Consider the following 70757-nt stretch of genomic DNA (forward strand, 5'->3'; position numbering starts at 1 on the left):
TGTCCCTTGAGTGGGGCGCACTCAGAGCTGGGGGACCCCCAGAATGAGAGCCATGTCCCGGGGGAGGGCAAGTTCCAAAAGCTGGTGAAGTCCAACAAAGGGGAGCAGGGAGTGAGGAGAGCTGGGACTGGAAGCTGTCTCTCATCGCTGAGAACGGGAACCCTGGGGCCGAGCACTCCCAAGTCCGGAACCCCGCGGCCGGGAACCCCCTAGCCAGGCTCCCACCGGCCTGGAAACACTGCGGGGCAGCTAAGGCCCCTGGAGGACCCGCGCACCGGAAGCACGGCATCCCTCCTTTGTCCGAAGCCCCGGCGCGGCGACAGGGGGCCGGAAGTCCCGCCCCTGAAGCCCAGAGCCATGCGCAGGCGCAGGAGGGGCCGGAGGCGGAACTTCCGGCAGCGCCCGGCGGCCGAGCGTGCGCACTCGATTGGTCGCGCCTGGCGGGGCATCATGGCGGCAGGTGCGGCGGCGGCGGTGGCGGCGGCGGCCGTGCTGGAAGCGGACTCGGCGCGCCGGTTCCAGGAGCTGCTGAGCCTCAAGGCCAAGTGAGCGACGCCGGGCCCGGGGACCCGAACCCGCCTCCGCTCGAGCCCGAACCCCGCGGCCCGGCCCTGCACGGCCTGCAGCTTGCAGCTTGCACACCCGCGCCCCTGGCCGCGTTGTCCCCCCTGCGCGGGGTTCGCCCGAGCCTGTCGGTAGCCCCGGGCACCCCGACTTTGGGGTCGGCATGGTGGTGCTCCGGGAGCCCCCCCCGAGCCGGACCTGGCGACGCGCAGCTCCATGCATCACCCCGAGCCCGTATCCCCGCAGCCCGGCCTGCTGTCAAAAACACCCGCACCGACCCCCCGCACCCCCAAGTTCGGGGATCGGGGTCCGGGGTGTCGAGTCCGATTCTGCAGAGCCCTGAGATGGGGTTGGAGGCGTCGCGCCCCGGGAAAGGCAGGGCCAGTTCTGATCTCAGGGGCGCACCCAGCAAAGCTAGGGGGAGACGCACGCGTGGGGCCTTATGCGGGAATCTTGGAGCCTGTCTGGGGTCGCCTCAATTTCATTTTCCTGGAGCCAACTTGGAAGGGACCCTGGGGAGGGAGGCAGGCCTGGCTTCTGTGAAACACCCCCTTCTACCTCCCTCCCTGTTTTCTTCTTTGTTTGATTTTGGGCCGCATCTAGGATGTGCTTAGGGCCGACTCCTCACTGCACACTCAGGGTGACAGCAAGTCCTTAGCACTCTATAGGGGTACCCAAGAGCGAACCTGTGTTTTGGCCCAAGGCAAGGCAAGTGTCCTGCCTCTGTACTCATTCTCCAGCCCCCACTGGCTGCTTTTTATTATTTATTCATTGTTTTGTAAAAGAATAATAAGGGATTATTGGTGATCATTAGAGAGAACTTGTGAGGTAAAGCGGGAAGAAAGAGACTTTGCAGATTGCCACTTCTCAGCTTTCAAGTTCGCTCTGAGTGAGACTTACTCTTGTTACTTAATCAGGGCAGGCACTGCGGAACCTCAGCGGCTCTCCTGGTGCCTCTTGGCGCTGACTTTCCGCTAAAGCACGCTCAGGGCTTTGTCCTGGTGAGCGTGTTGGAGCCCATCCCAAAACGATGGGTGTTTTGGGAAACGGGGGGGAGGGGTGGTGTAGGGGACAGTCTATGCAGGATTGGGGAGAGGGGAGAGGACTCCTGAGGGCCACAGGTTAAGTTTCAGGTGAAAAACCAGGGCGAGGTGAGCCACCTGGTCTGAGTCTCAGGTAGGGTTTAAGCCAGGCCTTTATCTGGGCAGTCTCTTGCCTTGTAACTCTGGAGGGGGACCATTGTGTTTATGTACCACAGTTTCTTTAGCCATTCATCTGTTGAAGGGCATCTTGGTTGTTTCCAGAGCCTGGCTATTGTGAATAGTGCTGCAATAAATATAGGTGTGAGGAAGGGATTTTTGTATTGTATTCTTGTGTTCCTAGGGTATATCCCTAGGAGTGGATTTCCAATTTTTGGAGGAATCTCCATATCGCTTTCCATAGAGGTTGGACTAGACAGCATTCCCACCAGCAGTGGATAAGAGTTTCTTTCTCTCCACATCCCCGCTAGCACTGATTGTTCTCATTCTTTGTGATGTGTGCCAATCTCTGCGGTGTGAGATGGTATCTCCCTGATGATCAGTGATGAGCATTTTTTCATGTGCCTTTTGGCCATTTGTATTTCTTTTTTATCAAAGTGTTCATTTCTTCTCCCCATTTTTTGATGGGATTAGATGTTTTTTTCTTGTAAAGTTCTGTCAGTGCCCTGTATATTTTAGATATTAGCCCCTTATCTGATGAGTATTGGATGAATAGTTTCTCCCACACGGTGGGTGGCTCTTGTATCCTGGGCACAGGATTCATGTTTTGGTTTACACTCAGGAATCGCCCCTGGCAGACTCAGGGGCAGACCATATGGGATGCTGGAAATCCAACCCAGGTCTGTCCTGGGTTGGACAGACAAGGCATATGCCCTACCGCTGTGCTATCTTTCTGCCCCGAAAAGGTACTTTTTTGTTTTGGCTTGGTTTTTGGGCCACACCCGGTGACACTCAGGGGTTATTTCTGGCTATGCGCTCAGAAATCGCTCCTACCTTGGGGGACCAAACCATTGTCCGTCCTAGGCTAATGCGCTCCGCCCCGAAAAGGTACATTTTTAAGGGTGAAAGTATCTAAATGTAATGAGGCTGTAGCATCAGCTTCAGGTATTTTGTTTTTGGACCACATCTGGCAGTGCTCAGGGAGGACTTTATGGGATACCAGAAATTGAACCTGAGTTAGCTGCTAGCAGAAATTGAACTTGAGTCAGCTTCATGCAAGGCAAGCGCCCTCCCTCCCTGTACCTTTGTTCCAACCCCTATTTTTGTGTTTTCAAGCACAGTTATGTTTTAGTTTAGTCTTTCCCATATCCCAGACTGTTGGGTATTTATTGTGCTATTTTAGAAATGTGGGAGTTAAGGGAAATCAGTCTTGGTCAGGGCAGGAGAGCGCACTGTGAGCCCGTAAGGTGCTTATTACTTCTTACCTGAGTGAGACCTGGGCTCCAGCCACAGGCACTGCCAGGACCACTGACTGTGGCCCAGAAACCAAAACCATCTTAGCGGTAATGGAATTTAATGAGTGTTTTCCTTTTATCCTGTGTAGGTTCATACTTTTATAAAAGTGATGACCTATTTTAATTCAGAAACTATGCTAGAAGCATTTTATTAGTAAATATTTTGAAATTCCAGGCGTTGGAGTAATAGAACAGTGCGGGTGGAGCATTTACCTTGCATGCAGCCAATCCAGATTTGATTCCTAGCATCCCACATGGTCACCCTAGCCTGCCATGTGTAACCCCTGAGCACAACCGGGTGTGGCCTCAAAACAAAATATTATGTGAAAATTGGATTTTAAATTTTCTTTATGTTTTCTTACATGGCCATTAACAAAGAGTGTTGCATAGTATAGCTCCCCAGTGACATGCTGTGTCAAATCGTGACAGTTTTTAATCACCTTTTTGAGGAAAAGACATTTCTGAAACTTCTCAGTATAGTACTCACTGGAGGGCTCTGACAGTGAGTGTGTGAATGCTCTTTAGAGAAGCCAGCTGGGCTGAGAACACACTATCAATGCACCAGGCTGGGTTGATTGTAACACCATGAGGTTTCTGAGCTTGATCTTTGGATGGTATATTAGGATTTGTTTTTCGGGGGCCACAGTTGGTGCTACTCAGGGCTTACTCCTGTCTCTGTGCTTAGGAATCACTCCTGGCAGACTTGGGGGACCATATGGAGTACAGGGGATTGAACCCAGGTCAAACATGTGCTAGGCATGTACGTGATATTGTACTATAACTCTGGCCCCATGGAATAATATTATAATTTTAAACATCATTTGTGGATTATAAAGTGACGTTATGAGCTATGCTGGTAATACTACTCTGCTCCTTTTTATAAACACTGATCTTGCACAAATCCTGCTTGTGAGGTGAACTTTGATAGTAGTGTATTTAATTTTAATCCAAACAGTTTAAATACAGCAAGATTCTGGTAGCACAAAAATGACTGGAATTTTGAAGGTTCTTTTCATTGGGGTGGGGGCACACCTGACTGCTCAGCAGACCACTTGGGGTGCCGGGATGGGGCCAGGTGAGGGGCAGGCATCCAATCCGATGTCAAGGAATTGGTTGGTTAATGGTAACAGGATTTCATCTGCCCAACCGCTCCCTTCTGCAGATCCTGTACTCACTGAAGTCTGATGTGTTGGTTCCAGGTCCCTCCTTGTTGTCCACTTCTGGGCACCATGGGCGCCGCAGTGTGCCCAGATGAACGACGTGATGGTGGAGTTGGCCAAGGAGCATGCCCAAGTTTCCTTCGTGAAGGTACTGCTCTCCCTTCCCTTGGGGCATGGGCCCCTTTCATGCCCTCTGCGGTGCCCAGAGACAGCTCACACACTTCTCAGTGCTTGGGAGAGCCGCCCATAACCACAGCACTCGTAGAGTCAGGGATAGCAGAGACACCCTCCCCTGTTGCTGATAGGGCGTGATGCAAGAAGGGGCATGGAGAAGGCCCAGCAGGCACTAGGTAGGCCCTGGAGGAGTGGCTGGGAGGGATGGAGTCATGGAGCATGCACTGGGATAAGCACCAGGAAAGGACTGCAGTAGCTACTCTCTTCAGTTAGAGCACTGACAGGACGGAGTTTAGAGGTTCAGGCCATGGCTGACTGACTCTCAAATGGGTTATGGGAAGGCAGATGCACTTGGTGTTCCAGATTCCAAATCTTGAGGGTCTTAGGAAAACCAGCCAATAACAAAAATTGGTGTTTTATATTTGTTTGTTTTTAGCTGCACCTGGCAGTGCTCAAGAATCATTCCTAGGGGCCGGAGAGATAGCATGGAGGTAGGGCATTTGCCTTGCATGCAGAAGGATGGTGTTTCGAATCCCTGCATCCCATATGGTCCCCCGAGCCTGTGATTTCTAGCTTAGGGTCAGGAGTAACCCCTGAGTGCTGCCGGGTGTGACTGGAAAAAAAAATCATTCCTGGTGGTTGGGGGATCCTTTGGGATGCTAGGGATCAAACCTGGGTCAGCTGCATGCAAGGCAAAAAGCCCTCCCACTGTATTGCTTCAGGCCCCAAATCCTAATCTTTTTTTTTAACTACACCGGGTGATGGTTCAGGGGTTACTCCTGACCCTATGCTCAGGAATCACCCATTCGTATTGGGAACTGAACCTGGATTGGCCCCATGCACATGAAGTACCTTCTACGTCATATTAGTGCTCCAGTCTCCACAACCTTATTTTTGTTTGTTTTTGTTTAAAAGGTTTTTATTTCAGACCTGGAGAGATAGCACAGCGGCGTTTGCCTTGCAAGCAGCCGATCCAGGACCTAAGGTGGTTGGTTTGAATCCTGGTGTCCCATATGGTCCCCCGTGCCTGCCAGGAGCTATTTCTGAACAGACAGCCAGGAGTAACCCCTGAGCACCGCCGGATGTGACCCAAAAACCAAAAAAAAAAAAAAAAAAAAAAAAAAGTTTTTTATTTGTACTGTTAAAACCTTAATTTTGGGGGCCGGAGAGATAGCATGGAAGTGGGCATTAGCATTGCATGCAGAAGATGGTGGTTCAAATCCCGGCATCTCATACATTTCTTTGAGCCTGCCAGGAGTGATTTCTGAGCATAGAGTCAGGAGTGCTGGGTGTGACCACCCCCTGCCCCCCAAAAACCCTTAATTTTGGGAATTCAGTTTGCGGTTTCAGAGGCTGTGTTGTCAGGGACCCCATCCAGAGGGCTAAAATGCCGTGTTGCTTGGTCAGCTGGAATGACACATCGAGAAGGCTGATTCGGCAGCTTCTCTGCACACTCTGAGGCCCATCTTCTGCTGTGGGTGGGGGTGCATGTGGGAGGGGGTCCCCTCCTAGGAACTGCTCGACTGTAGGAGAGTGAGTTGGTAGCTTTAAAATATCAGGTTTTGTTGAAAAGTTCAGGGACGGAACCCTGCAGTGCCCACTCTGTATAATCGAAGGGACCTTACAGCTGCATGTGGTCGGTGATCAGAAATAACTTGGACAAGTCCAATAAGTGATTAAAAGCCTCCATCATCAGATCAATCAAGGTGCTGGTAATTGTTCCTGTTACTGTCTTTGTGGCTCCTGTTTCCTCCTGTTGTGGGAACCACGGTGGCTGCCAGTACCATGACTTATTCAGGGCGTGAGGATCGCTTCTCACAGGGCCCCAGCCTACCGCCCTTCCTGTGCTGTCAGTTCCAGGGTTCTCCTTCTGAGACCCTACCTTTATGGACGTTCCTGGTGTCAGATTTTTCCTCCACGCACCACTGTCCGGGACGAGACTCGGGTGCATTGAGTTTGTGGGTGAATCACGAGGTGAACTCGCTCAGCAGTTGGGGCAGGTGAGAAGTGAAGCACTTCAGGATTTTTCTTGGTATTTCCCTTTGGCTCAGTTAAATCAGTTTGTTCTATTAAAGAGAGTTTATGAGGGGCTGGGCTGTTACACAGCAGGAGGTTTTTTGCCTTGTGCATAGCTGACTTGGGTTCTATCCTTGCATCTAGGGTGTTCTCCCAACCAGCCTGCTAAGAGTTAGCCTTGAGCACTGCCTGGAGTGGGGGACCCTCTTCCCCAAACAAGAAGAGTCTTTGAAATTTCTTTATTCTTTTCATTTGGTGTTTCCGTCTCATCTTTGCAGGGCGCCCTAAGCAGTGATCCCGCCAGGAATGGGATGGTACTAGGCCTGGGTGTCCCTGGGGCCCGCTAGGACTGCCCTGGGTCCTGGGCTCTCTCCCTGAACTAACCCACTCCCCTTTTTAGGTGGGAACATTTCCGTGAGGTCTGGTGACCGTGCAGTGCAGGGGGTGGGATGTGGGGCTTTCACATGCCAAGCCTCGCTTCCTTAGCCTCCCCTAGTTCCTGCGTGCTGCATAGGTTAGTGTGTCTGATGTAGACATCCGGTTTGATAGTTGATGACAGTTGCCTGGTTAGTGATACTGTTTGCTTTTGGCTTTTTTCAGTGCTTTGGGGCCCGGCAGTGCTCTTGGTCGTTCCTGCCCTTGGCTTTTGGGCTACACCTGGCCACACCCTCATTACCCATTTACGCTGGCCTTACCTTGCAGAATGCCAGTGTCACATTGAATTGCACTCAGGCCTCACAAAAATGCCCCTGTGTCCTGAATCATACTCAGCCAGTTTTTGGCCCCTCAGGAGAGCTTCCTGCTCTCTGCCCTGTTCATTTGCCCGAGTAGGAGCCAGGCACGGGGCACAGTATAGTGAGTGCCAGGAGAACTGGAGGCTAGTGGGTGAGCCCAAAATTTGGGAGTCCCTGTAGGAGAATGGTGATGGGGCAGCCTGAGGCACTGGGCGCCCTGGAGCTGCCTCAGGTCAGGGCCTGAGTAGGCCACCGAGGGCCAGCAAACCGGGTCTGTGAAACCCACGTTGCTGACTGTCAAGGCAGGATGCTGTTTGTCTATGGAAAAGCCCTGAGTGTGGGGCCAGGAAGGTGTCGCTAGAGGTAAGGTGTCTGCCTTGCAAGCGCTAGCGTAGGACGGACCACGGTTCGATCCCCCAGTGTCCCATATGGTCCCCCCAAGCCAGGGGCGATGTCTGAGTGCATAGCCAGGAATAACCCCTGAGCGTCAAATGGATGTGGCCCAAAAACCAAAAAGAAAAAAAAAGGAAAGCCCTGAGTGTGATACTGCCTACCCTGTGCTGTGCCAGCCCTGTACCACCTGCTGGGCATCTCCAGGAGTGACCTCTCCTCCTGTTGCTGGGAGGTCCACCCACCCCGCAAAACAGGGGAAAAGAAATGCTCCTGGGTCTGAGCTGCCAGTACTGTGGGTCAGGGAGGCCTGCTAAGAGCAGGGCCATTGGAGTGCATCTGTGATTGCTGATGAATCCAGGCATGGGACCTACTGGGACCAGGGCCACCAGTGGGTGGGATCGGCGGCTGCAACTCTACTCTGGTCACTGCTTGGTCACTGTGCGAGGTCCTGGTCTGCACTGTTGTCTGTGGACAGGTGACTCCTGCCCTGAGCTTGGTGTCCGGTCCCTGAGAGCTGTGTCTGTTCCGATCTCTGCCCTGCTATGTGGCCAGTGAGTGGTCAGCATGTTTCCAGAGGTCAGTGTGTGAGTCAGTGTGGTCGGCGCCCAGAGGCTCCTCTACCCGCCTGCTCATACTCTGAATGTTCTTTCCTTTGTTCTTTTGTTTGATTGGTTGGTTTTGATTTAAGATTGATAGACAATTTTCACATTAATACGTATTTTAAAAATGGAAATAATTAAAAATCTTCCTTCTGAAGCGGTTTCTAAAGAAAATGAGACCATAAGCGAGCACCCAGCTGCGCATCCAGGGGAACAAAGGTGAATGATTCCCTCCCTCACAGGCCGGGGCGCAGTCCAGGTGGGAGATGTGGGAGACGAAAAAAGGATTTCAAGCCCAGTGGAAGTCTTCCACTCTCGAAAAGATTCTGTATCTATATTTTAAGTCTTCCACTCTCGAAAAGATTCTGTATCTATATTTTAAAAAGCTTGCAACAATATAACATAATACATTTTATTTCCTAGAGGTGTAATGTGAAAAATTTAAAAAGTTGATATTAAATTGCCAGTCCTCCAGGGGAGGGAAGAGAAGACAGGGAGCTCCCTTGGGCTTGCTTTTCTCTTCAGCATTTCTTCATCTCTTACCAAAATCCTGCATTCACAATCGTAGGTCTCCTGACTAGGCTTCTGCCCGAGGTTAAGTAGGCATAAAATCTGCCTGATGCCTGGCTCCGTGTCGCCGGCTGCCAGGGCACAGGCTGTGCTTCTCAGGCCCTTCCCAGTACAGGCCACCCGGCTACCCTCCGCTTAGCGCCCAGCAGCCTCTTAGGAGTGAGGAGTAGAATTCATCAGCCATCAGTCGATTATTGCCGAAATGCTGCTTTTTGCTTCATCATTTGCGGAGGGCGTAGCTGTCAGCCGTGATGTACTGCCTCTCGGAATCAGTCAATCGAGCCAGCAGCGTGCCTTGCTGTGGGCAGAAAATAAGCACCGTAATCATGACATAACTGGGGTCAGTGATTTATGGATTTCAATATAGTAGGAGCTGCATATGATTGAAAATTTACTAGGTCACTAGTGCACCAAAAATTTTATTCACCGCCTCCAGGCAGCTTCTGAAATGTGCAACCAAATAAAAACCTCGGGCCCTGTTTTGCTCTGCAGACTGGCGGATGACAAGCCAACCCAGTGAGTCTCATTTAAATGTAAATGTGTCAGATACATCTTAGAAAAACACCCACCCCTGGACCTGAAGAGATGCTCCTCCTCAGGCTCATCTTCCTACTCAAGTGGTGAAAACACAAAACCAAACAAAACAACTTTCTAATCAAACTTTCATGGTTTTATTTTAAAGTTGGAAGCTGAAGCGGTTCCTGAAGTGTCTGAGAAATACGGCATCAGTTCTGTTCCCACCTTCCTGTTTTTTAAGGTAAGGCCTGAGCTGGGTGCTAGTTGGGGGGTGTGGTGGTCAGTGGCCTGAGGCTGTCTGAGTGTGTCTCATTCTGATCTGGACCCTTCCTGGTCCCCCCATCCTGTGCTGACATCAGACTGGTGGTAGACGGTCTGAGCCCTAGCACTGCTCCTGAGGCCATTCCAAGTGCTGGGCTCTAGAGCCCAGCCTTCCCTGGGCTGTGGAGGGCTGTGTCTGGACTTGACTCCACCACTGGCCCATTCTGCCCCATCATGACTCCTGTAAGTGTGGTTGGGTACCTGTCTGCCTCAGCTGCCCAGGGTGTGGCCCAGACTTACTCCTACGGGCTCTGCCGCTTCTGATTGGGGTTGGACCTGACTGCTGTGAGCCTGGAAGCAGGACCACTCTTGGCCACTATCCTGCCCGTCCTTTCTTTTGGGAATCCACAGTGCTGGGCCATTGCAGGGCACGGAAGGAGGGAAGCTGTTTCCAGCATCCTGACCTGTGGAGAATAGCTGGGCGGGCTGTACTTGACTGTATTTGGCCCTGGCTTCCCGGTGCCATCTAAGTGCCTCTCTGTTCCCTCTGCAGAATTCGCAGAAAATCGACCAGTTAGATGGTGCCCATGCCCCGGAGCTGGCCAAGAAGGTAGAACGTCACGCTGCCAGTGGTTCCTTCCCGCTGGGCGTCGATGAGTCGCCCAAGGAGGCCCTGAACGCGCGTCTCAAGAAGCTCACGCACGCAGCCCCATGCATGCTCTTTATGAAGGGGACCCCCCAGGAACCACGCTGTGGTAAGGAACTGGACCAGGCCTGTGGGGTCCTCACGCTGTGGGGCCCCAATGCCCAGGACCCCTGCACACCCTAACTCTGCTGCTCCATGAGCCCTGTAGGGTGTTTTTCCCCCTCAACATGTCTCTGCGGCCCATTTGGTTTGGTTGATGAGCTCCTGAACTCAACAGTGGGGAAGGGGATCAACCCAGGCAGGCAAGTGTGTGTCCCAGGTGCATTGTGAGATAGTGCTAGGGAGATGACCCTGTTCTGGGCTGCCTACTGGGGACGTGGGGTCTGGGATGATGGGCAATGAGGCACTTTCGATTAGAGTCACCCTGAGGAACAGTTTTCTGCCTCCTGTGGTTCCTTATATTAACTGTCCTGAATGGCAGTTACCAGATTGTATTAAGAGTTCTTTTTTTTTTTCTTTCTTTCAATGTTGTTAGTTTTGGAATACTCAAGGTTACTCCCGCCTCTGCACACATGAATGGGTCCTGGGGAGCTCTAGGGACCACATGGGATTCTGGGGAGCAAACTTGGGTTGGTTGTGTGCAAGCGTCCTACCTGCTATACACTCTCTCTGGCCTCAAGATATTTATGCTATAAGAAAAGTTACAGTTCTTGGCCCACAGTTTCAGCAGTTAGATTATAGAAGAACTATTTAAGGCAGGAGTCTCAAACTCAATTTACCTGGGGGCCGCAGGAGGCAAAGTCAGGGTGATCCTTGAGTGCGAAGTCAATAGTAAGCCTTGAACATTGGGGGGTGTGACCCAAACAACTAAAACAAAACAAGACAAAAGATTCCTCTAGGGCAGGGCCACAAAATGTTGAACGGAAGGCCGCAAATGGCCTGTGGGCTGCGAGTTTGAGACCCCTGATTTAAGGGAAGGCAACAGCTGACATAAGGAAAAGTGTCTTTAGTTTATAGCGACAGAAAAGATATTAGACCAGTCAGATTGCAGCAAGTTTGTAGGTGTTGGGAAAATGTTGGAGAAACTGATTTTAAAAATGCCTAAGAAAGGGCCCGGAGAGATAGCACAGTGGTGTTTGCCTTGCAAGCAGCCGATCCAGGACCAAAGGTGATTGGTTCGAATCCCGGTGTCTCATATGGTCCCCCGTGCCTGCCAGGAGCTATTTCTGAGCAGACAGCCAGGAGTAACCCCTGAGCATTGCCAGGTGTGGCCCAAAAACCACAAAAAACAAACAAACAAAAAAACTAAGAAAAATTACCCTGAAATTAAAAGTGTGTGGACAACAGAAAGATAACGAAATCTCCTCAGAAGTAGTACATTTCTAAGTACTGTATGAGTCCGAAAATTTCCTTAGAGAAGTGAGGGGAGAGAAAAGAGAAGGACTCTTGTGTAGAGAGAACACAGGCTTTTTGGTCTTTCCTTTATTTAAGTCAGCAAACATTTAGAGTGAGCAGGGATCAAGCAGGGACTCAGCAGAGCAGGCTCAGGGTTTGGGACTAGTGGTCTGTGAGGGGCTGTCACTGGCAGTGGTGATGAGATAGGGCCTTCGATCAGTTCCTCTCGGCCCCTGGCACTCGTGAGAGTGACTGACCATATATTGGAGCTGCAGTAGGAAACACGGCTTCCTTCTAATTCTGTGCACTTTTTTTTTTGGGGGGGGGTAGGGGGTTTGGTTTTTGGGCCGTACCTGGTGACACTTGGGTTACTCCTGGCTATGCATTTAGGAATCACTCCTGGCTTGGGGACCGTAGGGGACGCCAGGGATCGAACCAAGGTCTGTCCTATATCAGCCCCATGTAAGGCAAACGCCCTACTGCTGTGCTATTGCTCCGGCCCTAATCCTGTGCGCATTTTTGGAAAGTGCATATCAATATTTTGTTATTAGAATATGAAACAGTCTTATGCCTTGATCCTTAGCATGACATTTCCTGTTACCATTTTAACCCTTAAAAAAAGAAAGAAACTGCACCAATCAATCTTTCTAGTCTGCCTGTAATTGCCCAAAGCCAAAATCAAACTTTTTTTCTTGGCCGGTTGCTACAGAAAGGAGTGAGTGTATTGACAGCAGAGTTCCCACCAGCGATCATTCCTTAGTTGTTTACTAATGAATCCCAGATGAATGGAAACAATTTCAGAACCAGTGTTTTACTTCAGGCCGTACATGAGCTTAACACTGGAGTCAAAGGAAAAGCAACTTCTGGGCTGTAGGAATCAACACCGGTGTTTACCGCCACAAACTCAGACCCGGAGGAGGCTTGGAGCTTGGCTACGGCTCCATTTTTTAGTAGTGAAAGCACGTTCGCAGGACACACCAGGGAGTTCCTGGACTTGCTGTTAATCTCAGACTGAGTTGCATGAGCCGATTGGATTTAAACATCGTTGCTGATGTGGTTAGACTTGACTCCAATTCTGAGTCTGAAGAATAGATTGTTTCCCTGGTAACTCACAACTGTGTTTGGAAAAAGACAGACAGGGAGAGAGAGAGTGGAGCATTCCTTGACATTGGAAAAACAATTGGGGGAGAATTAGCTTATGAGAAGGAAAGAATTTCCCCTCTTCAGGCACGTGAAGAGATTGATAGAAGGTGGTATCTGGATGTCATCTTTGGCGCTAACGTCATTAGACACAATGTCAAGAAAGTACGGGACAAAGATGTGTCACGGACACGTAATATAATCACGAACATGCTTGTCACTGTGGTACAGAACCATAAAAATCACATTCTGTGCTTTGGGGAATGTTGATGGTTTTTCTTTAGAAAAGCTGCTGTCATAGTTTGAAGGGCGGTTGAAAAGGAAGGACACCGCAGTTTGATGGCAGCTGAGAAGGAAGGACGCCACCGTCTGATGGTGGCTGAGAAGAGCAGACAAGGTGGTGGGGACATGTGGGCAGACACCCTCTGACTTGAGTTGACTTGGAGGCTGCTGAGCACTGAGAGTTGCAATGCTGGCTGGTATGAGGGCTGGGGACACAGGCATGCACATGCCCTCTCCCTGCCCAGCTGGTTCTCATGGCAGGTCTGTTCTGTGTCTGGGTGCTACCATCTCACTGGTACTGCCTCCTGGATCCAGAAAGTTCCAGGCACTGAGGTGACATTTTGATTAGTTCTTGACTTTGGCTCACAAACGCACTACAAGGTGAAACCATGACCATCCCTCAAGTAGATCAAGTGCCTATATGGGATTCTGGGGCTCTGGTTTCTCCTCATAGTCTGTGCAGGCAGCTGATGGCACTCCTGGGAAGCTGAGGGTTTCAGGCTGCCCTGTGAGTGCTAGTGGGTGTGTAGGTGCTGAGCCCTTCTGCCTTCTCTTCGCAGGTTTCAGCAAACAGATAGTGGAGATTCTGCAAAAACACAATATCCAATTCAGCAGCTTTGACATCTTCTCAGACGAGGCAGTCCGCCAAGGGCTCAAGTCTTTCTCTAACTGGCCCACCTACCCCCAGCTCTATGTCTCTGGTGAGCTTATTGGAGGCCTTGACATTGTTAAGGAACTAGAAGCTTCTGAAGAACTCGAGACCATCTGCCTCAAAGTGCCCAAGTTAGAGGAAAGGTGAGTTTTAAGGCTCAAGGACAGTCTACCCCATGGATTGAGCTGCTTCTGTCCTTAGACCTGGCAAGCTCCTGGACCAGGAACAAAGTTTCTGTACCACGGGCCTGTCACAGTGTTTAGACTGGCATGAACTGTGGGCTGGGAGCCCTGGTGTCATTTGGCTCAGGACTTGGGCGGGCTGTCCTGCTTCGTGGCATCAGGCCTGACGTGTGGGCCTCAGCAGCACTTCAGCCTTCAAGCTCCTCCTCTCCCCTCACTTTACCCTTTTCTCTCCCCTGTCCCCTCCCAATCACCATTTCCTTTGTGTGCCACCCACCCTCGGGCTCCTGTCTATCCTTGTGCTTTCAGACCCAGAAGGATAACCACACAGACTACTATAGGATATAAAATGCAATTTGTCTTTTTGTTTGTGAAGCTATTTATAGTTAATACCCCTGTTGGTGCAGAGGTGGATCTGGGCACCCATGGGCAGGGCTCCCCTCCGAGCCTGCCCACAGCCCCCTTCCTCAAGTGTCCACTCTAGGCCCTGCCAGTACTGTAGGCTGAATCATACTGTTGGGTCCTGGAAATGGCTTCTGGGCCGCGGTGTCAGTGGAGAGGTGCTTGGACAGGGACCTCTTTGGTCCCAGAGGGACTCACCAGGACCGTGACTGGGATCAACACAGTGTCCTTGACTTCCTGGGCTTGCCCGAGACTTCCAAAAGGTTCTGAGTTCATGCAGAACCCCCCACAGCACATGTGGAAGGAGCGAAAACCCAAGGGCAGGGCCCAGTCAGTCCCCAGGCCCATTCCCTCACTGCCCATATAGGGCCATGGCCTTGCTCAGCGCTCAGGTGAGTGTGTCGCTGCAGCCAGTGGACCAGGAGTGAGCCCTTCCCCTGCAGGGCAGGAAGCACTGTGCTGGGGGTGGGGTCTGGCTGGGCTATATCTGGAGGGAGATTCCTCAGATGCTGAATTGTTGGCCGTTAGTCTTTCCAGTCCTATGAGCTGATGGCCTTTAATTGAAGTAGGAACATTTGTTGTCTTCAGAGACACGTTGTGTTTTATTTGTTTGGGTATGATGTGGACATGGGAAACGTTGGGGGCCTGAATCTGTACTCTGGTGCACTGCTCCCCTGGGCCTGAGTCCATAGTCTGGATCCCACAGCTGAATCAGCTCGTTTTTTCTCTAGGCTGAAAGTCCTGACCAATAAAGCCCCTGTGATGCTTTTCATGAAAGGGAACAAACAGGTAAGGGGCTCTTAGGCGGGTTCTCTGTCACCAGTTGCTCTGACCCCTCAGTCCTGGTGAGGGCACAGAGTGATGCCATCAGGCCATGTCCCCGATGGACCCTTCAGCTCCTTTTCTCTTCCCCGGGGAGCCGGACCACTGTGCATCCCCGATAGCCCAGGCCCTTGTGTCCTGATGCTCTACAGCCCCTGCTGGCCTCTCTGCCATTGGTTTGGTGCCAGAATGGAGCCCCTCAGCCTGTGTCTCCCTCGGAGCTATCTGCCCTGAGGCCTGATGCATGCTGAATTCTCCAAGCACTCCCGGGGCTGAGACAGTCTTGGCGGCTGCTTTTGGTTTGTCTGTTATTTGGGGAGTGTGGGGGGGGGGGAGATATGCTCAGGGCACACTGAGGGTTGAACCTGGGTCAGATTCACCACCAAGTGCTTTACCTGCTGTACTACCACTCTGGCCCCTATAAACAAATTTTTAATCTTAGATTTTTGTTACTATCTTACCCCCCAGAAAGCCATGATGGTATTCCTGTTATTAATAGGGCCAAAAACTCTGGGTGCTGCTAAGTCTTGAAGATTCCAGATAGATTCTGTAGGGTTGCTAGGCTTTGAGATTTTGATTCACCGTGTGTGTGTTCCACCTGGCCCAGCCTTGCTCACACTCTGGCTTAATGAATGCAAACCAGGATGTTCGGTGTTAAGCTGGGAGAGGCAGGAAAGTTCAGATGGGCGCAGGCCGGGAGGGGCGGTCAGAAGAGAGGTGTGCAAATGTCAGGGCAGGGTGGCCGCTCAGGTGCTCTTCATGTGCCGGGAGAATTGTGCCCTGTGGTCTCTTCACCCACTCTGGTGTGGTGCCACCACCCACCCAGCCCTGCCTTACGTGCTGTTTCTGTTTCGATTCAGGAAGCGAAATGCGGCTTCAGTAGACAAATCCTGGAAATCTTAAATGGCACTGGGTGAGTCCGAGTTTGTTGTAAACGTCCGTCTTGTAGCTCTGGAACAGGCTCTGTTCGCCTGTGCTTGCTCTTCTTTCTGTGGGTGCCCCGATGCCCCAAGTAGCCAGACCAAGTCTTCTCAGGCTTGAGGAAGTGTCCTTTCCTCTTCCCTCCCCATCCCGGGTCCGCTGAACATGTGCTGCGGCCTGTATGGGAAGGCCCAGCTCTCTGGGGCTGTTGCTACACTTCATGCTGGGTCCTCTCCATGACTGCAGCTCAGTGTGGACTGAGGTAGCTTCACTACCTACGCTGGGGCTGGTTCTGGGGACCCCCTGCCCGCCCTGGTCTTTCTGCTTGCTCTGGTTCTGTGCGTTGGCTGTCCCTCAGGCTCTTGGAGACCAGCTTCCCGAAAGCAGCCTGTCCTGAGGCTGCTACCACCAGACCCTCCACACTGGCCTGTCCTAGCTCCAGGTTCAAGGAAACCAGCACCTCCATCAGTTCCCCTTGACCCTGTGGGGTGGAGAGAGCTTCCCTCTGCCCTTGTGTCCTCTGCATCTTTGTGACACTTCCCTGTGGGAGACCTACCTTTTCACTGTGGCCTGTCCTCATGGAATGAGGTGGCACCTGGGCTCTTTTTTGGGCGAGCACTGACCTTGGCAGTGGGGGCCGGGCCCAAGTGCCCCTTGCTGAACCTTTTTTCCTCCCCAGCGTGGACTATGAGACCTTTGACATCCTGGGAGATGAGGAGGTAAGGCAGTTCAGCTTCCTTCCCGGTGGGTGGTGTGAGCGTGGCTGAGTGGGGAAATGCTCAGGTACTGTGTCCTACAGGTGCGCCAGGGCCTCAAGAGCTTCTCCAACTGGCCCACGTACCCACAGCTCTACGTCAAGGGCGAGCTGGTCGGCGGGCTGGACATCGTCAAGGTGAGGTCGGGGTGGGGAGGCTGGACATAATGCGGGTGAGGCTAGGGCGGGGTCCATGCCAGGAAGCTGAGGTTGTGGACGACTGTGGCCCACAGAACCAGCACTGTGGCACTTTTGGGAACTGAGGTTCTGACGAGTGTTCCTGGGGCCTGGGCACCCCTTTTTCCTGTTGTGCCCTGCCTTCCTGAGGCAAGACAGGGTCGGGGTTCAGAGGCCCAGCTCTAGGCTGGCTAGTCTGCTACTCTGGTTCTTTTTTTTTTCTTTTTGGTTTTTGTGCCACACCCAGTGGCACTCAGGGGTTACTCCTTTCTCTGCGCTCAGAAATCGCTCCTGGCAGGCTTGGGGAACCATAGGGGATGCCGAGAATCAAACCTAGGTCCATCCTGGGTCAGCTGTGTAAAAGGCAAAAGCCTTACCGCTGTGCTATCTCTCCGCCCCCTCCCCCCATGCTGCTTTGGTTTCTGTCAGTGGAACTGTTGGAGACATAGAGGCTCCGAGCCTGGAACAGTTGGAGCTGCTGCTTGAAGGCCTGGCCCAGCATCCTGTAGCCTGTGCCTCTGGTCAGGACACTGTGGGTGGGCCCTTATTGACATGCAGTGGCCCACTGTAACCCTCAGTGTCCCTCAGTTGCCTTTGTGGCACTGCCTGTCCTGAGTTCAGCAGTAGCCACCACTGAAGTCCAGTCCTGACATGCCGAGGAGTGGGTACTGTGGCTGCTTCTGTGCAGGGCAGGTGCCACTCTCTGGGGCCTTGGCCATCTGCCCATCTGCTTTGGGGTGGGCACATGGGTGTGTCTGGCTTGGGGCACCCCAGCCTCTCCCGGCAGGCCAAGACTGTCTGTTTACATATACCTGATGGCTGGGTGGAGCTTGTGGTTCTAGAGGCGGCCACTGAGCATCTGTCCTTGATGGGGCCTTTGGTTGTGAGCAGGCGCCCTCCCTGGGCAGAGCCTGCCCCACTTCTTGCTACATGTCCAGTGCATGTGTGTGTGTGTGCATACACGTGCAGGTGTATGTATACGTGGGTATGTGTCCGTGTCTATATGAGCTACGTGTGTGCAGATGTTTATGCATGTGTGAGGCTGTCCATGAGGTGGCATCTTGAGTGCGTTGCCTAGGGTTGGGCCCAGGTCTTCCGTTGCTCACAGTTTACGTCAGGCCACAGGTGTCACCCTCTCTCATCTCTGTCCCCTCAGGAGCTGAAGGAGAATGGGGAGCTGCTGCCACTGCTGCAAGGAGCCAGTGCCTGAGGCCGCTGAGCAACTCCAGAGTCAGCCCTGATGGACTCGCGGAAAGTGTTCCGCATCCTCATCTTGTCATTGTGCCACCTAAGTGTATGTCACGTCACATCTCTGCCACCCAAGTTCGGGCGCAATAAACACCTTGAAGTCCCGTGGCCCCTGTCACTGGCTGTCTGGCCCTTCCTGGTCGCTGGCAGGAGTGGAGGATAGGCCCGACTTGGACTGCAGTCCCTTGCACGCCTCACCAGCTGGACCCCCTTACCACCTTCAGAGCACTCAGCCAGAGGCTTCGCTGGGCCACTGTGGAGCTGGGCAGTGATTAGACTGAGTGCACCGAGGTGCTTGAGAGAATAGGTCACCCAGTCCTGTGTCCCTGAAGGGCCTGTGGGGACTTGGCCTGGAGCTATGGTTCTGGCCCCTGCCATGGGCCCCGAGAGGTTTGGTTTTTAATTTGACAACACTGGGTTCTGTTGTTTATGGAAACATCAGAAGTGCTCAGGGGTTACCGCTGGCTCTGCTCAGAGGGACCACTCCTGGTGGGGCTTCGAGGACCACATGGATGCAGGGACTGGAACCCAGGTCAGTTGCGTGCAGGGCAAATGGCCTCCCCGCTGTGATATCGCTCTGCCTTTACAATAGTCAGTGTGAGGGTTTCTTGTATTCACCCACCCAACACCAGGACCCCTCTCAGGGCTCCTGCCTCCTTCCACCTTAGTGTCACATCTCCCCCCCAGTCAGCTCCGCTCTGAGCCAGAGCTTAGACTTTCTTTGCCATTTCTCATGGAGATTCTGTGAGAATCTGTGAGATTCTCCCGCCTGACTCGGGTGGATCCTCTCCAGACCCATCCACACTGCATGACTTGATCTTACAGCCGAATCTACCACAGCTTCTGTATCCCGGCATTTGTTCTTGGGCCCTTGGGTGGGTCCCCGATTTCAGCTCCTATGACTAGTAGTGCTGTAAACACGGGTACACAGGGCTTTTCCGAAAGAATTTTGGGTCCTTGGGGTAAATGCTCAGAAGTGGAATTGCTGAATCCAATGGAAGCTCTGTTCCTATTTTTGAGAATGGTCCAGTTGACATTCCCACCAGCAGTCATCCAGGTCGTCCATGGGTTTCTTTGTGAATTGTGCCAGTCTCACTTATCTTGGTTCACATTTCCCGGATGAACCTGAGGTTTTGGTGAGGACAGAGGCCAGTTAATAAAACTCTTCCAGTAGCCAGAGTCATCCTAGGAAAATATATGGAAGACTTTTCTTTTTCACAGCTTTACAGTAGAAAGCTGAAGGAACCAATCACAGTGGTACCAGAATAAAGACCTACTTGAGCAGTAGAAAAGGATTGAGACCCAGTGACCCCCTCGGGGGTAGTCAGCTAATCTTCCACAGAGGAGCACAGCTCAAAGGAGCGAGGAGGAAGCACCACAGATGGTTTTGGGGAAACTGGTCAGTCACAGGTAGGACAGTGAGCTCACCTTGTGCGCAGATACCAGCACAGAATACTGCAGAGACCAGGCTCTCATCCATTGCTGGATAACTGTAGAGTCCTTCAGCCGGGACATCCTGGCATCGCTGGTGAGCTGTCAAAGAGCCAAACAAGGAGAGCAATGATCATAGGTGACAACATGAATGAGGAGATGGCCAACAAGATCCCCAAGACAGAAGGCCGCATTTGCCTAGCTCCATGCACCAAAGGGCTCGTGGTTGCAGGTGGAATTTGAGGAAGGAGCAGAGGCCAGGTGCTTCCTCAGCAAACGCCACGGTCAGGGCTGTGGGGAAAGTGCTCCGTGGCTTCGAGCTGACCCTGCTGCCAGCCACTTTTACGCCAGTGGGAGCACTGGTGCTTGGGGTCCTTTGGGGCCTCGGGCACCATCACTGAGCAGGGAGTAGCCCAGAATTGCCGAGCAAGGCCAAGGGATTAAGAGCCAGAGGCAGCAGGGAGGCGAGCGAGCTCCTGAGACCCCTGGATTGTGTCCCCGAGCTGGCTAGTAACCTGAGTGGCTTGAACCTCTGCTGTGAGGACCCAATGGCAGCTCCTGCCCGCAGTGCCCTAGTTGCATTTGGTGGGACTGCAGGAAGTAGAGGGTGTCTGGGCCACCCCTGAGCCTTTTGCCACCCGTGATACGTAATGTGCCACCTGTGAGTTCACACACATGCCTCCGGACTATTGGTCTCTGAGTCTTGCTGGCCTCTGGCCGAGGTGTGGCAAGGCAACTGCAGGGTCCTGCTGCTGCTGCTGTTCCAGTGTCTTTCAGGAAGGGGGCCTGCCAGCCAGCCCACCTGCCCACCCAGCCTTGACGTCCTCCAACCTCTTGGGGATGGGGCTAGGCAGGTCTGAGGGTTGGTTCACCCTGTCCTCAGAATGGCTGGTTTGTGGGCCTGAGGTGTCAAGTCCGAGTAGTGCCAGTGCAGGCAGGTGCTGTGCCCCAGAAAGGCAGGGATAAAGGTGGGGTTCATGCTGGGAGGCGTGGGGCCAGGAACCTCTGGTACTCCCAGGGGTGGGTAGAGGGCTCCTGATTCAGGATGGCCTGGGGAATGGACAGGGACAGGGACAGCACAGCGCCCTGATGGTCCCCCAGCCCTTCTCCCCTCAGAATGCTGCAGATCCAGGTTCTGTCCCTGCTGGCCCTCACCTCAAGCCTGGCAGACACTGCCCAGGCCCAGTGGCGATCCTGGAACCCGCCATTCCCACCCTGTTCCTGCCCTGGGTGTGGAGGGCAGGCGGGCAGCAGCGTGGACAGAGGGAGAGAGCAAAAGCCTTGGCGGGATCCTGGCGGGGACTGAGGCTGGATTCCACAGGCCCCATGACTGGCAGCCATCGGACCCCATGCCAGAACTGACACAGTGGCCTGGATTCTGCTGTCCCCAGCATTGGTCTAGTCGCTCCTTGTGGTAAGGAAACACGGTTCCCAGGGGAGAAGGCGGAAGGGGGGGGGGGTGGGTATGCAGCAAAGGCAGGGCGCCGGTGATGGAGGTTCCAGCAGGAGTCCAGCTAGAGTGGACGTTGTGTCGCCCCTCCCCTCCGGTGCCCATGGGCTCTCAACCTGGAAGGTTGTCCAGTGTGCCCAGTTTTCTGGGGCCTCGTCCCTCCATGGTGGGGGGAGGTAAGTGCTAGTGAACCCAAGGGACCCCTGAGGGGTCTTTCAGGGGGGACTATGTCAGGACGACTCCTCCAGGGCAGGGGCTAGCCAGGGCCAGTCTGGTGTCCTTTTCGAAGGGGACTGTCCGGGAGTCCATTTCAGGGGCGTGGGCTCTGTGCTCCCTTCTGGGCCGCCCAGAGTTGAAGCCGGTTGGGGTCCGCGTGGGCCGGCCTGGCGTGGCGGCGTTTGTCCACGTGAGGGCGCTGCCCACCGCCCTCGGCCGGTCCGCGCTGTTACCAGCGGCCTGCGGACACCAGAGGGCGCGCCAGGACCGAGGACGGAGGAGCGTGCCGAGTCGCTTGGTGTGTGCGCGCTTGGTGCCAGAGGCGGCCCCTTGGCCCTTTGGCAGATTCAGAAAGCGGCCCAGCAAGGGGTTCCTGGGCAGAGCCCACCGGACCCTCCAGGCCGGTGGGTCAGCACCCTGTCGCTGCATTTCTACCCTAGACGTCCAGGCAACTCTGGAACCCAGAGCCCAGCTCCAGGGAGACCCCCAGCTGCTGCTGTCTTCTCCAGTGGGTCCCTTGGGCCCAGTCACTGGGCAGCGGCTGGCCGGGAGGGGCACTGGCTGGCCACAGTCCCTTAGCCTTCGGCCTCCGTGTCCCGGGTACTGCTTCCCCGGAGTGACTGCGGTGAGTTTGGGGGCGTCCTGCAATGCACCCACGTTTTCTCTGCGCGGTTCCTGTGTGCGGGACCGGGACTTTGCAGACAGGAGCGGCTCAGTGCCCAGGGACCTGTCTCTCCAGTCTCAGCCTAGGAGGTGACAGGGGAGAGGGAAGCCGGTAGAATGGAGGCCAGTTCTGCCCACTGCGCCCTGGACCTGCTCTGACCTGGGGCTTCCCCATGATGCAAGCTCAGTTTCTCTCTCCTGTGTAGGACAAGGAGCAGTCCGTGTCCAGCTCCAGCTGCTCAGGGCCCGGTTTTGTCATGTTCAAATGTCCAGGGGCCCTCCAAGCCCAGGGCCCTTTCTGGCTGCCCTTGGTATGGAAAATGCCCCAGGGCCACACAGCCTCTGGTTCTGGGTTCCCCGATGTGCCCCAAGGTTTCCTGCCTCCAACATGAACTTCCAGATGTACCTTTCTGGGGGTGGGGGGCTTTCACTGTTTCACAGGCAACAAGATTTATCTGATGCTTTTGTTCTCATTTTCCTCCAAAGATAATTACACGTGATGTACTGGAGGGCCCTTTCTGTGCTCCCTGCCTTGGTACATGTGAAGAAATTATAAATTGTGCAATAAAAGCTGGTTCTGTACCGAAGGATGCTAAAAGCTTCCTTCCTAATTGCGCCTGTTAATCTTGCGCGTGTCTTCGTTAGGCTGCAGAATATTGTGGGGATGCATCACCCTGGCAGTGGACGGTGCCCCATCATGTGGCCGTGTGGGCTCCACCACTTTCCTCCATGGATAGCCAGGGCCAGTTGGACCCAGATTTCCACAGGCCACCATCGGCCACTCACCCCACCGAAAAGAGCATCCAAGATCCCTGCTTGACTTTAGGCACTTTTGGCTCCCTAGTGGGCTCTGCTTTGGGGTGAAATCGAGGCTCCTGTCTGTTTCCTGCATTCGACGAAGAAAGAGACAAGGACTGGACCAAGGATGCCCCCAGATGCTCATCAGTTTAGGAACAAGCAGGTCTGTTGGGATAAAACCTTTTAAAAATCATGGTTTGCGTAGGGAAACGGATTTAGGTGCATTTACTATATATAATTTATTTACAAGTCTATGCATTTATAGAACTTATGATTTACGTATATTTGAGAACATTTGAGGGGGAGAGAAGAGAGTGTAAAGAAAGGAGACAGAAGGGAGTGAGAAGAAGGAAGGAGAGAGAAGAGAGAAATAAAGAGGAGAGGGGAGAGAGGATAGAGGGAGGGAGGAGAGAGATAGAAGGGGAGAAAAAGAGAGCTCACACCATCAGGCACACCACTCTTCCAGCAATAACAAATGGGCCAGAACTGCCAGGCCCACAAGGAGCAGAGAAGTGAGTGCCCAACAGTCCAGGGCAGCCAGATGGATGCGGGACATGGGCAGGCCCCAGGATGGACAGTGGGCAGCAGGCTCCTCGGCCAACACTGGCAAACTGTCCAATGTTCTGGGCGGAGGTGCTGTGCACTTTGGGGGAACCCAGGGACCCCTCCTGGCCCCGCTCTGTCCTGCAGAGTGTCCAGCAGGTCAGTGCTTCAGTCTGGCCCGAAAACTCTCCACTCTGCCCATACAGTGTTTCTATTAGTTCCGCTGAGTGACCCAGAGGCAGAATATTCCTCCTGGAAGTGTGTCTGGTGCTGAAAGCTCATGCTCTGCTGCAGGTAGGGGTCAGGACTCAGACAGCAGAGCCCCATCTCTCTCCTCTGATTTGCAAATGGAGCACCCAACTTCCTCCTCCTCCTTCTCCTCCAGGCTTGCCAGCACCCACTTCAGCAGCTCCTATCTGAGATGGGCTGACATGGCCAGTGGTCAGTCCTTTCCCCTTCCTGGGGGACATGCCGTCCACTGCACAGGTGCCCAGCTTTCATGGGGAGGATATAAAAAGTGACCTTGTCTACCCTTTCTAGGGAGAGATGGAGGTCTCCAGAGGCAGGCCGGGCCAGTGCTTCAATCTGGGGGATCTGTGAGAAAGCGGGGGCATCTGTTGGAGAGATGGCCAGGCTCGGGGCTCATCACTCTTTGCACATGGAACTATTTTGGCAGCAAAATTAGGAGTCTAAATAGACTTGTCAGCCTCAAGAGAAAATGGTGAGAATTATATTGGTGGGATTTTATTACAGGAATTAAATATTAATTGACAAATGGGAGTGCACCAGAGGAGTGGTCTTCAGGCTGGAGGGAGGGCTCGGGGTGATGTGTCTGTCCTCTTTGGGGTCACTGACCAGAAACACTTCATGCCAGGAAGACTGGGGTGGCGTAGGGACAGAGGAGAGGTGGTGTAGCCCCTAGAGGGGGCATCTCAGGTGCAGAGCTCGGGTTAGGGGGCTGGAGAGTGTTCAGGACCTGGGGTGCTGGGGTGCTTTTAGGTGCACCCATCTCTGCTGTGACATCATAAGGTGATGAATAAACTCAGAACCAGCAATAAAAGGGCATCCGTGGTGGAGATGGGGCAGGGGTGAGGTGGGGGTGCTGGCGGCTGGGCAGGGGCCGTGCTGCCTGGTGGTCACAGTGCGCCTCTGGATCCAGGTGCTCAGCAGGAGGGGCAGACCCAAAGCTCCAGGATGAGGTGAGAGGAGCACTGGGCAGAATGAGAGGTGGAGAGTGTGTAGGCAGGGGGCACCTGGGGCCTTTTCAAGCATTGTCAGTCCAGAGGCTGGGACCGAGAGAGCAAAGGAGGCCAGGAGGAGGTGCACCTACCATGGAGATCATGGGATGCTCAGGATCATTCTCAGGGAGGGACAGGGACCCAGGATCCAGCAGGTGATCTCAGCTGGGCTTGGAGCTCGGGGCTTGGGACTCAGGCTGACTCGGCCTCATGCGAACCCACCAATGTGTCTATTTCCCTTCTGCTCACTGAGCTGCACTGTCCTATCCAGAGACTGAATTGGTGCTGTCCATGTCTGTGCCTGTGTCTGTGTCTCTGTCTGTGACTGTGTTTGTGACTGGCTGTGGCTGTGGCCATAGCCTTGCCTCTGTCCATGTCCAGACACGTGTTGGTCCAAAGCAGGGGCCCCACAGCTGCTAGAAGCTTCTAACAGTTTCAGGACAGTTTTATGTGAAAATGCCTCTGTTGCTTTGCTACAAATCATTCACCTTCAAAGTGACTGTGAGAAGCCCCCCACTCCCCGAGCCACGTGGCAGAGCCGTGGCTGGGAGAGGGTTGTTCTGGTCAGTCATCAGGCTTTACCAGTGCAGAGAACATGCGTGGAATCTGAGGTCTCATGTGTGAGGGTATCTGCTTCCTGATGCACTCCCACACCTGGTGTGGCCCCGTGGGAAGGGAGACCTTGGTGCAGTGTTAGGTTATACCTTATTTTACCTCAAACATAGATATCCCTGGTTCCTTCATATGTTTGTTTACAACTTGGATTTATACCCCCCCCACACTGATTATTTTAATAAACCTGGCACAGGACAGCCTGAGCTATCTGTCCTTACACTGTCCTTACTGCCCCACCCAGGGGTGTCTCTGCACTGAATAAAAACAGCAGTTCTGGCAGGCAGCCAGCTCTCCATATGAGGTAGAATACTGCCACACTATACGTTTTTCACCCTCAGCCTGGTTTGGATTATTTCATGTGCGGCCCTGATTCAGACTCGTTCCCCTAGGGTTGGAGATATGGTGTGTGGGGTGATTTTATAGTGCAGTACTCAGCTCCCCGGCCTAGTGGCCAATCACCTGTCCCTGCCATGGAGCCCCTGTCACCTGGAACCACCGTCCCACGGAACCTCAGTCCCACAAAAACTGTCCCCCAGACCCACCATCCCATGGAACCACCATTCTTTGGAATCACTGTCTCACAGAACCACCATTTTATGGAACCACTATTGAACCTCTGTCCCACAAAAACTCTGTCCCCCAGATTCACCATCCCATGGAACCACCATTCCACAGAACCACTGTCCCACAACCACCATCTCACAGAAGCACTGTCCAGAAGCCACAGTGCTCTGAACTACCTTGGCCCAAAGCCACCATTGTCTGTCCAGTGCACAGAGCTGGGGATGGCTCTGGCTGTCTTTAAGTTCACTGAGAGGAGGCAGAGAGAGGAGATGAGGCCAGTAGTTCTTTACTGCAAGTTTGTGGGCACAGGGTGGTGTGGGGCCAGCATGAACCCACGTACAGGAACAACCTTTGATCTCTAGTGCTTTTTAGTCAGCCCTGCAGCTGACTGGCTTCGTTCCGACTGTGATTTTCTGTTGAAGTGGGTCGGACAGGATGATCTCTCAATGATGAAGATCTCACTCAGTGCAGACTCCCAAGTAGGATTCTAGAAAAGGTGTGTGCAGCGAAGTCTGATCTGATGAGCTTTCTAGCTTTGGTTTTCTTTTTTTGTTTTGTACCTGGCAGTACTCAAGGGTTACTCCTGACTGTGCTCAGAAATCACTCTTGGCTAGCTCAGGGATCATATGGGATACTAGGAATCAAACCTGGGTCCGCTGTATCCAATGCAGGGCAAAATTCCTCCCTGCTGTCACTCAAACCCTTTGGTTTCTACACAACAGAAGTGAATCATCCCAGGGCCTCGAGGGACCCTTCGGCTAAAGAATTCTGAGCCCTTTTTCTGAAATGAGAAATGTCAGTCTTGCATTTATTCAGTATGTAAATACAGCATGTAAAATATTCCATCAAGCACTTTCAAGAGTTGGCCAAACATTTCTTTCTTCTTATTAGATCAGGAAACACAAATACAGTTACTCTTTATTGGTTTAATTAACATATTGAAAAACACAATTTGCCGGGAACTGACTCTTTTCTCATCGAAGCCTGAAAGTCCCTGGTTGATCTCTCGTCTCCTGGAAGGTGAGTCCCATGAGCTCATCATCCCATCATCCCAGGAGCTCCTTTCAGTTGTTTGAGGTAAAACCAGTTTCCCCTTTAAGAAGTGAGTTTCCATTTGACAGAATCTTTGGAGCTAATAACACCGTGGGCCATTCTGTTGCTGAAAGTCACGGGTCCTTCTTTCAAGGTCCTGCCAAGGAGACTGTACTGGGGAGAGCCGGTCCTGCCAAGGAGACTGTACTGGGGAGAGCCAGTAGAGACTCTGACCTCTAGAGTGGTGCCTCCCATCGAAGCGGCTGTGGAACAGAGGTGGGAGGTAGCGTCCAACCTGGTGCCTGACACCCCATCCAGCTAGCCCCCTTGTCCCCTCACCAGGTATCATCCCTGACCATCCCAGGGCTTTGGCCAACTCCTGACTCTTAAATGCAACCCTGGGCCTGGGGTATCGCCATAGCTCCCGGGCTGTGGGGAGTGAGGAGGACAGTGCTGTGTCCTGGGGCAGGCCCAGGTGGGTTGTGGACACCAGCTGGGGCAGTCCCACCCTCCCATATCCCTGAACACAGACCCTGGTCCCTTCTCTTGCACCCCAGCTGCCCAGGCTAGGAAGTGCTCAGTCCTGCACTCAGAGCTCAGTCTTGGGGCTGAGTAAAGTTTCCTGAATGGGAGGTTTATACCAGCTTTCACACACTGTGGAAGCTGCAGGATGGGCTGGAAAGGGACTCTGGGGGGCAGGGGGAGGAGCAGGGAAAGAGGATGAGGGGAGAAAGAGCGGGTGAGGAGAAGCAGGGGGAGGAGGAGCAGAAAAATGCTGCAGCTTCAACGAGCCACATAGGATGTATGTGGTCTGGGCTGGGGCCTCCAGGAGGCCAGAGGGGCCTTCGCACATCTCTGGACTGAGCTTGTGGCCAGAAATAGTCTCTGGAGGAGCCAGCCAGCGTCGCCCACCAAGACCCCTTTAATACTTCTGTGGTAACAAAGACAGAGTCATCGGGGCAGGACTTCCCACTGCCCTGCTGTCCCAACTGTCCCCCGGGGCGGGGCAGACCTCTCCCGGCTGTCCTGGGCCAGGGTGCGGGGCCTGAGCTGCTTCTGTGGCACAGCACCTTTCGGGGCTCAGAGCTGGAAGACCTGAGGCCCTAAGTCCACATTTCCATACAAACTTCCTTGGAGAGGATCTTCCTACTCTCAGACCAAGCCCAAGTCTGCCTCTTGGCTACTTCCTCCCTCATTTGTCAAGTTAGAGCTGGAGCTGGTCACCCCCAGCCGCTTTGTCACTGGGCTGCAGACAGAAGAGCTTTTAAGTCGACAGGACACCTGAGACCACTGTGGTGAGCAGCAAAGGGCCGCAGATAAATCCAGCTTCTCTTCCCACTGTCCTCTCTATCCCCTCCCTTTGTCCCTTCTGTCCCTCTCCCTTCCCCACAATTTGTCCTCCCCTTCCCTCTGTCCCTCTCCCCTCATCACTGCCCATCTCCTCCCCTCTGTCCCCTCTGTCCCTTCCCCTCCTCCCCTCTGTCCCTCTTCCCTACTTTTCCTCCCATCCTCCCCTCTATCCCCTTCCTGTTCCCTTGTGCCCCTCTCTCCTCCCCAGTGTCCCTCCCTCGTCCCTTCTATCCCCTTCTTCCTCCCCTTCGTCCCTCCTTCCTCCCTACTGTCCTTCGCCTCCTCCCCACTGTCTTTCTCCCCTCTCCATTGTCTCTCCCTTTTTTCCCTCTGTCTCCTCTGTTCCTTCCTCTGCTCCTCTCTGCCCCACCCTTCTCCCCTCTCCCCTCTGTCTCCTGGCAGGCTGGGCCCAGTCATTTAGAACAGGCGCCCAGTTCCAGAGGTGCAGGTGGTCCCGGGATTGGGAGAGACGGATAGGGCTGGGAATGAGCTGCCGAGGGCTGTGAACTCTGTGGGTATTGCTGGCCTCCGACTGGCCCAGTGAGCGCCCAGGACTCTGTGGCTGTGATGGGAGGAGTCAGGCTGCCCTGTTCTGCCTCCAAGTTCAACTCCCCTGAAGAAAGGGCCTTCGGTGGGACCTGCACAGCCCATCAGCCAGCCTCTGGGCAGAGTGCAGGTGTGTGTGTGTGTGTGTGTGTGTGTGTGTGTGTGTGTGTGTGTGTGTGTAGGGGTGCATGCCTGGGATATGTGTGCGATAAGTGTGTGGGGGTATGTACTCTTGTTTCTTTTGTTAGCTTTTTCCAGATTTTTAAATTTTAATTATTTTCTTGTTTTGGGGGTGACATGCAGCAGTGCTCAGGGGTTACTCCTGGTTCTGAACTCAGGAATCACTCCTGGCAGGCTCGGGGGACCCAATGGGATACTGGAAATTGAACCCAAGTGGATTGTGTGTAAGACAAATGCCCTCCTGCTGTGCCTCAAAATTCTTCTTTTTTTTAATTAATTGAACAGTTTAAATGCTTAATTCATTTGTCTAATGTTTATTAGCTTTTATTCACTTGCAAAATGTCAACTTAAAAATCACTTTTTTTCCCAACATACACAACCATGATTCACATTGTCGCTGGTGGTTTTCTCTTTCCCCAGGTCACAAGGTTGTTCAGAATTTATTCCTCTCCTTCGGGCTCACTACCCTTAGCATAACACTCTCTGGTTCCATCCACCCAGTGTGGACAGACGGCAAGGTTTCAGCATCCTTACCGATGAGTGGACTTGCCCTCTGCTGTGTGTAACCCACTGTTTTCTTAGAAAAAGTCAGGTTGCTCTGCTGTCTGAGTCACAACAGCGCCAATATTCATGATGCTGGGGAGCAAGCTTCCTGCCTCTTACCACCCCCAAAGTGCCCAGCCAGGGCACTCCTGAGTCTGTCCCATCCTTCCTGTCCTTCCCCCATTTCCCTGCTCTGCTCAGGGATCTCAATTTCACACTAGCCCAAGGCCCAGTGTTTGTCACCATCGGACACGGCTCAGTGGCTTGGAAAGGAATGTTCTGGTGGTGGATCTTGACAGGATTCTCGTGAGGCAGACTGTCCTCCTGAAGGATTTCTGGGCTTCTCGGCTGCATGTCTGCAAGGGATAGATGGTCCCAGGATCAGTTGGTAGCAGAAAGTCTGGCTTTTGCCTGTTTCAAATGCGTTTTTGCTGAGTGTGGAATTGCAGGTTGACATTTTTCTCCCAGAGATTCCACCATGGAACAAAGGCGCCAATGTGTTCCAGCTTTTGAGTTTCTGACAAGCGAGCACTGTCATGTGCCTGGTCTCTCAGTCCCTTTGCTTTAGGCCAGTCTTTACAATGGCTACCTCTAGCATTTCTCCCAGCCTGGCTCCTGCCAGTAAGCAAGACGAGCCTGTGTTGTGTTACTTAATGATTCTGTTTATTGCCCCTTGGTTTTTAATTTTTTTAGACCCTAGCCCAGCTCCTGTTCTTGTGGTTTAGAATCTCGCGGCATTTGGAGCACTTCCCAGGACCATTTCTTTCTGCACTTGTTCCTTTTGTCTGAATGCCAATCACACACACATTAAACCCTCTTTATTTTGTTCTGGAGGCTCCAGGAGCTGTGTTCATGGCTGTCTTTGCATTTGCTGTCTCTGTGTTTGCTGAACTTTAGTGTTTTGGTTCTCCCCTGGAATGGTTTTATTTCCCATGAACTTCCATGTGCACGCGTGTTGTCTGGGGCCCAAACACACCCTTCCCTCCTCTTCTCATTCTGCTTCTCTTGAGCATCTGAACAGGTCAAGGGCATTTGCAAAGTAATGCTTGTACGCTGGCCTGTGAATTCTGTCCCTCTATGTCTTCTTGGTTCCTGCCTCTCCGTGGCATGGGTCCTATTTCCTCTTTCTTATAGATGAGGTTTGACTGCATGCTAGTGTTTCCACCACCGAGAGCTCTTGCTCCTTGCAGGTATTTAAATTATTCCAGGATTATTAGGAGTCTTTTCCAGAGCTAATTTTAGATTTGCTATAAAATGTTATTTATGTGTTTTGAAAGTACAGAAATGAAAATGTAAGGGAGGAAGCAATGGTTTCCTCACACATACTGTGGGCACGGACAGTGGGAGAAGGTGCTGAAAGGTTTGCTTGCCTCAACTTTGCCACTGGTTCCTCGGCTCCACAACAGATCCTCAACTTTCCCACCAAGACTTTGCAATGCAGCTCTGCATGCTGGCAGGAGGTGAGGCCTGAGTGTGCATGTCTGCGCATCTGTGTGTGTCTGTGTATATCTATGTGTGTCTGTCTCTGTGTGTATCTGTCTGTGTGTGTCTGTGTATGCATCCAGATGTGTCTGTGTCTGCTGATCCAAATAAGTAGCACTCAATCACTGATCCTCTGATTCAAATATCTCTCCCCCTCTGCCCTTTCCCATTTCTTCCCCCTTCCCCTTTCTTCACTCTCTTTTGCCTTTTTTTTCCTTTTCCTTCTTCCCCCATATCCTTCTCATTCTCTCACATATCTGGCAATTTTTCTGTTCAAACAACATTTATGTGGTTCTGTAGTAGTTTCTACAGCTTAGGACTTGCTCGGTATATGCCGTGTGTGAGTGAGCAAGAATATGGGAGTGTATGCACAAGTGTGTATAGGTGTGAGCATGTGTGTGTTCATGTATGTTTGTACATGTGAGCATGTGTATAAGTATGTGGATGAATGTGTGTGCATGCGTTATGTATTGACACCTGCCCTGAATTTCCTCTGTTCTGGCTTCTGGTGGCAGGAGCTCATGCTTGTCACAGTTCCTGTAAAGCTCCTTTCCTCACACCTTCCCTGCACCTTTCCTGGACCTTTCTAGGTTCTGGCTCTGTTTGACCAGGCAACAAGCCCCACAGATCTCTGCCCAGATGTGTGAATTTATTAGGAACTGATTCTAAGCTCTGATTTTCCCTTGACCAGTCCCACTCCTTCTGGGAAGACTTTCTCATCACAGACTTAGTTGTTAAGCGGAAAAATGACCTCCAAAAAAGGGCCTCCAAAGCAGTGAGTGACTGCTCTTGCAGTTCCCAAAGTGACAGGCAGGCGTGGCTCTGAGCCCTCACGAGCACTGAGAGTTAGCTGCTCCCTAGATGGAAACGTGCTGTTTGAGCCCCGGGCACCTCCAACCTCTTTCTCAGCACCAGAGACCAGGTCTGTGTTCCTGTGGGACACACCTGACAGGAACATGCCATGGGCTGATCAGTGGCTGCAGGACCGTGTGCCTTGGGCCAGTCCGGCAAGGTCACATGTTCTAGTCACAGCTAGGTCTGGTTGTGGGGCGACTGACGGTGCTAGTTGAGACTGAATCCAGGTGGGCCCTGCCACATGCAGGGCACGTGCCTTCCCACGCTGTCTAGCCCTGGCCTCTGGTCCTGGGCTGTGTGTGACTGTGAGCCCTTCCCGATGATGCCATCAGCATGGACACACAGACACACAGGGGCATGCACATGGGCATACACAAGTGCTCAGACACAAACACACGTACAGGGGCATGGCATGGACACACACAGACACATATATACACAGGGGCATGCACAAGAGCACACAATAATGTCTCAGAGCAGCACCATCTTCTGCCATCCCACCAGCACCTTCTGCCCCTTTCTCTGAGGCTGCACTGAGCTGAGGTCAAATGAATTTTCAGTCCTGGGGAGCCCCTGGGAGCTCCCTGTCTCCTATCTAGGACTCAAAAACAGGCTGGTCAAGGATCGACCTCACTGTGGCTCAGGGTGGATTCTTAGCGTCCTTTGGCCAACACACTTCTTTCTCTCCCACATCTCCATCTCCCATTTCCTTTTAAGGGAACCATCGCAGACTCTCCCAATTGGATTCTTAAACGAACTGCGTTTTTTCCCCAATATATTAATGACCTGCTTTAGTTTCCTGTTTCCATATCTACATATTTTCTTGCTTAGGAAACTTTCTACCCCCTGGAAGAACTAGCTGGTGTGTTTCTCTCCATTTTTTCCTACCTAATCATTTCCAGGAGACCATTTATTTCTATGTCTGTAGAAAGCCCCTTTTCTCCCATGCGGTTGTGTGGGGCCTGTCCTGTGTGCACCATTGTTTAATCAAAGGCTCTGTTAATGAGACTTTGAGTTGTTTTTGCCTTCCCTATTACTAATTATACTTCACTAAATGGTGAGCGTGTAGATCTGATGTGCACCAGGGTAGATTTCTGCAGATGCAATTGTCAGATCAAAGAATAATTGCACAAGTAATGTTCCTAATTACCATATTTCCATGCTCTCTCTTGGGGTGATTAAAACCCCCTTGTGCTGCTTTTACACTTACTCATTGTGTGGCTCACTGAGAAAGACAGAGTTGCCCCAGGTAACGGTGACTTACCTGAAGTACAGCCTCAGCCAAAATCCAGTACCCTCCTCTTCCTCCCTCGTGGTTTGCTGGTGTCTGTATCATGGAGTTAACTTGTGGGGTCCTCAGAAGTTGCCAGAGGGATTTGGGATAAAAATCAGGGTGAACTCAAGAGTTTGTAGCTATGGTCGTTTGGCCCACCATGGTCATTGAGTTTGGACTATGCGATAAAATGGGATGTTAGACTAGCATCGAGGATGTAGAAAAGCCAAATATCTTCTCTGCACAGCTGGGCTGAGGTGTTAACTGTCCCCTCCCTCCCAACAGTTGGTCTGGGGTATGACCTCAGATTAGGGAGCCCCTGAATCATATTTTGCCTTGGACCCCAAGCTCCCCTTGGTTCTTGCTCTCCTGGAGCAAGAACAAATCACTATGTTGCAAAAAAAAATCTGATATTTCTGATGTCCAGTTTCTCTTCTTTGATTAGCAAAGGGCCCAGCCATCAGAGGAGATTTCAGTGGTGGGACAGAGAGGAGAGAGTATTAGAGAGGAGAGAGGAGACTCAGGTCTTAGGTCACTGGGGAAGTGGGGTGAGCTGGGGGGTGAGCTCAAGGGCAGGGGACACCATGTATAGGGAAGTCCCTATGTGTAGGGGTGATATCAGCTAGAGGGGGCCATGTATAGGGATGAGTTCACATGTAGGGGAAACCCCATCTATAGGGGTGAGCTCTGACTGCCAAGGATCAATGTTTCTTCATGTCCATAATCTGACAGGCCAGGGGGTCTTGTGTGTTTCTGCTCTGAATCTCTCAGAAGCAGCTCCTCTGTGCCCACACGATGCCCACAGGTGGGAAGTGAAGGATTTCTGGCGTTAGTGGAAATTGGAGGCTTGGTCTTTGGCCTGAGGGCATTTTTGTGCCACCAGCTTCAGGAGGGGATTTCAGAGTATGGCCATGACCATGGCTGGCAGAGGGATGGAGGAAATGCCACAATCCAAGGGGTGACCGAGGGTGCCCAATGATACCAGAGAATGCCTGAAGATGCCTGCCAAATTCTCCCCAGGCCCATTACTTCTCTCCTTAGCTCAGTTTCCCTCTCTTTTAAATAAAATCCCAACCTGCTAAATGTAGAAATGTAAGAATTATTTGTTCAGAACTTTACAAGCTACCAAACGTATTATTGCAATCGGTAGTTATGGAATAAACAGGCAGGAAACTATGTAACAATTCCCAGTATGAAATAATCATAAAACCCAATATTACTTTTCCCCAGCCCAGCCCATGTTTTTTAATAAACTGTCGCTTACTCCAGCTCTGCGGCCCCAATGTTTGTGCTTTGTCTCGTCTCAAACTGAACAGCTTCGTCCATGGCCGACTGTCCCCACGGCCTGCCTGGAGCGTCACTAAAGAAGCTGGTTTGGAACTCCCTTCCCTCCCACGCTCAGGGGCTGCTCTGGTTGACGGCTTCCAGAGGGTTAGCCCAGGCCAGGAGTGGGGGGCTATTGTTTCTCCCCACCTTTTGTTTCAGTTTGGGATCTCACCTGGCTCTATGCTCTAGGATGTCATGTGTTCCTTGACACCTGGAGGTACCAGGACGGGACTCAGATGTTCCATGTGTAGCTTGTTTTCAGCCTACTGAGACCCCAGACCCACCCCCCAATGTCACCCCTTTTCTCGGCACCTCTCTAGGGTGGCCACCCTAGCCCCTTCCCCCTTCTCCTCTTTCTGCATATATTTCAGGAAACAGGAGGGTGCAGGGTCAGGAGAAACCCCTGAGGCCTGAGAGACAAAACAGACAAAACACTGCTTCTCTGGGAGGGCATGACTGGGTTGGACCCCACACTTCGTGTCAGGCTGGGGACATCATAGCCAGTGGATGCTATCTGGGTTCCGGTGCTGCCATCCCCTCATGGGGGGGGGGGCAGTGGGGAGAGGGCTCCAGTCTGCTTCAGTTTTGGAAAGGCACTCCCCAAGGAGCTGGGGCAGCTGTTGACCAGCCAAGGCCACGCTGCAGAGATGCCATCTAGGACTGATTTTGGCAGCCAGAGGGCGGCAGCACTGGAAATACTCTGGCTCCGCTGATGTGTGTCCCACAGCAGAGTCCTGAGGTGTGAGAGCCAGTTGCCCCTGAGGGCCCCTCGCAGCAGCACCTCAGCACCGTGGGGCATTGTTGAATGCTCAGTGCATGCACCTAGAAATGGGCTATCCAGAAACTCCAGCCCTGCCAGCTGGAGTGGTTGCTGCATCCTCAGTGACATTCAGATAAAGTAACGGGAGGATTTCAGTGGCGATGAGCGTGTGGACAGCTGCTGTCTCTCCAGTACACGGTCGAGCCTCGCACCGGGAGGGGACTGAAATCCAGGCTGATGCCTGTTGAACCCCAGTTGCAGATGGTCACCAGATCCCAGGTCCCAGAGGAGCACAAAGCCCATAGAGGCCTGAGTGTTTTCTGTGGCTCACACATCATCAAGTGAATCTCTACACTTGTGACTGCTGGACTCAACCCCTGGGATTTTTGTAGAAGCTCCATGGCAAATATGGAGAGGCCTCTTCCTTGTACATACATGTTCACATGTGACACCAGCACACACATACAAAAATATACCACAGCAGGGGTTAAAGTGCATGCCTTGCATGTGACTGACCCAAGCTTAATCCCTGGCATCCCATAGGGTCATCCTGAACCTGCCAGAAATCATTTCTGAGCACAGAGCCAGAGGAACTTCTGAGCACAACCAGGTGTGGCACAAAAAGGCAAAAAAAGCGGCATACCTTGCATCTGCACACGCATGGCACTGCACACCCAACAGACATGAGTGTACATGCCACACACTCACAAACACAAGACACACATTTTGTGTGCGCCTGTGCACCTGAATGTCTGACCACACAGTGCAGATGTGTGAGGGATGTGTGTACTGTCACAGAATACGTGAATATGTTATACGCTTGATTTCTGTACACATTGTGTGTCTTTATAATCATGACACACATCGTGTGATAAATACAATGAGCTCTTCAGGGATATTGGATTGCATAAGATATACATGTGTTTAATCATATGAGCTCACATACGTGTACAGGCAAGTGTGTATGTGACATACACTGGCACACACAGATAGTCTATGGCACAAGAGGCATGCATGTGTATATCTGAAGCCTCATCCCTGGTTCAGGTCCACCTGTTCCAGGCGCCATTTTTAAATTATCTGGGCTGTTCAATCCTTTGTTGGGTATTTGTGAATCCAAGAACAGTCCCCAGAATGAGAAATTACTTCCCATCCCCTTGTCCCCTTTCAGGGGGAGACCTTGGTAATATTTATCCGCAGCAAATAATAATCCACACAGACAAGAAGGATAGGGTGTAAAAGATTGGGCAAAGAGACGGAGAGAATCCTCTTGCAGCTTGCAGCTTTTGCAAAAGGCCCCCTCTCCCCTCTCCATCAAGCTATTTATTGCCAACTCCACAGCGCCCCCACCTGGAAGGGCTAGGTGGGGCAATAGTCACAGAACAATCCTAAGGAAATACTTTTATATACAACAATTCCAAGAATAATCTTATGGAAACTATTTCATATACTACATATATCTGCACACACAACTTGCATACACAGGTCTGATTGTGTACACTATTTATACATATGTGAGCACATGCATAAAGCATGACAGACACATACCACACATTTGTACATACATGGCCTTGCATTTCATGGGTCTATGCATGTGTTTGTGCAGGCTGATGACACAAGGGTACACACACTCTAGGAATCTGCAGGTAATCGTGTGTATATGAGATATGGCCACATGATAAGTACACATGACACCATTGTAGGTGTGTTTGTACACACAGAAATATGTGTCGGAGAATATGCAAGGCAGTATGGTGTGTGACATCCCATGTATATGTGTGAGTACGGCATAGTTATATGCTGTGTAAAACATGATAGAGAAAATATAGGCAAGTTTTCTGTGAAAAAGACAACACACATATGCATAGACATTGGCATGGGCTACCATCATATGTACACACAGACACACTTCAATATTACATACAATGTTGAAGCCTCATCCCCCACCCTTTCTCCCTAGGTAACTTGACCTTACCTGCAAGACCCCGCCCATTCCTGGGAGGGGTCTTGGAAAAGGTAGAAAAGCCTTTGACCCAGGGGATTAGGGCTTTTGCCTTTTGGTCTTTGGCCAGCATGGAGTCAAAGGGAAGATGGCTGAAAGGAGTTAAGATGCAGGGCTAGCGAAGAATGGCTGTGCTTGAAAGGTTATGATATAGGCCACACACATGTGGTGAATAGGGCATGAATAAAGCTGATGCTTCCTGATGCCTGTCTCTGGATGAGTGATTCCGCCGTTCACCTAAACCTGGGACCCGCCAGCTGAATGGAGATTGCGGAGCCACGTGGCCTGGGATGGCATCCATCTCCATCCAGATCCATCGTTAATTATTTAATGCAATACAATGTGTTGTGGCTTATCATCACACATGTTCACACAAGTAATGTACAATGCACACACATGACACGAGCACATGTGTCATGTTTACCACTGTATGTGTCATGTTTACCACTACATGTGTCACGATTACCACTGTATGTGTCATGTTTACCACTACATGTGTGCACCAAAGCCCACCACATGTTATCATTACACACATGCATAGTGCCAATGCATGCACCTGACATAGTTTACCATCACATGGATAATATGTGGACGTGGCATGTGATGTTAACACATGTATATGTGCAAACAAGTGGCATGCATTGCCATCACATGTATACACATGTGTGTATACACATGTACCTGGCATGTGCATGCATGCAGCTGCTGAGCCCTAAGAGGGTCCCATGGAAGATCCATGTGCTGTGTGAATTTCGCCCTTCCCACATGCCTGTGCCTGGCCCAGAGGTCTGGTGTTGTCCAATTATTCACGCCAGGACAGAAAACTGGAAGCCAAGTCCTGCGCATGTGGGCTGCATTATTAATAAAGCTGAGGGAAACCTAAAAAGCAATAAGATCTTTGGGAAAGTAATTTTAACTTTGATGTGGCCACATCGAATTTTAGAGGGGAAATAGGGTCATTTTATACCGAGTTCCCCAAGCCTTCAAACGAGGCAGAAACATTTATAATGAAGCCCAAAGGAAACCGTCTGACAGGCACCGACTGGCGGTTCCCCATTATTAAGTGGATGTCCTCCTGAAGAATAAAATATTTGCTCAAATATTTTTCTTGTGAGTGTTCTCGGCCGCGGGGGACTGGTGAGTGACAGCCCTGAGTCACGGCCTCTGTGCAGGAGGGAGGCAGGGTGTGCGGTGGCAGTCTGCAGTGCCTGGGTGTCCCTTAGGGGCAGCATCTCAGTCTCAGCCTGGTGCCTGGCTGCCCTGCTGCCCAAGGGGGACATGCTCACTGCCAAGCCCTATGTCTGGCACCAGAGACACCCCTGATTTTAAGCAGTGGGCAGGTTGCCTGCATGGACACTAATCATAAGGGGCGGTGCTGGCTCTTCTTGTGTTGTCCATAGGGAGTGGAAATGGCCTCATTGACCGTCTCAAAAACTCACATGTCCTGATGCACACAGAGATCAGACTCAGCTCCTACTCAGAGGCTCTGGAGTGTGGGGGTCCTTCCTGTCTTCCTCCTAAAGGCCCCAGATACTCCTGAAATGCTCCCACGTCTCTCCAGCCTGTCCCTGTGAGTCCTCGCCTAAGAGCAGTCACCATGGAAGGGACCCTGCCTGCTTCCAGGGCCCCTTTATATTGGATTACATGTGAACAACCCTCTTTCCAAGCTTCCAGATTCCACATGAACAGGAATTCATGCCTCTCCTCAGAATAAAAAGCATATTTGAGGGCCAGAGTGATAGCACAGCAGGGAGGGCTTTTGTCTTGCGTGAGATTGATTCAGATTCTATCCCTGGCATCCCCGAAGGTCCCCCGAGCCCTGCCAGGTGTGATTCCTGAGCATAGAGGCAGGAGTAACTCCTGAGTATCTCTGGGTATGACCCCAAACCAAAAGGAACAAACAAACAGAAAGGGAACATATTTGTCCCAGTGATGGCCAAGGGAGGAATAGATTTGACAGTGTTCTTGGGAGTGGAGTTCTGAGGTCTGGGCATATGCCTAAAAGTGACTGAGCCACTTGCACCACAGACTTGCCAGGGAGGGAGCGAATGTTAATTGTGACCAGCTGCTCCCCTCTCTGAACCTCAGCTTTGTTCTTTTGGGCCTTATAGCTGAGGGCTCAGGTCCCCCACACCATCCTGCTCAGCAATATTTTATCTGCCATCACATCCAACTCTTCTCTGCACATGGTAGTGGCTGACTTAAACAGTTTTCTAGTAAGATGGGATTGATGGATGCCCCTTTGACCAGCTATTAACCCAAAACAAGGGTGCTCCCCATATTCATATTTCCCATAAATTTCTCCTTTGATAAGTAAAAGCCCACCTGGATCACTCTGTCCTCTCCTACCCTGGGGGATTTTGTTCTGGGATAATAAAGAAAAGTCAATCTGGCTTTTGGCAGAAGCAGAGAGATATCCAGGCAAAAAGTAGACTCTTCATGGCTTCATGGCTCTCTCATGACTGGCTTGGCTTATTATTTCTTTGCTGCTGCCCTGCTTCTTCAGATTCATCCATTTAAGGTGTTAGAAATACGGCGTGTGGGTGATCTTACAACTTGTGAATTTTTATTTTACAACTGGCATTTGATCCTGAGGACCCAAGAAGACCACAATAATGCTGAGTGACTTGACCCTCTGGTTTATCATGATGGCCCCCTTGAGCTGGACTGAATGTGCCATGTCTTTCACGGAAACACCAGTGAACATTGCTCCTGTTCTGAACGGCTTCATGTTGTTCTGGTCCATATACCTGCATTTATCACTCTGGACTGTACGTGCCAGGCTCACTAGAGATTCTCCCTCACACATGCCCCTAGAGGGGAGTGGTGACAAGTTCTCGATCTAAAGGCTTTCCCAGGGCTGATAATTTATTGTTTACTACTGGCACTAAACCAGAGAGACCCCCTCTCCATCTCCCAAGGATGATGAGTCAGCTCCCATCTCTGCAGATTCAGAGTCTGAAAACAGCTCAACTAGATACCCCCATGCCCCATGTAGTGAGTCAGGTGGACAATCCGGTGTTGGCAATCCAAGTCCTGGGTACTGTCAAATGGTTCAATGTCCAGAATAGTTAAGGATTTATCAACAACAATGACACAAAAGAAGTCTTTGTTCACTGAACAGCTACTAAGAGAAACAATCCCAGGAAGTTTCTGTGTAGTGTTGGAGATGGGGAGTCTGTGGAGTTTACTGTCATAAAAGGAGAGAAGGGTCCAAAAGCTACTAATGTATGTAAACCTGGTGGAGTGCCGGGGACAAGTAACCAATCAACATAGGTTCTGATGGTTCATCCCCTGGCTTCACTCAGCTGCCCCACTACCTATGGTGGCACAGCCCCTCCCCTCTTGTAGGACAGAAGGAGGCAGTGAAGGGGAGAGAGCGGAAGATTCTGGGCAGCATCCCAGATGCTGATGCCCACCACCTTTCTTCTATTAAAGGTGCTTTGTACAAGGACCTTGGCCTCCCAACCTGCAGTAGCTTATTGAGACCACTGACAGGGTAGAAGCCAAAGAGAAATCTCTATTTGAGGGGGACCAACAACAGGGAGATGAGCGGGTCCCCCGATCCAGATTCCAGACCACGAACCAAAGACCTATCCATCCCAGATGACCTCAGCAACCTAACACAGAAGATGATGGTGAAGATGGAGGATCCAAGCACAGCTGTAACACAGCTGAGAAACTACTTTCAGAACCTTCTGTAAATTTCTTCTAGGTTAATCTATCGATCCTATTTGCATCAGTCATTATATTGCTGGTTAAACATGTGTTCTACCTGTATATATCTTATAGCTACTGTTTTGTTCTATGTCCCACTGCAAACAAAATTTTGTATCCAACTTTAGTGGTTTAATATTAGTTTGCACAATTCCAGGGAAGTGCATAATGTTGTTAGATTTTTTAAATGTTCTCAGCTATCCTAGTGAATATTTCCCAATTGCTATGATGTTTGATTGTGTATATTATATAGCAATTTATTCTCAAATTATACCTGCAAAGATGTTCTAATGCCTTTGTTCACAGAAGTCAATGGAAAAGGAACTTGGATACTATAGACTCTTATTACAGTGCTCATTATAAGAATGTTTAGCAGGGGCCGGGCAGTGGCGCTAAAGGTAAGGTGCCTGCCTTGCCTGCGCTAGCCTTGGACGGACCGAGGTTCGATCCCCCGGTGTCCCATATGGTCCCCCAAGCCAGGAGCAACTTCTGAGCACATAGCCAGGAGTAACCCCTGAGCATTACCGGGTGTGGCCCAAAAATAAAAAAAAAAGAATGTTTAGCAAACTTATTTTCAAATATATATATATTTGAAATGTTCTTGTAATTTTGTTTAGAGAAGTTTATGAAAAATAAATGCAGAAATGTTCTTGTAATTTTGTTTAGAGAAGTTTATGAAAAGGAACTTGGGTGTTGAATTAAATAATTAACGATGAGGCTGGATGGAAGTGGATGCCATCCCAGGCCACGTGGCTCCGAAACCCCCATCCAGCCGGCGGGTCCCAGGCTAGGTGAACAGCGGAATCAGACTCATCCAGAGACAGGCATCAGGAAACATCAACTTTATTCATGCCCTATTCACCACATGTGTGTGGCCTACTCATAACCTTTCAAGCATTCAGCCATACTTAGCTAGCCCTGCATCTTAACTCCTTTCAGCCATCTTCCTTTGACCTCCATCCTGGTCAAAGACCAAAAGAGGCAAAGACCCAAAAGCCAGAGGGCCCAGCAGGGCAGAGAGCGCCCTAATCCCCTCGCTCAAAGGTTTATCTACCTATTCCAAGACCCCTCCCAGGAATGGGTGGGGTCTTGCAGGTAAGGTCACACCTAATATTCAGTTCCCAAGACCCCTCCCAGAAATGGGTGGGTCTCAGATAGGTACACCTACACTTGGGTGTTCTTTTTTTTTCTTCTAAACTAATTTTTTATTTTTTTTTTACAGTTGTTTTATTAGATGTGAGCATGCAGAGAAGCACCTCAGACATCTTGGGTCTTTTCTCTGTTCTGCTTTAGCCTGGGATCTTGATCCTCTTCCGAATTCTTCCCTGAGGGCTCGTCTTCTCCAGAGGGCTCAATTTCTTCAGAGGTGCGTTGTCCCACCCACAGACAGTGGAACCAGCTGATTTCTGCTGTGTGACAGAAGCATGGCAAACATCTTAGGTCTTTGCTCTGCTTCTGCCTGGGATTTTGATTCTCTTCTGTATTCTTCCCTGAGGGTTCTTCTTCTTTAGAGTTGAGCAGTCCTGACCACAAAGGGTGGAACCAGAGGAGCATGGCCACTCTGCTTCGCAGATGTGCGCATCATCTAACCAATGAATACCACCACAACACATAGAAAAATCCACAATCTAAGTGTGACATGGGGGAAACAACACAGGCTAACACCAGGCATAAAGAATGAAGATGGCAAATCTGATGTCCTGAAAACAGCCAACTACCTAGTTAGTCTCTGAGATAGGGAGTTTAGAGAAGAAATATGGAGAATGTTCAAAGAATTCAAAGAAAGCATAGATCTAGTTGAACGAACACTAATAAGAATCAAGAGGATATGGAGATAGAAATCAGAAAACTCCAAACTGAAATAACAGGTCTGAAAAACTCAGTAGACGAATTGAAAACATCAATGAAAAGCTTCTCCAACAGGGTAACAGCAGCTGAAGATAGAATCAGTGATCTGGAAGATGAAATGCCTAACAGCTCCATAGCAGAAGAGATTGGAAAAAAGCCTTAAAGCAAATGATCAGACAATGGAAAAATTACTCAAAGAATGTGAACAGATGAAAATAGAAGTCTTTGATAAGCTCAACAGTAACAACTTAAGAATCACTGGTGTCCCAGAGACCCAGGAAGAAAATCCTCAGGAAAAAAATCAATAGTCAATGAGACATCATTACAGAGAAACTACCACAGATAAAGACTATATGCAAGCAAATCCTGCTCAAAGAGTACCAGCTAAAAGAGACCCAAGGAAAAGCACCCCAAGGCACATCCTAATCACAATGACAAATCCTACAGATAGGGATAGAATACTAAAAGCAGCAAGATCAAAAAGGGAAATTACATTCAAAGGAGCATCTTTAAGATTTACAGCAGACCTGTCACAAAAAACCCTCAAGGCCAGAAGGCAGTGTTGGGACATAGTGACAAAATTCAATGAAATAAATGCTTCGCCTGAAATACTGCACCCAGCAAGGCTCACTTTCAGGTTTGAAGAAAGTATACATAGCTTCACAGATAAACAACAGCTCAGAAACTTTGCAGAATCAAAACCAGCCTTAAAAGAAAAACTGAAAGGTCTACTTTAAGACAAGACTGACCAACAGACACACCAAACTTCTACATTAAGAAGGCACTAAATCCCATGACTATTATCTCTCTCAATATCAATGGACTAAATGTACCAGATAAGAGACACAGAGTGGCTAAATGGATCAGAAAACTGAATCTAACCTTTTGCTGTCTGCAAGAAACACACCTGAATAGTCATAACAAACATAGACTCAAAATCAAAGGCAGGAGGAAAATCATACAAGCAAACAGCACCCTTAAAAAAGCTGGAGTGATCATATTTATATCAGATGACACAAAGTTTAGACTCAGAAAAGTTGTAAGGGACAAAGATGGACATTTTGTACTAATCAAGGGATATGTACAACAGGAAGAAATCACACTCCTAAACATATATGCACCCAATGAAGAACCAGCAAAGTACTTAATACAATTGTTGACAAGTCTGAAAAAAGATATCAATAACAACACAATAATTGTGGGAGACCTCAAGACTGCCCTGTCACTCCTTGATAGGTCAACTAGACTGAAACCCAACAAAAATATACTAGCTCTGAAAAGAGAAATGGAAGAAAGTAGACTAGTATGTATATATATATATATATATATGACACTCCATCCCCAGATACCTGGATACACATTCTTCTCTAATAAACATGGGTCATTCTCCAGGATAGACTACATGCTAGCCCATAAAACATATCTCCATAAAATCAAGAGAATAGAAATCATGCAGACTACCTTCACTGATCACAAGGCACTGAAATTAGACGTGAACTACAAAGGGACACAAAAGAAAAACTTTTATACCTGGAAATTAAACAGCTTACTACTGAACACGAATTCTTTCAAGTTGTGAGAATATTAGAGCATGAACATGAGATCATCTGGGATCAAATCTAGGCATTGACAGATGTAGGTCATCTGCTTTAAAAATTGAACTCATATTACTCATATTAAAGTGTTCAATGTAAGAATGTTTAAGAAATTTCAAATAGAGTGTATCTGCAGAAATATGCAGTGTATGTTCAGAGAAGTCTATGAAAAAATATTGTGATATATATGACAAATATATGGGAAAAGCTGATTGTTTTGAGAGTGATGTATATATTTAAACTTTGATGCTATTATAGCCAACTTTTACTGTGCCTATGCAAAATAACAACTACATATGTAAGTTCTGATCTGGGCGAGAAAAGTAAAACAAAACTTTTATAACTTTTTTCATTTTCTTTTTGTTTTGTTTTAAACAGAAGGGTAGAATTGTAAGTTGACACCCAGCAATTAACCCAAAACAAAGGATTCCCCCATCATCCTATTTCTCGTAAATCTCTCCTTTGATATGTAAAAGCGAGCACACCTGGATCACTCTGCCCTTTCCCTAGCTGGTGGATTTTGTTCTGTGGTAAAAAAAGAAAAGTAAGTTCTGGCTTTTGGAGGAGGCAGAGATATGTCCAAGCAAAGGTAGACTGACTTCATGGCTATTTCCTGACTGGTTTGGCTTATTATTTCTTCGCTGCTACCTGTTTCTTCAAACCCGTTCACCTAAGGACCACACCTCGTGGTACTCGGGTTACTCTTGGCTCTGCACTCAGGAATCACTCCCAGCAAGCTCAGGAGACCCTCCAGGATGCTGGGGATCGAACCTGCCATGTTCAAGGCAAATGCCTTCCCTCTGTGCTATCATGCAGGCATCCATGTCTTCTTTCTTTGCCTTCAAACCATCCAGGGTTTTCTTTCTCCAGATAGAATGGCAGAATTCTTTTTTTTTTTTTTGATTGCATAAACATTTTATTTTATCATATGCAAGCATTGTCAAAAATTTCTAATATTCAAAAAAAAGGGGGGGCCTGGAGAGATAGAACAGTGGTGTTTGCCTTGCAAGCAGCTGATCCAGGACCAAAGGTGGTTGGTTCGAATCACGGTGTCCCATATGGTCCCCCGTGCCTGCCAAGAGCTATTTCTGAGCAGACAGCCAAGAGTAACCCCTGAGCACCTCCAGGTGTGGCCCAAAAACAAAAAACAAAAAATAAAAATAAAAAAATTTAATTTTGATTTTCCACAGAATTAAATTTGGAATAGTTATGCCATTGAACTATACTTGAGGAACATACATATTACGTAATTGAGATTAGTTATTTATTTACTATTTTAGATTAGTTATTAGTTATTTTCTTTCTTCCATAGGAAGGTAGGAAGGGAGATGAGAGGGAGGGGGGAAGGGAGGGAGAGAGTAGGGAGGGAGAGAGGGAAGGGGAAGGGGAGGGAAGGAAAGGGAAGGGAGGAGAGGGAGGGAGGGGAGATGGAGGGAGGGAGAGAAGGAGGAAGGGAGGGAGGGAGGGAGAGAGGGAAAGAAGGAATTTGAGCAGTGCTGTGTGAGAATAGAAAAAATACATGGTCCGCCCAAGTTTTTCCAAGAGCCCTATGGTGGTGAAGCTTGTATAGTGACAAAGGAATCTATTTTAGAGGCCAGAGAAATAGTATAATGGGTAGGATGCTTATATTACAGAAAGCCAATCTTGGCTTGTTCCCAGCATCCTATAAATTCTCCTGAGCACTGCTTGCAGTAATTCTTTTTTTTTTAATTTTTTATTTTTTAATTATGAGAACAAAGATGCAAAGAAAGAGGACAAGGTAAAGTTACAGTGGAAGGACAATCACCCATAACATAATTCTCAGAAGAAGTCCCCTTGCTGATATCTTAACTTTGAACTTTCAGCCAAAGAACATTAAGATAAATAAAACAGAATTCATGTACAATTACTTTGTCCCTCAAGTCCCCAGATTGTAACACATTATAATATTTCTTAACAGCACACAAGGCAATCTAAAGCCATAAAACTTACGTAACTCCTTAAACATTAGAGGCATAGTATTTTTTTACATTTCCATGTACATGCATATTAGCTTAAGTTAACCTCAAATTTTAAGTGGTTTTTTTTTTTTAAGGATTAGAGTCAAAGAAGCACAGTAAAAACGGTGTTAGAGTGGCAATTGTTGTTTGCATAGGCCCACCAAAATATGAGGGGCATGGAAAGGAATAACCTTGGCCTAAATACAAAGAGACCCTACCCCTGAAGTTTCCTGGCATAAGACCAACTCTAGGCTCCAGGCAAGCTAAATTGTCCAATCCAAGACATTGTTTGTAGTGCCAACACACTTATTTTTCACACAGTTTCTGTTGTTGGTATCATGTTTCTGTATTTTTTTTTTGTTTTGTTTTTTGGGCCACACCCAGCGGTGCTCAGGGGTTACTCCTGGCTGTCTGCTCAGAAATAGCTCCTGGTAGGCACGGGGGACCCTATGGGACACAGGGATTCGAACCAACCACCTTTGGTCCTGGATCGGCTGCTTGCAAGGCAAACGCCGCTCTGCTATCTCTCCGGGCCCATCATGTTTCTGTATTAAAGATCCTGGAATCTGTATATCCTACATTGAAGTCAGGGTGTGGAGCGTCTTCTCATTTCACCTCACAATTAAAGGGTAATGCAAGAAGCCCTGTCCTGTAAGCAGGTCGTTGTTGTTGTTAAGTCTTCTCAGTGTTAAGGGAAGTCTCTTGAGCAGGTCAATGTCTGAGCAGTGGTAGGGTCTTCCGTGGTAGAGGATTGCTTCCAGGTGATGTTATAGACAAACCTGGATGTTTCGTGGATGGCTTCCCTGGTTCAGGGATGAATGGAAAATGCCCTTTCTTCTGAGGCCTGTGAGAATGGCAGAATTCTAATGAGGCAAATAAAGACATTCTGCCTTCCTTCAAGCAGTGCCATTTTCTCTGACCAAGATAAGGTGGTGGTGGGTCAGGGAGACAGCGAAAGGGTTGGGGCAGCAGGGAGGATCATGATACCCTTCCCCAAGTGGACCTTGCACAACTTCAAACGGGGCCTGATGGACCCATCTAAGTCCAGGTGGGCAAGTGAAATGTGTGCTTCATGTCTCTGCAACCTTCTAAGCGTCGGTCACAGGTGTGACACAGTAATGTAGCATGAGTCAGAAGAAAGGGCAGAGGTTCCCTGAAAGACCATGTGGTGCTGAAGTGGTGAGCAGAATGTCTTCACCTGACACTCATTTGTCTAGCCAAAAGTCTAGCCATCACGTCTAGCCCAAAGTCACAAATCTTGACTCACACTTTTGCCATAAGAAGCTGGGCCCTTTAGGGGTGGGGTGTCCTAAATGGGGAGTGTCCCATTAGGGGCATCAGGATGCATTCCCTGGGATAAGGGAAAGTGTAGCTCATTGTTGGTGGGTTTGATTTAAAGTCAATAGGTATAGATAGATCCTCATCCCCTGAGAGCCAGGAGGACCGGTGCAAGGTAGGAAGCTTGACACAAATAGTGGAGCAGTGCAAGTAGGGCAGAGACACTGACAGTGAGAGTTGGAACTGATTACTATGGACAAAACGGTGCTGAAAGGGATAAGTGATATGCATGATACCCCTTCATGAATAATAGTGCAGGGCCCGGAGAGATAGACAGCGGCGTTTGCCTTGCAAGCAGCCGATCCAGGACCAAAGGTGGTTGGTTGGAATCCCGGTGTCCCATAGGGTCCCCCGTGCCTGCCAGGAGCTATTTGTGAGCAGACAGCCAGGAGTAACCCCTGAGCACCGCCGGGTGTGGCCCAAAAACCAAAAAAAAAAAAAAATAATAATAATAGTGCAAACCAGTGTCAAAAGGGAAAAAAGGGGATATAAAATATGTGTATACACACACACACACACACACACACACACACACACACACACACACACACACACACACACACACACACACACACACCAGCCAGGCGAGGTACCAGCCCTGGAGATACCCAGAGATGTACTGCAGCTCCTGAAGGCAGAGCCCTGTCGTCTTGAAAAGAAAATTTAATTTTACTCTGCATGCTTCAAAGTGGAATCCATGTGATTTTAACTGCAAATTTGTAATTGGCTCTAACTATTATTCATTAAAGGTGATTACTTTCCATGTTGACATCTAAAATGGAAATATGCATTGCCGGGCTTAAAGACTTACGCGCTTTAGCTCTTTCCTGTTCTTCAGCAAGCAGATGTCAGTTTAAAAAAAGGAGGGGAGTGTTGGTGAGTTGGAAGCAACCCAAAGTCGAAATGAACAGAACAAAAACCTGGTGAATAATGAAGGTTTTTGAGCTTTAATTTAGCATTAAATTACGATGATGAAATATCCAAAATCAAGTGACTTTTTTTTTTGGGATTCTATTGTCTCTGAACTCAGAGAAAGGCAGAGTAAATATGCACGAAACTGATAAGTGGAAACTACAGATGGCTTTTAAATTTAATTGTTTCCAAAATACAAATTCTGGAAGCGAACTCTGTTCAAGCTTTAGTTGCTGGAAGGCAGGGACTCTGGGTAAACCCCATCTTTGGAAAGTTCCAGTGGGCCCCATTTGCTCCACATCCTGATAGATTTTACGAGGACCACCCCACCTTTTCTGACATCTCTTTCCTGAGTCCTCCAGGGCTCACGGTGAAACCTGGACCAATGTCTCGACAGCCTTAAACCACTTTCATTTCGGTGACACATGGGCTCGTGATAGTTTCCTGAGAAACACTCGAAAATAGAAATTTTGTCCCCAAATCCTTCATATCCCAGCTCCTAATATCTTTCTAAGTGACAATGTGCTCAACCCAAAGCCCCTGAGTGGGGAGCTGGTCACTGTGTCCCTAGAAAAACGGAGCTCAGTTGTAGCTGTCAGGGCTGAGCCAGGTGACCTGTGGCCTTTTACTAGAAGTTCTGCGGATCCTGTGAGCTGTAAGAGCCACACTGCTCCACAGTGAACTTTGGGCTTGTGTGTCAGAGCTACAGGCCTACCTGCCACTGGCAGCACCTCTGTGGCGTCTTTGGGACAGAGCTGGCCTGCCACATAAGTGGGTTCAGACAAAGACGAGTGCTGTGAGAGGGGCCACACCTGGCTGTGCTCAGGGGCCTTCCTGCAAGCCCTTGAGGACCAGGTGGGCCCATGATCACCTAGTCCATCGCATGTTTCAGAGTGTCATCAGCTGCAAAGTGTCATCCTGGCCAGCATTATTTTGTCTCTCATGGCCTTGGCCGCAGTTTTCAGGCAAACAGTTTGGTCCTGTTCAGCGGCCTCACGTGGCTAGTCTCATGTGACTGGTCTCATGTGATGGTCTCAGGTTACAGTCTCACATGGATCGTCTCACGTGGCTGGTCTCACATGGCGGGGCTCACATAGCTGTCCCCCAGACCTTGCTACCTAACTGGTAGTCGGTGCCCTGAGGCCTTTCACTTCTTCAGCCAGGGAGGGTCCCTCCAGGAGTGAGCCCAAGCAGCCTCCGTCTTCCTCTGGCTAATAATGGCCAGTTCTTGGCTCTCTGGGGGGCCTGAGGACTATGCAAGATGTTTGTGAAGATGCTGGTGGTGAGGGCACTCAGGGTGGGGAATGCATTAGGGCCCAATATCCTATTTCCCTCGGTCCTTCCAGAAGCTTCCTTCAGAAGTGCCGGAGAAGTGATTCTGTTTGTTCAGCTCTATCCCAACTTTGTAAACAAAATGTGCAAATTCTAACAACTCAGTTTCACTTTCCCTTTATTCAGCGCTGGGACCCCCCAGGTCCTGGTCCCCACCACACCTCTGCCCTAAGCAGATACTTGGTGATGTTGAGATATGAAAGTTAATTTCCTAATAGATTGGATAACTTGCTTTAAAATGTAGTTTATGCTCCTGTATATTTTGTACTTTTAATTAATTAAAAAGATGTCAGTGCTATTAACTGCACCAGATATTCCGCATTTTACAGTGTAATCATCAGTGAATAATGTAAATTCATGAGTGCTCCACACATTATAATCCTGTAGCACAGACAGTTTAATACTCAATCATTTATTTACTTATTTGCTTTGTGGGCCACACCTGGTGATGCTCAGGGCTTACTCCTGGCTTTGTACTTAAGAATCACTCCTGGTTGTGCTCAGGGGATCCTATGGGATGCCGGAGATTGACCCTGGGTTTGGCAGGTGTAAAGCAAGTGACCTCTCTGCTGTGCTATCGCTCCAGGCCCAGCAATGACTTATTTTGAAGTAATAAGTGTACAATAAAAATAAACTCACATATGCATGCCACATATTTGCAAAAAAAAATCTGTGATTCTAGGTTGTGGTGAGATTCGGCATTAGGACCATTGTGGCAAGTGGGCAGAGCCCCCCTGAGTAAATCATGTGTTTGTCTTCACCAGAGCAGGGAGACAGTGGCACGTCTGTCTGAGGGAGGTGGGGAGCCCACAGAGGGGATGGTCTTCAGGGTCCCCAGCCACATCACCCCCATGTAGTGCTCAAGAGCTGCTGAGTACAAGGAGTGGTGGGTGAATCCCATAGTGACATTCTCTGGTGTGCTCCCGGGCACCCCCAGGACCATGGTGGCATGTTTCCTGGCTGCCTCTCAGCCCCTTACTTTTGTCTGCTGCCACCAGCTCTGTCTGCCTCATATCACCTGAATTGCTGACTCCCAGGGACAGATATGCAGCTAGGAGTGTCCTCCTAGCTGAGGGGCTGAGGAGTGGTAGAGCCTGCTGGTGGGGAGCTGAAACCCCTTACAAAATTCAGGGGCAGTGCCTAAGACCCAAGCAAGGGTCCAGAAAAGCCAAGAGACCAATGCAGAGGCACAGTCTCTGAGAGAAGAAAAGGCGTATCATGAGGAGACAGGCACTGAAGCCAGCTGTGGTCTGGGTTGGGGTTCTGAGCTGTGTATCCTTGTGTCCCTCACACTTGTCACCCTGACTAGGCTCCAGGCTCCTGGCTAAGTTCCATGTGAAGCTAGATTCAGGGTTCTTGGGTGCTCCAGGTACCTTGAGGGTTATACTCGGAAGCTTTGAGCATGTCCGACTCTGCCCTGGACCAAAACCAAGTTCTCCAGGGTCTATGGCAGTGACCAAGCAGGACAAGCAATGTTTCTAGCCATGTGTTGTGTCCAGTTTTGTTTCATGTTGCACCAGTTTTAGAAACTGGCACCTCAGGGACCCCACCCCAGCAGATGTGGCAGATGTCCCAGGGTCGAGTCCTTATCCAGGTAGACACTGCCTTTACCAGGGCCATAGCACTCCTGCTCTCCCAGTGTCCAACTGCCGAGTGTTTGGCCCCACCTGCACCCCATAGCTCATGCACACTCCACTTCTCAGACATAACCTGCGTGCCTCTGATTGCCCCCAATACTGCACTTTACCCTCTAAATTCAAAGACTTGCTACCACTCAAAACAACTGCAGCAGCAGCTTGAAATCAGGTGGCAAGGTGGATTTCTTGGGGATGTACCACCACGTGGACTTGGGTGTGTACATTTAGCCCAGTGCTGACTATGCTCACATTGTCCAGACTTACTTGTGTGAGGGGCTTTTTGCTTTCAAGGCTGACTTTCAGAAGTCAACTTTGGGGCTGGAGCAATGGCACACCAGGTAGGACGTTTTGCCTTGCACACAGCTGACCCAAGTTGGATCATTGGCATCCCCTATGGTCCCCTGAACCTGCTGGGAGTAACCCCTGAGCGCTGCTGGGCATGACCCCAAAATAAAAATAACAAAAAGATACTTTTCTCCATGAGAGATTCCCTCGGTTTCAGCACAGGAAGCTTCTTCTGCCCCTTAGGGGAAGGGCCCCCTCTCCCCGCTGGCGCAGAACTACTAGAGTCTCCAGGCTCACAGATGAGGCCCCTGTCAGTGCTCAGGTGTGCTCGGTTGAGCGGGAATTTCACCACAGTGTTTGGAGAGTAAGTATAAAGCAAGAGAGTGAGCGAGCACTGGGCGCACAGTAACAGCCCGGGGCCCCTGGGAGCAGCGAAGCCTTTTGATGAAAACTGACTTTGCCAGATGAAAGGGCAACTTTCCTCCCTGGCAGAAAGAACTGGAGAGGAGCACTTATATATTCTGAGAGCAGGCTGCTGGGCAGAGGGTCGGCACTGCTCTAACCCAGGCAGGCATCTGCGTCCAGGTCACCAAGTGCGGCTGGGCCCCCTGCCTGCCCTCAGACCCACCTGCCTTCATTCTGTTTACTGGCAGGGAGTGGTGCAGGCAAGGGCATGTTTCTTGCGATTGCTCTGCTCTGTGATTAATTTGTTCCATCACCTGTGAGACATGAGCTTTTCTGGGACAACATGGCTATTTCCAGATCACTCATGTTCCACAGAACCAGCACTTCTGAGAGCAGCTGAGGTCGGTGGGAGATCTTGCTGCTCAATGGAGAAGAACTTCTGGCAGGGGCAAGGATGGTGCTACCATGGGCACTAGTGTCTTTGGCCACCTCTACCTGAGCCCAGATTTGGGGTGAGTCTGGCTGAGGACCTTGTACAGAGACACCCCCCCCCTTTCAGAGATGCTGCTTTTGCATTTCCCATGCCCAAGGGCTCTCCAGATTTGCCAGGAGCTTTCAGGTGGATGTGAGCTGCTCCCTGGACCCCGCACACCTCAGTCTCTGCTTAGACTCCAACTGGAGGGAAAGGGTTTGCCCTGTAGCCTTTTCTGCTTACCACCCAGGGCTTGGGGAGAACCTGGGGGATCTAGCCCCCAAGAATGGGCCTCCAGGGTTCTCATCTATGACATGGGGCAGCTTTGTAATGAGCTTCCAGGGTTGCAGGGATCCAAGGTCCAGATAAAGTAATGCACTGGGGGCAGAGAAGGCTGAACCAAGTCTCCAAGAACGCATGTAGGTGAGTCCACCAAAGGCCTCCATGAGCCCGAGGGTGAGTTCACTGCCAGCAAATGTGGCACTGCAGCAGGGGTGCCTGAGTGGCAGAGGGCAGCACCGGGGTCCGATTTTCTCCTGGATGTGTCTTCTTTATCTACTACAGGGTGGACACACTTGGAAGCTCTGGGAATTCTAGCAGCTCAGACAAAACACTGGCTCAGCCATTTGCAGCCAGATTCTAAGTGGTCCCATGGGCAAGCTTGTGTGGGACATGCTGTGCCCCAGTCCTGGACGCAGCTTCACTGGCTGACATGGGAAGAGCTGGGCTTTGGGGAAATGCTGGCTCTGTCCTAGAGCACGTTGCCCTCCCACAACTGCCTTTATTCTGCTCAGGCACTCCCTGAGGGCAGCAGGCCAGAGCTGGGCCAAGCTGAGGGCTCATGTCCATGGCCCTGTGCAGGGGCTTTGCTGTTTCCTGTAAGACCCTGCCACAACTCTTGGCCCTCTTCAAACGTCCCAGCCCTCTTTGTCCTTCTGTCCCTCTGCAGCCTCCCGCTATTCCTGGCTCTTGCCCTGCTTCTCCTGGTTTCTCTCCAGCTGTGACTGCTCTTGAAGCCCCCAGGCAGGTTCTCACACCCGATTCTTTCCCAGCATTGCTCTGGCTGCTTCAAATCTTTGGCATTTCGGAAAAGCTGATCATATAGTTTCTTACAGGACTTAGAGGGATTCTGGGGATGTTTGGGGCAGTGGCTCCACGGAGTGTCCAGGTGAAGCCTGGACATGTGGTTCTTTGTGCTGGTCCTCACTGCGGGGCCACATCCTTCACCCAGAGGCTAGATTAGGTCCCCAGCACTGCTGGGTGTGGCCCCCAAACATGCAAAACTCTTCCTTCTCAACCCTGGGGTTCTTCTGTTGCAATTGCAAATGTAACTAGAACTTTCCTCTTCTAATTATTCTTTGCTAAAACGTATAAACACAGCTAGCTTCCCTTTTGAACGCACTCCGTTCCTGGGTTTCTGTAATGTTTCTTTTCTGCCGCTGTGTGAAGTAGATACTTTCTGTTTATTTATTATTTCGCTTCTATCTTCCTCAGCAGCCACCACCTTTGTGCTCAAAGTTTTGCTTCCTTTTCTGACTTAATAAACTACTATTTCTGCTATTACTTTGTGCAAAATATGGAACTTTATAACCATCCAAGTCCATTTATTCCCTTTCCCATCTTGTATGGTAGAGTTGTCATGCGGATTACTACGATTTATGTGATGAACCTCACAAGACAATGCTATAAATTTAGCTTTAAGCAGTTGCATGAAGTCGAAGGTAATTAAGAGGGAAACAGTCTTTTATAATCCTCACATTTCTACTCTTCCTGGCGCTCTTCTATTCTCCAGGATCTGGCTTTCCTGACGTTAATTGCCTTCTGTCTCAAAGAAGAACATTCTTTAGAATTTCTTATAATGAAAGTAATCTGGCAAGGAATTGTCTTAGATTTATTTTATATGAAAGTGCCTTTTCGTTTGCTTTCATTCTTGAGTGATATTTTCACTGAATATTAAATTTATGGTTGATAGCTCTTTCTCTCAGCACTTTAAAGGGTTGTTTCGCTATTTTCTGGACCACATTTTCTAAAAATGAAAACTCAGCAGTCTCTTAATCATTTCCCTGGATGTAATATATAATTTTTTTGTCAGCTTTCAAGATTTCCATTTCATTTTTGGTGTTAAAAGTTTGTCTATGATGTGCCTGCAGGCGGTTACTTATTTATTTTTTTAACAATTTATTCTTCTTGGTGTGTGCTTGAGTCCTCACCTTCACACACTTATTTCTTTTACCAAATTTTCAAAATTTCAGCCATTCATTCAAAAAAATTTTTTTTCCTTTCTCTGTGTGGGACTCCAATTATATGTATTTTACAAGGCATGTAATTTGTGTTTTGATTTGTCCCCTGGTTTCTGATTCTGTGATATTTTTTCACCTAAAAAATGCTTTCAATCTTTTCTTTTGCCTTGTAAAATATTGATTCTCTCTAAGCTACCAAGCACAGGCCTTGCAATAATGTCCAGCTAGCAGCCCTGCTAATGTTGTCCTGTGGGTTCATTGTTTGTAGGTTCTGTTTCTGGCAGTTCTGGGGTACCACCTCTCTCTGCTGAGTCTCTAAGTCTCCTGCAGGTTTTCTAAGCACAGTGAAGAAGGTTTGGGCCCTCTGAATCCTCCAAGGTGGTCTCACCTTGGGTCTTGTTTTATCTTGAAAAAGTGCTCACCTCCCAGTTCTCTGTCCCTTCATCCCCCCATAATTATGTGTCCTGGTGAAGGTGGGAGTCTCATGGCAGCAGTGGATCTGGTTTCCCAGCTCCAAGCCTGGCTGGTTCCCCAGATCTGGCCTCTCTATGCTTGCACGATGCCTCCTTTCTCCTAGGCTCCCTCTCCCCAGTGCATCCTGGTATGTCCTGGATGGTGGTGGTCCGGGCCTCCCACCTCTTCTGGGTGTCTAAGTTAAAGGTGCTTGGGACCTGCTACCCTGCCTGTCCCTGCTGAAGGGCAGAAACAGGACCCTAGCCCCTTGCTGTTACCCTTACAGACCTGTTCCTGTGCTCGGGCTGAAATGGTCTCAGGTCTCCCCTAAGATCTGAGGGCATCTGATTCCCTGGAAGCTGTACTACAGACAGGGGAGGCTGGTGGCTTTTAGAGCCAAGTCCACATGGCCACCAGCATCTCGGCTGGTTCTGGCTGTGCCAGATGCTGCCCGAAAGTTCTCTAGGGAGCCATCTTCCTTGATTTGTTCAGACCAATCCCAGCACATTCACTCACATGCCTTGTGCTGGGCTTGTGGCTGGGACTTGCAATGCAGAGAGACCTGTGGAGCAGGGGGGCAGGTCTGTGGTAAGGGCCTGAGCCACAGTCGACTACCAGGCCCCAGATTGTGGATGAGGGTCCCTATGGGGGGGTCTGCTGGCTTCCTGCCCTGGGTGAAGGTCCTATGTTCCAGAGCCCTGGAAAGGCAGCACAGACCAGTGTGGCAGGAGGTGGGGACAGGTTGCAGAAGCTGCTGGAAGCCAGGAAGGGCAGAATGGGTTTTATTCAGCAGTAGACAGGGTAGTGTGCACTGCCAGTCACAGCCTGGGAGCCTACGGGGGGGTTGGGGGGAGAGGCAGGGGCGTCTTCAGAGGTGGCGTCTCTGGATACAGAGACTCTGGGTGCTGGGTTGGGCATCAGGCAGGGCTCTTTGCCCTGTGCTCTAGCCATCTCAACAGGTAACTAAATGCTTGGAAGTAGGTGCACATGGTGTTTCCAGAGTACCCCAAGTGCTCAGAAATGGGGAACACCCAATGTTTCCTGGGGGTCCCATTTGCTCAGAAGTGGGTGTACCAGGAGTTTCTGTGGGAGCTCTGCCTGCTGTCTCTCCCTGCTGGCCCATCTCTGTGGGCCCCTTTCCCAGAAAGGCCAGCTCTGCTGAACCCTGTCCAGCCCATCTGGTGGGAATCAGTGCCAGCTCCGGGCGCTGTGTTCACATTGAGCCCCATTTACTGCTTGCCGAGATAGGATTTGGGGTAGGCCTGACTTACCCAGGAAACGAGCAGTTAATGGGTCGGCAGAAGCCAGCGTGCTTCTCCACATAATTTTGTTCTGGTCAATCGAAGCCTAATATTCCTTTTTGTAGCATTTCCTGCTCTCCTAAATCTTCCCTCTGGAAGCTGCAATGGGCCAGCAGCTCTTAACGGGGCCAGAGTGCCTGGGGCGGCCGGCAGCCGCGTGTTCTGGTGCATGGAGGCCACAGGCTCTCTCAGCCTGGTGGGAGGATGAATGACGGGATTCGGGGTTTGGGGGGGTCCACGCAGCTGACTCCCATGCCCCTCTGGTGACTGGGAAGCTTGTGCTTTGGGCTGGTTAAGAGCAGAGCGGAGGCCACTGTCTATGCATGTGTGTCCTGTGGATATGCATCTATATGGCTGCACACCGAACAAGGCATGTGTGTAAGTGTGTGGTGTGTGTGGTGCATGTGTGTGTAACTGTGTGGTATATGTGTGAATGTGTGGTGCTTGTGTGTAGTTGTGTTGTGTGTGTGGTTCATGTGTGTATAACTGCATGGTGTGTGTGTGAGTGCATGTAGCTGTGTGGTGTTTGTGTGGTGTATGTGTGTGAGTGTGTGTAACTTGCGGTAGACAAATATGACACCGACTGGGGCTGGGGAGGGGCTGGCATTTTTCCTGGCAGGATCCACAGGGGAGAGGAAGAAGGAGGCTACCTGGAGTGAGTGGCAGCAGACACGGCACCCATTGTGTCCCACACCCGCAGTGATCTGCTGACCACCACTGGGAAAGTGTGGAGGGCTCGCTAACCCTTCACCCTGCCTGGGGGTCAGCCAGCCTCTGCTGTAGTGAAGGTGGCTCCAAGCTTCCTGTGACTCTCAATGGGTGGCCCTGAATCATTGGACCAACTCCTTCCTTGGGGGGTGTTTTTCTGTCTGGGGACATGAACTGAGTTGAGTTGAGCTGCCTGGTTTAGCATCTCTCATGGACGTCAGGCCACAGCAAGAGCAGTGGCTGACTGAGCTGGACATGATGGATTAGCTCTGCATTGGAGCTGAGGGCCCGGCACTGGTGGCCTCTCTGGGAACTGTCCCTGCCAGGCGCTGTGCTCCTGGATGCCCGCTGCTGGCAACCAGACCATTGGTCCTTTAAAAGTGAGGACAGAGAGCAATGCCAGGGGGACCTGAGTCCTGCTCTCATAAAGGTTCCTTCTAGAAAGTTCTGTAATTCTGGTTTGGCCAGAGAACTAGATTCTCTGGATTCCTTTCCTCTTTGGAGGTTTTTGGTTTATTAAACCATGAAGATCTCCAAGGCAGACACACAGAAATTATGGAATATTTCGCTATTGACATGAAATAAAATGATGCTTTAACACCGAAAAGTAATAAGACTCTTCTGTTTTCCACATAATTATAGCATTTGTAAGAAAAAAAATTAAGTAATAGTTGGCTCCAGGCAGTAGAGATTGGGAGAGAGACACAAATTTGAAATTATTATATGATTATCTCCTCCCAATACTGTTCTGTGTCTCGATGAGAAAGCGCTACCTAGACACCCTCAAAGCGCCACCTCGGCTCCAGGGCGCAGAAAACCCCATTGCCCCCACACTTTGCCTCTTTAGTCCTAGAGAAAAACACCAGCATTTGCTTCCCAGTGCTCATTCTTGAGAGGTGTAGAAGTTCTTGATTAAATTAAATTCTCTGCCATGAGGCAATGGCAGAATCACATGCAGTTATGAGACAGTAGAGAGGTCTGTGCTCCAACTCTGTGCTGACATCTTTCCATACACCGAGGCCAGGAATGACATGATTTGGTATATCTAGGTTCAACACCCCAGCACCTCTGGAGCCCACAGTCCCTGAACCTACCTTCATGGGGCTGTTACTGTGCTTGTTTCTCCACAAATGCCCAGTGCAGCTTCTGCCAGAGGTGGGACAGGGGAGCAGAGTTGCCAGCATGCGGGTCCAGTTTATTCACAATACTTTTTCACGATATTTGCCCATGGTGCTGGTGACACCATTTTGCAGCAGTGTCTGAACACAGCCAGGCCTTGGCATCCTACCAACAGCAGTTCTCAATGTCCCAATGGCAGAGTGTTAACTGATGGCACTGTCACCTGTAAGCAACACGTAACCCATGGTGCTTACTATCTCTCCATGTGATTATAGGTCATCTGGGTCACCTCTTCAGTCAAAGTCTCTCTGTGCCTTTTGCTCAAGTTCTAATTAGGTCGCTTATTTCCTCATTGTTGACTTTGACAGTTCTTTATGCAGCCTCCATATATTAGTCCTCAGTCAGATTTATGCTTTACAAATATTTCCTCCCAGTCTCTAACTTGGTTATTTTTTTTTAAATCCTGTTCTGTTTTTCAGACAGCAGAGATTTTCATTTTGATATGGTCCAATTTATTGTATTGTACTGTATGGAATGTTTGTATCGTCTAAAAATGACCTCATTTTTGACCGTGAAGGTTTTCCTCTTAGGTTTTATTTTCTAACAATTTGGGATTCCAATGCACTAAGTGTAAGACAGAGTCAAAGCCCCCATCCTCTTTAACTCCTTTATTTGGGCCTGAATGTTCAGTTGCTCCAGTCCCATTGGCTGAAAAGTCTCTTTTCTATGTTTCTGTCAACATTCTCTGCACAAATTCGTTCAGAGAAAGTCTGGCTGGCCACAGAGCCTTCATCTGGGCTCTGTTCTGGCCCCTTCCCCAGTCCTGTGCTGGAGACGCAGTCTTGACACCCCCAGCCTGACTCAGCCGACCTCACTCTCCTTTCAAGGTTGCTTATTATTCTTGTGCCTTTGTCTGCTCCTATGAATTTAGAGGGATGCTGGCATTTTCAGAGCAATTCTCCAGAAACTGTGACTCGTTGGAGAAGGACACCCCACTGTACTGATGCCTCACTGTGCTGACACCTCCTTCCTCAGTGCATGCCCCCCCCCCCACATGATGACTCACCCCTGCTTCCTTCCAGCTCTTTGGGCCCTTTCATGATCACTATGTAGCTCTCAGCTGCAAGATCACTGGCTGCTGGCTCTGGACCAGGTCCTACACCAGATTCTCTCAGAGGAGGGAAGAGTCGATGCACCTGGGCTAGTGCCTTTAGCTAGCAAATACAAGTATTTTCCTGGGAAACTCATTATGGCAGGAGAAAAACTATTTTAAAATTTATGAAAATATCCTTATGTCTTGTTTATTTTTCTCAATTGAAGATTTATTATAAAAACATTTTAGGAAAATATATGTTTGCTGAGAGCTATTAATTCATTTGGAATAAACAAACATTTTGTATGGGGATGGAGAGAGGCCACAGAGCTTAAGGCATCTGCCTTGGACTCAGAAACCTGCTTCAATCTCCAGCATCCCAGAGGACCCCCTGAGTCCTTCTCGAAGTCATCTGTGAGCATAGTCAGGAGTAAGCCTTGAGTACCACTGGTGTGACCCAAAACAATTCTCCCCTCCCAAACCCCCAAGAGTTATATGTACATAACAACCTCATTATTCTTTTAACTAAATGATCAATACCAGGACATTATAAAAAAAATCTATGGAGGAACAAACTTCTTTCATGTTTCACAAATATTTCTAGCATCAGTAGGTTTGCAAAACTCATGAAAAATTTATGTTGTTCAGTGGTGTTGTCATGCCCAGCCGTGTTCGATTCCCAAACCCTCCAGCGTCTGGGAGAAACATATTATTTGGAGAGAGGGAATGTTCCAGGCCTCTATTTGTTTTCATTAATATCAGTGAGGGCGGTGATTAGCTGTGATTTGAAAGGCAGGGAGACGTGGGCTGCTGTGATGAATTGAGCATTTAGTAGATTGTAGAATCAATGGTATGGATGATGGGCAGCCCTAGGGCACTGGGGCCCTGCATGTGTGTGTGTGTGCATGTGTGTGTGTGTGTGTGTGTGTGTGTGTGTGTGTGTGTGTGTTATGGGCCCTGAGCTCTCATAGATGCCACCTAATTACCCTAGACTTGTCCTTGTTTCTGCAAGGGCCTCCTGTTGCCTCATAAACCTGTGCTTCTCCTGGTAGCTCATGTTTAGGCACAGCTGGGGGGAGGGACTATCTGAGTGATGGGGTTTCGGGAACAGTGCTAGGTACTGTCTGCCCCTATCAGCTGAGTCGTGGGGAGGGGGCTGGCTCTGACCTTGAGGGGCAGTTCCCTCCTTCAAACCACGTTTCTGCCCCGAGCTAAGCTGAGAGGATGTGATGCCAGGCCCAGTCTGTTGACTTGGAGGCAGAACTAAAGATTTCAGGACTCACTAGAAAATCCTCAAAGGCTTCAAAGGAAAGAACAAGAGTGTCAGGGGGATGCCAGCCCGGGCCCTCCCAGAATGCATGTTGGTGTCCCGTGGACAGAATCATGTCCCTACGTGAGCTGACATCAGTCTCCATAAGTTCTTAGGAGCTCAGCAGAGCCCTGGCAGACATGGGCACATGGACCTTGCAGGAGAGGACACAGCCCAGGAAGAGCTGGAGTCCAGGAAGCACCCACTGCCTGGCCTCTCCCTGGAGGCATCTGCTTCTCTATCCTTCTCCCATCACCTCATATCAGGGGCACCCAGGGCCAGCTGTGGGCCTGGTGCATGTTGGGCGGGTTGTCCTGGTCTGTGGGCAAAAGGAACCAATTTCACCTCCAACACCTTGGTCCTCGCCTATGTCTGTGGTGTGACCCTCCTCCCACCTGCCTCTCACCCTCTTTCCCATCAGGACTCCCTTTCCGGTCTCCCATGTCCCCTTGCTTTCTGTCTGTCCCTCTGGCTCCTCCTACAATGCTTGCATGTATGACTGAGGTGACCAGCACTTGGCCCTCCTCTGACTCAGTCCCAGTCTCCTCTGTACAGGCTGGGAAAGAAGAATGAAAGTGCCCTGAGAACTTCTCACATTCGTGCTGCAGGTCTTGGTATAGATCCCCTGAGGCTGACCCTGGGCCAAGGCATGCCCCCTGACCCTCCTATCCAACTGAGTGTGGGTCTTGTGGGTCCTCTGCTGCCTGTCTCTGTCCAACTCCACACTCGGGGTCACAGCAGCAGTGGCTGGAGACCGCCCAGGTAACCCAGGTTAGGTGCTGGGTCTCTGTCTCCCTGGGCTCAGGACAGATGAAGGGACCCCAGCATGGAGCCAGGCAAAGCTGGGTCTCAGCTGTGAGCTCATTCTGCAAAGCTCTGTATCATCCCTTCTTACATCTCCCTCAGGAGGAGGGGAAGTCTGGGATTGGGACAGACCCTGAGCAGTGGGGAGGGATCGGGGGACCTAGGGGCAGGCCCTAAAAGGAGCTGAGGGCGGACCTATGTGTCCTCGCCAGGCAGGACAGAACCCGGCTTGCAGCAGGCCCTGGCCTCTCTTCTGCTCACTTGTGGAGAGCAAAGCTGACCCTAGGCTCCTGCACCTGCCAGGAGGTGCTTGTGCTGAGCCCAGTGCCTGGAGTCCTCAGGCCTGGTCCCCAGGAGAGACAAGAAGGCTGCTCAGCTGCCAGAGGTTTCCCTCCTTGCAGTGGGTCCCACATCTTTGCATCCGCCTCCCCAGAGTCTTCTCCAGTGACCTCTGGAAGCAAAGGCGAGTCCCCCATTCACTGCCAGTCCCTGAGGGTCCCAACCAATTAGCAGGCACATCCCTGTCTCTGCACATTCCAGCTTTTTTCGCCATTGACATAGTTCACAGAAGGAGCTTCCCTTCCAGGAAGGGCACCTGGTTACCCCCCCCATTCCTGCCCCTGGGTTTCCCATGACATGCAGAGGTGGGATGTGTGTGCATATATGCGAATGTTTGTGAGTATGTGCATATGTGAGTGTGTAAATGTGTGTGCATGTGCATGTTTGTGTGAATATGTGCATTAATGTGTGTGTGTGTGTGTGCTTGAGTGTGTGAGTGCTTCCCCCCCAGGAGTGGGGCTTCTTTGTCAGAAGCAGTACTCCCCATCAGGAGTTGTCTTCCCCCGGCAGGAATAGTACAGGAGTAGTACTCCCCAGCAGTAGTGCTGCCCCACAGGGGTATCCTCCCAAGAAGGAGTAGTGCTCCCCAGAAGAAATCAGTGCACCCCAGAAGAATCAGCGCACCCCAGAAGAAGCAGTCCTCCCAGGCAGGAGCAGTGCTCAGCCTGGCCTGGTACCTTTCCTGCTGGAGCGGGACTCTTTTCTGACCCCCCACAGCCCCTGTGGAGACTTAGCATTTGCACATGTATTACACCCTCTTAAATGGTCTTCATTGTATTTGCAAAACCAAATGATCTGACCAATGTTTACTATTCTGGGCTGAATTATTCACGGTGATTTAAAACCCCTGAGACCCACTGTCCTCTCTAAACCACCCAGCCCTCCCTGGGTGCTCACCCTTTCTAAGGGAGAGAAATGCAGCATCGAATCCTATTGAGTAAGAATCTGGGGTCTCTCTTGCTGCCCCCGACACCTAGCCTCTTCTCTTGTCCAGGTCCTATTTTATCAGAGACTTGGAGGTATAATTGTTTTGACACCCAGACAACACCGTCCTCTCCGGGAAATTGGTGTTGACATTTTTCTATAAAGACATTGAACTTAGATGCTCTTTATCCGAAACTCAATTGAACTCTCTGGAAAGCTCATTCATTTTCTTTTGGCTTATAGGCCGGGCACACAGGGGTGAACTTATCCATTTCTCCCTGGAAAGTAGTAATCGGAGTGGTTTTGAGAAAGCCAGGCCCCTCAGAATCCTAACTTGCCTCCTAAGCTGAGGAAGTCCTGCTTTTATGCATTTGAAAAACCTGAGATACCGCACAGAGCTTCAGAGGGGCTGCATGTGGTGGAACTCAGAACTAGCCCCGGACAGGGTCTTTACTTTTTTTTTTTTTTTTTTTGGTTTTTGGGCCACACCCCGCAGTGCTCAGGGGTTACTCCTGGCTATCTGCTCAGAAATAGCTCCTGGTAGGCACGGGGGACCATATGGGATACTGGGATTTGAACCAGCCACCTTTGGTCCTGGATCGGCTGCTTGCAAGGCAAACACCACTGTGCTATCTCTCCGGCCCCGGACAGGGTCTTTTCACTAAATCAGTCTTTGCTGGTGCTCAGGAGAACTCATCTCAATGCAGAGGCCACTGAAAACAAAGGCCGTGGTAGCAGAAAAGTTCTGTGGGGAAAGGTTGAACAGGGTGTGACAGAAACTCAATCAGAAACAACTTTGTAACTGTGTTTCTCATGGTGATTCAATTAAAGAATTTATTTAGAAATAAAAGAGAATAGAAAAAGTTAAGAAAAGTACAGACAGGCTCGGAGGCTTGAAGGGCCACACTGCAACTGGGAGACTCCAATGGTTCCTGGCTTAGGGCTGGCAGTTGAGCTCCTGGTCCTGCTTCTCTGGGAGTTGGTGAGACTCCAGGGTCGAGCACTGGGATCACTGAGAAAGACCCTGTGGGAAGGATGGTGCAGATTAGAGGCCAGCTGCTATGCTCCCTGAGCACAGTCCTGCCATCTGTGTTAGTGCCAAGGCTGTTCCACAGGGCCTGACCTAGAGGGTCTTCGTGCGTTGGACCTGGACCTGTAGTGCCCTTGTCTGGACACATTGGTGGACTGAATGAATGTGACATCAGATCTTGTGGGGAGCCCTGAGTCTTGACTGATTAGTTTCTTTGGCAGAAGGGACAGAGGAGGGGATGGGACAGAAGCAGTTCCTGAGGATGAGGCAGGAGCCACTAGCACCTTCCGAACCTGGACATGGGAGTTGAAGCAGTTTGTCTGTAGTTGTTCTGGTGACTTCCTCTCTGGGAGACTCCCCTTTTTTCTCAGGAAGACCCCCTCCTCACAGAGATACTCCTCCTTCTCAGAGAAACTCCCCTTTCCTCTTAGAAAGATTCCCCACTCCTCTCAGGGCTCTCCCCTTCCTCTCAGGAGTCTCTCTCACTCTTCTTCTCAGAGACTCCCCTTTCCTTTTCAGGGAGACTGCTCTTTCCCCTCAGAGCTTTCCCCTTCCTCCCTACTCTAGGGGGTCTCCCTTGCCCCCGGAACCTTCCCCCAGTCAGTGAGTGTGCAAGCTCAGTTCTCTAAAGTGCAGGCATGGGCCATTAATCGCAACCAATCTGACACTTTCACGTCTGCTTCAGACTAGGCCCCAAATGTCCACTAATGGAAGCACTTAGTGCCATTTTAGCTCTCAGAAAAGTGAGCTACGATGGAAAGGAAAGCTTTTAGCAAACACCTCTCCGGATAGTCAAAATTAAAGTTTAATTTTTTAGCTGTTATTTGCAGTTTAATTATGCTGCATCTTTAGCAGGAAGACATTCGGCCTCTTTTCCTTACAGGGAAATGTCCTCTATTGATCGGCGCCAGAATCGGCCTCAGAGTTGGACTTCAGTGGGGGCGGAGTGGCCTGAATTCATCTAGTTCTCTCCCCTGCCCAGAGCACCCGGTCTGGAAGCCCACAAGCATTTCTGAATAGCCATGATGGGTGTTTTGTCAGAGTCTCCCTGGCCAGGGGTGACTGGCATGGCCTGGGAATACCCGGGACGCAGTGTCTGAGAACCACACCAGTCTGTCCTCACTGCTAGCAGGCAGAGGCGGGCCTTGCAACAACCAGTTCCTGAAACCTCTTAGGAAGACGCCTCTGTGAGGTTCAGGATCCTTAAAGACATTCTTTTAAGGGCCGGTTTATTGTTGCTATTACTATCTTTTTTTTTTTTTTTTTTTTTTGGGTCATACCGGCCGCCCTCAGAAATCACTCCGTGGCAGGCTAAGGGGACCATATGGGATGCCAGAATTCGAACCACCAGCCTTCTGCATGCAAGGCAAACACCTTACCTCTATGCTATCTCTCCGGCTCCTGCTATTACTATCTTAAAAAATAGCTTGTCCCTGTTGGGGGATCCCTGCACTCAGCAGAGGCTCAGGGACCTGGAAAGTCCAGGTGTCCAGATCTGGACCTAGCCAAGGAGAAGTCTTCTGCCAGACCCTGGCAGAACAAGAAGAAAAAAACAAAGAGCAAAACGCAAAGACACTCTCCCTGGGAAAGCAGAAGAAGAACATGGGAGCTCCCAATCTGAGAGCAAAGGTCTAGTCCCCCAAGAACTAATTAAGGCACCTGGTTAAGTGCTCAGTGCAGGCTTGTGAGCAGACTGGGCCTGCCCAGCTCCCCCTCCCAGGGCCCATCTCCCTGCTAATTGCAGTTTAAGCTGCACTGTCAGATAAGCACTTTCTATTCAAGTAGCCCATGTGCGCTCACCTCAGGCTGGGCCCGCCTCAGGTTCCTTTTCCATCTCTCCTCAGCCCTGCGGCAGCCCCTGCTGGGTGCGGGCAGCTAAATTAATTATGGTGGTGAAGGTGATGCAGAACTTGAGCATCTCGGAAAACCAGCCTGTAATTGAAAAGAGAGACGCACGCGACCCGCAGCAGAGGGGAGGCGGAGTGTGAACTTGTGTTCAGAAAAGTGGATGCGGTGGGAGAGTTGGGCATTGGCTCCAGTGGACCCTCTATGTGGGGGCCCTGCAGAGCCCTGGGGCTGCTCTCTGGTGGCAAACATTCAGGAGTGTGGGCCGAGGGGGCACATGTGAGACCATTTCCACTGTCCCCAACTGCCCTAAAAACAGAATGTAAATCTGCCAGCTGTCCCTCATGGCTATGCCAGGGCACATGGACTTTGGTCCCTGAAGACACCTCAGAACCACACTGGCCCAAAGAAGTGCCAGGGCTGTTTCCCCGGGGCCAAGTGGGTGAGATAGGCAGGGCTACTCAGCTCAGCTGATTCCAAAACGCCCTGTGGCTGGGACACTGACTGCGTGTGACTGAAACCTCCCCATTGGTCATTGAGGGGTTCTTGTGTGGAACCCGGGGGCCAATCCCCCAGTCCGCCAGGCCCTCCACTGCCACTGGGCATCACACGGACCCAAGGCTAGCCTGAAGGTTTAGGGTCCAGAGTCAAAGGAGGAGACCACACAATTGAAAGAAATCAAAGCAAAGCTTTATTCTGTCAACCAATAAACTACAAACTGACTGACTGATCAGGACCACCTTGAACAGGAGGGTGACCCCTCCCCTCAGGGGTCACAAGCCAGGTTATATAGAACTAGAAGCAGGAAGTCTTGACATTTAAGTTGATTGGCTGTTGTCTAGAGTTGTTTAGGGTGTTTCACCATGTCCTTTTATGGCTAGATGTCGAGAGTGGTATATTGTGGTTTACAGAGCCTTGGGGTCTACATCTTTATTATTGGTCTAGAAACTTGGACCTAAATGGAGACAGCATTGATTTAACAAAATGGAGTCCTTTCTGCTCTAGGCTTCGCAAAGCAGAATAGGGACAGGTGCGGAGCTGGTGGGAACAGCTTCCATCAGGCCTGTGCAGCGGCCTTGGACACAGTGGAGAGTCTCTGGCCACTGCGCTGCTCACTGTGACTGTGAGTGCCTTTATCTGTGCCTGAGCCATGCCCCATGGAGCATCTTCCCAGGACTGAGGCTCATGGCCAGCTAGGTGTGTTCATGCACCTGGATATGGCCGTGTCTGCAATGGGTAATGGTCTCCCCGTGGTGTGGCTGCCTCTTGGTTAATGGGGAAGTGATGATTCTCCGCCCCATTCTAGCATCCATCCTAAAGGAGCACATTAACAGCAATTAGTGCAGATTACAGAACTGAAATGTGGAAGGAAATATATTAATACATCTAATTACTGTGTTAATTAGGCCGTAGTGCCAAAATATTTCACACCTAAAACACTAATGTTGATGAAGCTGTAATTATTATTATTATTTCCTTCGATCCCAGACACTCTACCAGGAGGAAATTCCTGACAGTGCCTAGTGCGTGGGCCTGTGTGACTCACCGGATGGGGAGCAGGACTGCCCGGCTGCTGAGTGATGGGCCAGAGCAGACAGTGAGCCCAAGTGCAGGGATGTCCTTGGCCGCCCAGTTCAGGGTGAGACCAGGTAGGTGAGACTCCGGCCTTTCAGGCAACCACCAGACTTGCTTCTCTGCACCTTATACTTTGAGTTGTACAAGTCTCAGTGTTATTTTGGGCTCTGCAGTTGTAGACCTGTTAACGATGAGTGTCTTTTCCATTTTTTTTTTATTTTTTTGACAATAATTTTTTATTTACAAAATATATGTTCATAGTTGAGTTTCAGCCATCGAATGCACACCGCCTTCACCAGTGCAACTTTCCCACCATCAATGTTCCCCATTTCCCTCCCTCCCATCCCTGCCTGTTTCTTACAAGACCCTACCAGTCCCAGTCCCAGTCCCAGCTTCCTCCACCTCCCACCCCACTTGTCTCCTCCTGACAACAGGTCAGCATCTGCTGTTGCTTTGGGCATTTGTGTCTTCCTATACTGCGTATGAGAGAGACTCTTCTGTGGCCATGTGTGAGAGAGACTTCTCACAGCTTAACCTGCTTCAATTAAATTACAGACTGTCTCTGACCACAGGAGAATAAAATGAGAATTCTTCAGCAGGAAGCTTTATGGAAAGTCCCCCTGCTCCAATTTGGATCCAAAACACACACTGTGGGTTCCAGGAAGGCACGAGGACATGGAATCCCATTTCTCTGATAGAAAGAATAAAAAAAAACCCAAGACACAAAACTAGCCAAACAACAAAAGCAGTTCTTGGAGGAAAGAAACATATGGCATTAAATATTTATATTTTAAAACAACAAACAAGAGAAGCTTTCAAATCAAGAATGTTTCTTTCTTAAATAACCCCACAAACAAGCCCAAATCAAGCAGCGGGAAGAACAGAAGCCGAGGACCATCGAGGGATAAATGTGAGGAAAATCAATAGAACCAACCAGGGCCGGTTCTGAGAGAAGCTTCTTCTGGTGCTCATCTGTGGGCCCAGTTCTTCTGGGTCCAGAACGATGGTCCCAGGAGAGGTGCTTCTTTCCTCTACCCTCTGCACAACAGAGAGTCCTGAGCACTGAGCCAGGAGTGAGTCTTGAGTACTGCTGAATGCTCAACCTGCCCAACCCAGGTTCCCCCAGAACAACAGTAAAATTCTTTCCAGGTGCTATTCAAACATCTGAAGAAGATCCTGGTCTCGACATTCCCAGATGCTCTCGCCACCCTCCAGCCTAGCCAGCTGGTCCTGGGCCCTGCTACAGGAGAGCTGCACTGATGGACCCAAGCTGGTGGCTGGGGCTGCCCTTGGCCACATCCAGGCAGGGAGGCTGAGCTGGCTCTGGTCTGGCTAGTTCTAGCCCAGCCACTTCCCAGAGACTCAGGGATCTGCACAGCAGCTCTGATCCTGGATCTTGGGATTGGGGACACCTCCCATGGGGCTAACTCAGGGGGCCTGAGGGACAGTGGACACAGGCAGCAGGTGAGGAGAGAGGCAGGGCAGAGGTGGGGTTTGTGTTTGAGAGGAGAACATGGGTTCTGTGTCTGTGGCCCCTTCCTGAGCTCTACATGGGACTTTCAAAATGCTGCCCCAACTTCCTGAGCATTGTTTGCTGAGTCTGAACAGATCAATGACTATGGCCATTTCCCCTGCCTTCCCAAGCATTGTTTACCTGAGTTGGGATATGGCAGTGCCTGTGGCCAACCCCCCTCCCTGCCTTCCTGAGCACTGTCTGACTGAGTATGGGTGGGTCAGTGACTAGTATCCTCCTTCCTTCATGAGCACCGTCTACCAAATCTGGACAGGACAGTGACTGTCCACTTCCCCTCACCTTCTAAGCACTCTCTGCTGAGTCTGAATAGGTCACCGACTGGCTTTGCCTGGTTCTGGCTCCCTGTCAGGACTTCTGGCTGATATCCTTGGCTGTTCCTGCCAGGTGTGGATGCTTCTCTGCCCACTAAATGGCTTCTTGACTAGGACCCATCCTGACTCCCTCCCTGTGACCCTTCTCTATGCCTCTCCATGATCCCTGGGCCAGGTCCGGAGAAGACTTCACTGGGCTGACTTCAGAACTTGCAGTCTTTTCAATTGGTTCCAATTCATTAAACCACACGATAGAGGGCCGTTATTTAACCAATAACACTCAGTGCTGGGTTTACGAGTGGACAAATGGTGTGTGCTGTTGACTTAATGACGGGCAGATGTGAGTGGTGGGTATTGATGAGGGGCTCAGCTCAGTGAGGGGAGGGGGCCCAGTGTGGGGAGCCCCTAAGAACCGTGCTCAGACCAATGGTCCACTCAGAGCGCTGCAATTTTGAGAATGATTTCAAGCAGATTCTGCTCTCAGCAGTTCGGAGAGAACGTGGGAAAGACAATTTTTGCTGAACAACTGAGCCAGGAGGGGAGACAGAGGCTGCAGTGAATCCTGATGGGGGGGATTGTCTGTGTCACCCAACCCTGTCACCAACCACATCACCCAACCCATCACCCGAACTGTCACTCAACCCTGTCATCCATCTCTGTCACCCAACCTAGTTACCCAAATTCATCATCCAATCCTGTCACCCAGACCCGAGTCACCCCTTCCCCCTGTCTTCACCCTGTGTCTCTGTTCATGGTCATCATCCCAGGTGTGTGGAACTACTCTGGGTCACAACTTGTGTAGGTTTTGCCCCTCCAGGGGATGCCTTACTGAACTGGTCTCAGCCTCCGGCCCTGGGCCTAGAGCTGTTTACCCAGTCCTGTTGGTATTTGCATGCATTTTTAATTTTTAATTAACTGTTTAGCACGTCTCGTGTTCCTAATGCTTTCAATTAGCACATGGAATTATTTAGATGTAAATCTCAGAAATGTCAAGTGACTCATCTCTTGGCAGAAGTGGCAGGAGAGTTGAGCCCTGAGCCAGTGTTGGGCTCCTGGAAGCACCTAGGACAGAGGCCTGGAATGGGTGGGGCAGGGCAGGGCAGGGCAGAGACAGGTGCAGGACAGGCAGGGTAGGTTGAGGCATGGACATCTGAATCTCAGAGTATAGCCCTGTCTTCACACCAGCCCACCTCACGGTCTAAGGCCCCCTATCCTGGATGAAGCACTGTGTGTCTGAGCTGACTGGTGAAGCCTTGTTCTCCTTCCATCCCACCCCAGTGACATTGCCCATTTGTCCTTGTGGCACAGCTCTGTGTGACCCTGTTTTTCCCACAGTGTCGCAGAGGTGCCACTTCCCCTGTCCTCAGAGGTGGCACCTGCCACAGTAAGGGAAGGCCTGGCAGCAGCTGAGACAGGCATGGAAGAGCAACGCCTCCTTGCCCAGTGGGGATAAACTGGCTGTCAGGTGACAGGTTCATGTGGCCACCTGGGTAGGCATGGTGGTGGAGATTCTCTGATGAGAGCTGATGCGGGCTGGTCTCCAGCCAGAACCCCACTGGGTCTGCCTGCATGTCCTTGAGTCCTGAGCCCTACAAGTGAGGGCACATCTGACAGGCAGTGCCTTTGAGGAAGGAAGGCGGCCATGGGCCGGATGGGCGAGCACTGACAGACAAGCACACAGGT

General features: G+C 50.3%; 1 protein-coding gene and 1 pseudogene across 1 annotated transcript; both read left to right on the forward strand.

The window, feature by feature from the left end:
* Positions 1-394: 394 nt before the first annotated feature.
* Positions 395-18220, forward strand: GLRX3 (glutaredoxin 3). Its single transcript, XM_049790604.1, has 10 exons — positions 395-545; positions 4258-4366; positions 9387-9461; positions 10035-10236; positions 13505-13739; positions 14912-14969; positions 15863-15915; positions 16603-16642; positions 16723-16815; positions 18011-18220. The coding sequence occupies exons 1-10, from the start codon at positions 451-453 to the stop codon at positions 18062-18064; spliced, it is 1014 nt and encodes a 337-aa protein (XP_049646561.1). The 5' UTR covers positions 395-450; the 3' UTR covers positions 18065-18220.
* A 4994-nt stretch (positions 18221-23214) lies between these two features.
* On the forward strand, positions 23215-40684 carry LOC126033485 (Y-box-binding protein 2-like; annotated as a pseudogene).
* The last annotated feature ends 30073 nt before the right edge of the window (positions 40685-70757 follow it).

This window comes from Suncus etruscus, chromosome 17, assembly GCF_024139225.1.
Source record: "Suncus etruscus isolate mSunEtr1 chromosome 17, mSunEtr1.pri.cur, whole genome shotgun sequence".
Lineage (NCBI taxonomy): Eukaryota > Metazoa > Chordata > Mammalia > Eulipotyphla > Soricidae > Suncus > Suncus etruscus.

What these genes read in the sequence shown, in the direction of transcription:
- GLRX3 (XM_049790604.1), top strand. Translation starts at nt 451, where the DNA reads ATGGCGGCAGGTGCGGCGGCGGCGGTGGCGGCGGCGGCCGTGCTGGAA. An exon ending in TCATGAAAGGGAACAAACAG is followed by an intron (nt 14,970 to 15,862) that starts GTAAGGGGCTCT and finishes GTTTCGATTCAG; the next exon opens with GAAGCGAAATGCGGCTTCAG. An exon ending in GCGGGCTGGACATCGTCAAG is followed by an intron (nt 16,816 to 18,010) that starts GTGAGGTCGGGG and finishes CTGTCCCCTCAG; the next exon opens with GAGCTGAAGGAGAATGGGGA.